At 37.2% G+C, this 72,089-nt stretch overlaps 2 protein-coding genes across 6 annotated transcripts; one reads left to right on the top strand and one right to left on the bottom strand.

Moving 5' to 3' along the window:
* Positions 1-16,343: 16,343 nt before the first annotated feature.
* FBXO8 (F-box protein 8) lies at positions 16,344-52,702 on the bottom strand. 2 transcript variants are annotated; one of them, XM_047760090.1, is made up of 6 exons: positions 52,465-52,702; positions 39,779-40,115; positions 37,423-37,549; positions 21,858-21,976; positions 19,489-19,685; positions 16,344-17,536 (listed from the first exon to the last, which is right to left on the bottom strand). In XM_047760090.1, the coding sequence occupies exons 2-6, from the start codon at positions 40,105-40,107 to the stop codon at positions 17,349-17,351; spliced, it is 960 nt and encodes a 319-aa protein (XP_047616046.1). In that variant the 5' UTR covers positions 40,108-40,115; positions 52,465-52,702; the 3' UTR covers positions 16,344-17,348. The 2 variants fall into 2 exon arrangements, with proteins under 2 accessions (XP_047616046.1, XP_047616047.1); XM_047760091.1 differs by having other exon boundaries at positions 39,779-40,107.
* Positions 52,703-53,067: 365 nt separating this feature from the next.
* On the top strand, positions 53,068-70,688 carry CEP44 (centrosomal protein 44). 4 transcript variants are annotated; one of them, XM_047760088.1, is made up of 13 exons: positions 53,140-53,203; positions 54,337-54,442; positions 55,593-55,640; positions 57,234-57,372; positions 58,124-58,271; positions 59,426-59,572; positions 59,926-60,048; positions 62,744-62,905; positions 63,886-64,092; positions 64,835-64,910; positions 68,254-68,378; positions 68,633-68,670; positions 69,689-70,688. In XM_047760088.1, exons 4-13 carry the CDS (start codon positions 57,284-57,286, stop codon positions 69,729-69,731), a joined length of 1,158 nt encoding a protein of 385 aa, XP_047616044.1. In that variant the 5' UTR covers positions 53,140-53,203; positions 54,337-54,442; positions 55,593-55,640; positions 57,234-57,283; the 3' UTR covers positions 69,732-70,688. The 4 variants fall into 4 exon arrangements, with proteins under 4 accessions (XP_047616042.1, XP_047616041.1, XP_047616044.1 ...); XM_047760087.1 differs by having other exon boundaries at positions 57,221-57,372; XM_047760086.1 differs by lacking the exon at positions 54,337-54,442 and having other exon boundaries at positions 53,068-53,203.
* The last annotated feature ends 1,401 nt before the right edge of the window (positions 70,689-72,089 follow it).

Below are 72,089 nucleotides of genomic sequence, written 5' to 3'. Positions count from 1 at the left end.
AGCGAAAACACAGGTGGAAGCTCAGTGCTTTCAATACACACTGAGCATCAGTTTATACCTAATAAACTGGGGGCCTACATAAAGATGAATTGTAACAACCTCACTTATTGATAATGACGGTAATTTCTTGCAGACATCATTTGCGTAAAATCTATTCACAGCTCTCAATGTAGCCAAGCCACAAGCGAGGTGTGGTATTACTACTGAACAATCTATTCTTAACATGATTCCGTGGTAACAGGATTTGCCTGTCTGAACAAAAGAAGGGATAATTGAAAGGTATTCATGTGTACAGGAGCTCGTGCACTGAGGCTGGTGAGTTGCTACCACTGACTGCAAAACAAGAAAAACCCGGAGTGAAACATGCAGAGACAGGGGATGTTCTATTAGGAAAAAAAACTGGACAAATTCTAAAGTAATTAAGGCTATAAATCATGGAATTGATTGTAACGGCAACTCACAGAATCTCGTTCTCTCGAGGACTTTACCAAGAATTTTATACCAATAATCTGGGTGTGAGGAGTTCCTGCTGTAGGGCAATGGGATTGGCAGCGTCTCTGCAACTTCAGGGTGCTGTTTTGATTCCTGGCCTGGCACAGTGGGTTAAAGGATCCAGCACTGTGGCAGCTGCAGCCTAGGTTGCAGATATCGCTCAGATCTATCTAATCCCTGGCCCAGGAACTCCATATGCCCCGGGGGGCTGCCAAGACTCATCATCATTATCATCATCATCTAGATTTGACTTTTTTTTGTTTCTCCCTGTACCCCCACTGTCCACATTAATTCTGCTTTGCATCTCAAGACCTGGGAATACAGCTTTTAAGTGGTTTTATAATAATCCCATTACAACATTCTTTAATGAATTTGTTACAATGAAATTTTATTCTGGATTGCAATCATTTTAGACTTTTCTCATAAGTCTTTTACTACCATTTTACTTTTTTTGTGTGTCTTTTTTTTTTTTTTTTTAGGGCTGCACCCATGGCATATGGAGGTTCCCAGGCTAGGGGTCGAATCGGAGCTGTAGCCACCAGCATACACCACAGCCACGGCAATGCCAGATCTGAGCCGAGTCTTTGACCTGCACCACAGCTCACGGCAATGCCAGATCTGAGCCGAGTCTTTGACCTGCACCACAGCTCACGGCAATGCCAGATCCTGTGCGAGGCCAGGGATTGAACCTGGAACCTCATGGTTCCTAGTCGGACTCATCCCCACTGTGCCACGCCAGGAACTCCCTACTAGCATTTTACTTTTAATTTCACAAACAATATTATAACAGGTAGAGTAAAACTTCAAATTTCAGTTTTTGAAAATCAAAAAACCTTCAATAAGTCAGTTTTTATGTAATGATATTTTCTACTCACTTTTTCAATATACAAACATATTCTCTTCATAATTGTAATTTTTTCTTTCTGGCCACACCCATAGCATGTGGAAGTTCCCAGGCCAGGGATTGAACCAGTGCAATAGCAACAACTGGAACCACTGCAGTGAAAACACCAGATCCTTAACCTGATGCATCACAGGGGAACCTAATTGCAATCACTGTATACATTCCAATTAGGTATTTTTTACTTAATATCTTATTATAAATAGCCCCCCCCCCATTCGCTAGTTTTTATATTTTCCTAGGTTAGTAGCTAAACTGCCTTGGATTTCTTTCCTAAACAAGTTCCTCATCATAGCAAATGACATCATCACCAACCAAGTATTTAAAGCCAAAAATCTAGGTGCATTCAATTTTTTATATCTCTACTGCTGTGGCTCTTTTCCAAGCCTCTGTGAACTTCTAGCTGAGCAGCTGCAAAAGCCTGATAACTGGTCTCCTTACTTTTTATTATTCTTCCACCTTATTATCCATTCTTCACACAGCAGTCGGATGATTTGTTGTTGTTGTTGTTGCTTCTTAGGGCCGCACCCATAGCATATGGAAGTTCCTAGGCTAGGGGTCTAATCAGAGCTACAGCTGCCAGCCTGCACCACAGCCACAGCAACACTGGATCCAAGCTGTGTCTGTGACCTACACCACAGCTCATGGCAGTGCCAGATCCTTAATCCACTGAGCAAGGCCAGGGATCGAACCCACAACTTCATGATTCCTAGTTGGATTCATTTCCACTGCACCATGACAGGAACTCCAGAATGATATGTTTAAAAGCACAAATCACATTACGTCACTTCTCTTTTTAAATCCCTCTCTAACATTCTGCTGCATTTGACTAGAACCCAAATTCCTTTTTACAACCTACCAAGCCCTGCAAGATATGACCTCTACCTTGTCTCTAGAACCATCTTCCTCTACGGGCTCTCCCATTTGTTCATGCATTCCTTAAATATTTGCTGACTTTTCTTATGTTTCAGGGACTTTTCTTTTTTTTTTCATTTTTGTCTTTTTGCCATTTCTTGGGCCACTCCCGAGGCAAACAGAGGTTCCCAGGCCAGGGGTCAAATCAGAGCTGTAGCCACTGGCCTACCTCAGAGCCACAGCAAGGCAGGATCCAAGCTGCGTCTGCAACCTACACCACAGCTCACAGCAACGCCAAATCCCTAACCCACTGAGCAAGGCCAGGGATCGAACATGCAACCTCATGGTTCTTAGTTGGATTCGTTAACCACTGTGCCATGACGGGAACTCCTGTTTCAGGGACTTTTTTAGGTAGGTGCTTGAAAGGGAAAAGTTAATACAATGGCCTCTTCCTTCTGGAAGCTTCCATTCTACTGTACATGGCCCAACCTTAGCATTGTCTCACAGCATTTGCACTTCTTCCTTTACTTTGAAGTACTTTTATTCAGATTTGCTCTGGGATGGATGGATATATTTAGATAGATACAGACCCACAAATACATCACTCTAGCCAGGGAATCCAGGACTCACAAGTCTGTGACCTAAAAATAAACTCACATTTCTCTTCTCAGCATGTACTTGGGAAGATTAAATACATAATGTAAACATTCTCTGCAATTTTGATTTTATTATCATTTCAAAATTAAATATTATTAATCTTTCCAGAGAGTTCTTGAGACTCTGTTCCTTATGGTTTTGACCAAACTACGGAATGAGCTCCTCTACAGGGATTCTAAGTTACAAAATACATTTCCAACAAGGTGAATGATTATCTCCTTCTGTAGCCAGAGCTCCGCTGTGCAGCCTGGTGCAAATACCCCCAGCTTAGCGGTATGGTTTTTATCATGGGGGCCGATTGGCAAATCATTTAGAGATGTTTTTCATTGGAAACAAATTTTGACGCATTGGTGCATTACATTCAAAATGTTTCCCCTGCAAAGTGTTTAAACTTTTATTATTGCGTTTATCACATTGTATCATAGTCACAGGAGGGTGGACATACTTCCTAGTTTAGGCCTGTTGTCTTGAAGTACCATCTGGTTTAGCATTTTCACACTCTCACAAGTGTCCTGGTGTAGACAATAAACTCTATAGTCCCCCAGGTTATGAGGCAGGTGTCTGGCTGGAGAGACTGAGGGCCACTGGGTGGTCCTAAGCCGAGTGTGGGCCTGCTGGAGAAACTGGAGAGGCTGGTGACCCAGAGATGTCTGGCTGATTTGCCTGCAGAGAAGGGCTTTGAGGGAAAACTGAAACGCTGGAGGCCAAAAGCAGAATCAGTGGAGGAGAATTAGGAAGGTCTCCGAGGTTATGGCTAAGCCCCACGAGGAGAAACTTTCCCTTCCCCTTTCTGCCAAGTGCACATCTAATCTAAGACATGAGCACTGCAGACAAGAGCACCATTTTGGCCCTTTTATTTTTTTTTTTCAGCTGCCCCCCAGCATATGGAGGTTCCCAGGCCAGGGATCGAACCAATGCCTCTGCAGAGACAAGCCAGATCATTAACCCACTGTGCCACGGTAGGAACTCTTGGCTCTTTCAGAGCTTCGTTATACGTATATTAGGAACAGCATCCCAGTGAAGAAGTGAGGGCAGTGAGACAGCATCCAAAGATACCTTGCAAGCCTAAGCCTTGGGGAGCTGTGAAAGCAACCAAACCTGAGTTACTAAGGCTTCTGAGAAATATTCAGGTTGGGGGTTGAGGGGTTGCGGGTCTGTGTGTGTCTGAATCGTCAGGGCAAGATTTAATGAGGTTTAGTATAATTTTAGTTCTGAGTACTCCAGTTACAGGGCCAGTTGCAGTCTACCCATTAAAAAAAGGGTATTTGATCAACAGAGCCCTTCAGAGTATCCGGGCAATGACATGGAATGACAAGAGGAAACTGGTCTGCACAGGTAGGACCTCGGTCATTAGCGTTAAAATGGTATTGTAAAAGATTCTTTAATTGAACCAAGATGCTCTCCTTCTCCATCCAAGATCTGCTACTAAAGTACTTTGAGGATTTCCTATCATGGCACAGCGGAAATGAATCTGACTAGGAACAGTGAGGTTTCGCGTTCGATCCCTGGCCTCGCTCAGTGAGTTAAGGATTTGGCATTGCTGTGAGCTGTGGTACAGGTCGCAGATGTGGCTCGGATCTGGCTTTGCTGTGGCTGTGGTCCGGCAGCTGTAGCTCTGATTAGACCCCTACCCCGGGAACATCCATATGCCTCGGGGTGCGGCCCTAAAAGGCAAAAAAAAAAAAAGTACTTTGAGATTCTTAGATGTTTGAGAACTCTTATCAATATCAACTTGCTCATTGAATAGATATTTATTTGGCCTCTATTGTTTTCCATGCCCTGTGCTAAGTGTCATGATAACCTCAATGTATGTATTTATTCCTATGGTTTCTTTTCTCTTCTTTCCTACTTTCTTTCTTTCTTTTTAATGGACACACCCAAGACATATGGAAGTTCCCCAGCCAGGAATCAACCCCGAGCCTCAGCAGCACCCTGAGCCGATGCGGAAACAATGCCAGATCCTTAACCTGCTGGGCCACCAGGGAACTCCTATTCTACCATTTTTATGCAGAGGACTCTCCCAAAATGTAATCTTAGCTTTTATCTCCAATCTCTGCACTAGATTACATTTCAAACCAACCGCTGAATTCCTTCACATAACCGTCCTCGCTGCACTTTAAATCTAACTCACCTAAAGAGAACTCATCCTCTCCCTCTCACTACCTTATTTCCAAACCAGGTAAACTTGTCCTTCGTGTGTGTTTCTCTATTTAGAACAGCCATGCCTTCAGACCATTTGGAGTTATTTTTAAGTCCTTCATCTTTATAGCCGACATTCAGTTTTTCACCAGGAAAGTTTACTTCCAAAATGTCTTTCGCATCTTCCTTCCACTCCAATAGCAGTGCTGAAGTTGAGATTTCTACCATCTTTTGCTTGCATAACTCCAGTAGCCTCTTCACTAATTTCCTTACACAACATTCTGTTGCATTTCTAGTTAAAATTTTCTTTCTTTTTTTTTTTGTCCTTTTTCAGGGCTGCACCTGTGGCCTATGGAAGTTCCCAGGCTAGGGGTTAAATCAGAGCTGCTGCTACCAGCCTACACCACAGCCACAGCGCTGTGGAATCTGAGCCATGTCTGCAACTTCCACCACACAGCTCATGAAACACAGCCTCCCTAACCCACTGAGCAAGGCCAGGGATCAAACCCACGTCCTCATGGCTACTAGATGGGTTCATTTCCACTTAGTCACAATGGGAACTCCTAGTTTACATATTTAATTGGCTTTAGAAAAACATTCCCAAATCACAGATCACAAGTGACATCTTTCTTCGTGAACACCTCCAATTGACTACAAAAAATAAAGGGCCAACTCTCCATTTTAGCATACCCTCTATCCCATCTATATCTTCCAGCCCTTTCTTCCACTGCATTGCTCAGATCTTCCCCTCCAGTTCCAGCAAGTTATTCTCTGTTCCTTGACCTCATACACGTGTATGTGTCCAGGCCTTTGATCATGCTGTTGCCTCACCCAGGAATATATCTATTGAAATTGCATCCCCCCTTTTACATTCAGCTAGCTCGTACTAAATCCTCACTCTTTCTAAAATACGAGATTGTTTTATTTTATTTTATTTTATTTTATTTATTTTTGGTCTTTTGTCTTTTTAGGGCCGAACTTGAAGCATATGGAGGGTCCCAGGCTAGGGGTTGAATCCAAGCTATAACTGCCGGCCTATACCACAGCCATAGCAACGCCAGATCCTCAACCCACTGAGCAGTGCCAGGAATCAAACCCGCCTCCTCACGGATATTAGCTGGGTTCGTTAACCACTGAGCCATGACAGGAACTCCTGTTTTATTTTAATTTTTATTTTTTAAGCTCTTTTAACACATCTTCTGCAGTTCATTGTGGTTAGGACTATACCAAATGTTCTTGGGGGTCTGGCTCCCTTGATTCCTATAAATGGTCATATGAACCTCTAAAACTCACATAACTTCTCCAGACCTGGGCAAAGCTGTGGTGCTAGATAGAACATATAATAGAACTGTATGTGATTTTTTTTTTTTTTTTTTTGTGGGCTGCACGCACGGCATATGGATGTTCCCAGGCTAGGGGTCGAATCGGAGCTCTAGCTGCCGGCCTACACCAGAGTCACAGCAACTCGGGATCCGAGCCGTGTCTGCAACCTATACCACAGCTCATGGCAATGCCAGATCCTTAACCCACTGAGCGAGGCCAGGGATCAAACCGGCAAGCTCATGGTTCCTAGTCGGATTCGTTTCCGCTGAGCCACGACGGGATCTCCGAACTGTATGTGATTATGGTTACCTTCCTCCCACGGGAGCCCTTGACAACAAGGGACAGGTTTTTTTTTTCATTTCTGTTCTCTTTTACAGCACCTGCTTAATTCCTTCCTTGCATGAAATAAGCCACCTTTAAATGCTTATTTAAATATTTAAATTAAACCTTCACTGTCATGTAAAATGTAATTCCCTAAATTTATGTCATGTCATAGGTACTTGGGGGCTGTCATGATCTTGAGTATTTGAGAAATGAGATTGCTCTTAAATAGGGAGAAAAGCACAAAATGCATCGTCATGAGTTTAGGAGAGCAGGCCATGCCCCTAATGTGATTGACTATAGTAAGTTTTAAATAAATTGATGTAACAATAGTAAAAGCATTAGAGACATTCTGGGTCCATGGAAAGGGAGACTGCTGAGAAGAGAAAACCCGTATGTCACGTCACAGTATAAAATAAACACAGCAGTAAATATTGGCAATATCTGGAAGAAAGTGGCCTCAGTTATCAAAAGTAATTAATTAATGGCACTAACCTCATCCACGAGGGCTCCAGACTCACTGCCTAATCACCTCCTAGAGACCCTGCCTCTGAATACCATCACATTGGGGATTAGGTTTCAATATGTATTTTGGGGACATGCATGCAGTCTATAGCACTAGCCAAGCAAGTTCCACCTGAACCAGTGCAATTTGTTTTTTGCAAATTGCAAAAAATTTGTGGCGCCCCTCCATTCCATTTTTCTCACTAAACCCACAGTACTAAAAATGCAATTTTGGGAGTTGTGGCTCGGCAATAACAAACCTGGCTAGTATCCATGAGGATGCAGGATCCATCCCTGGCCTCACTCAGTAGGTTAAGGACCCAGTGTTGCCGTGAGCTGCAGCCTAGGTCACGGACACAGCTCAGATCTTGTGTCGCTGTGGCTGTGGTGTAGGCCAGCAGCTGCAGCTCCCATTTGACCCTTAGCCTGGGAACTTCCATATGCCTTGGGAGAGGCCTTAAAAACAGAAAAAAACAAAAACAAAATGTATTTTGATAAGGTTTTGAATTGTGGTTCATTTTCAGGGATGCCATCTCTGGTTGCCAGCTGCCTGGGATACACTTCTTTTGGGGTATTATAATGAGTATGTATTATTTTATTCATGCATTTGTATAAAGGGAGGGAAAACTGCTGCCATTTACCTTGTGTGTCATCCCCATCATATACACATCCCCATGTTTGAGCAAATACATGCGTTTATACACACACACACACACATTGAAAAAGGCAAGACCACAAGCAGGTCCCTGGGAGTGGGACGGGATAGGAGGCATGTACTGTGTCTTAAGTCCTTTATACCTTTCTTAAGAGATTTTAATTTTACATTTTAAAATTTAAATGTAATTTATATTTTTTCCTCAAATTCTAAGTGCACAAAGTTCTCTCTATTGAGAGAGCTATGCATTTGGTTATTTCAGTCTGATGCCAAACACCAAGCATTTAATTCTGGTAAATTCCCTTGCTCTGATTCCATGGTCATCCATCAACTTTCTGTAGGCTGATAAAGAGAATGTCCTGATCACAGTAACATTTCCTCTAGTTCTGGATTTAAAAGTCCATGCTGTGAAAAACATATTTCCTTGAGGTGTGTTAGCAAAAGTATGTTTCTGAGGGGAGAACCAGACCAGGCTGAGAACCCACATAAGTTCATCCTGGTAATAATGCCACCTGGGAGAGCTGTTTTCATGGGCTTCACCTAACAGGAACTTGGCCTCATGCAAGAGTTTCTCATTTCTCTCGTTCTTTATTGGGGATGGCCATAATCTTTTTTGGATGGCATTTTTGGAAAATATTGTGTATTGTTTTCTTTGTTCCAAGATTAAGGTGATTAAGGAAGGGAAGAAGAGAAATATGTATTTTTTGATTTTATGCAGTCAGTAAGAACAAAAACCTCCAAAGTGAAATAAAATGAATAACCGTGAATTCCTCCATAAACACAGTTACCTACAGGAGGGGAATAATATGCAACATGGCACCTAAATTGCAATAACAGTAAAATTCACCCACATTGAAAATTATGTATACAGTCGCTGAGAATTTTTGGAAATACAATGAAGCGATACAGTGGCCTCAGGATTGCAAAGGATCTGGAAGAGACTCACTGAGGGGCCATGTGAAGGGTGACAGTCATGTTGGTATATACACACAAGGACGTTATTTGGCTTCTTGTATTGTCCTCCTCTTAGTAAGAGCAGCAGCCTTGAGAAACTGATCTAGGCTTCTCCGCTTTTCTGTGTTTTTCTCAGATTTCCTCTAGTGAGTGAACAAAGCAGACACTCATTGGAAGCCTGGCTCTAGCAAGGCTGTTTCTCTGTTGGTTATGTACCTGCACAGCTCGGAAGAGACGGCTTTCCTGATATTGAACATTGAAAGCACTCTGTGTACATTTTTTGCTTTGATAAAAAATCGCAAATATACACTATGTTGAATTTCTACAAAGATAGTCCTACATCAGTATGGTTTCCTTACGTGGTTAATTAAACAACAAAGCAAAAATATGTATTTCAGGAGTTCCCGTTGTGGGGCTGTGGTTCACAAATCTGACTAGGAACCACGAGGTTGCGGGTTCGATCCCTGGCCTTGCTCAGTGAGTTAAGGATCTGGCGTTGCTGTGAACTGTGGTGTAGGTTGCAGACATGGCTGGGATCCTGTGTTGCTGTGGCTCTGGCGAAGGCCGGCGGCTGCAGCTCCAATTAGACCCCTAGCCTGGGAACCTCCATATGCCGCGGGAAGCAACCCTAGAAAAGGCAAAAAGACCAAAAAAAAAGTATTTCATTTACCACCTAATAACTAGCCACATTCAATAGGTTTGTTTAAGCTCATCATATCATTGAACATTTGAAAGTAGAAGTACATAAGTTAGAAAGGGTGTACTAAGTCAGATCACAAATGTATAGTTTATTTAAAATTAAGCCATGTTAATGGTTAAAAAAAATTATTTTCAAAAGGGAGAGATAATTTTACTTTCTTTAAAAAAGCTTCACCTTAATTCTTTAAGTGAAAAATTAACAATGGAAAGTGACCTGAGATCATAGAATTCTCCGCTTAATTTTTCAAATAGTTTAGGGAGAAGGGGTATTTTAGTAAAGATTTTTGTCTTTAAATAGTTTCCTTTGGAAAACATCAACAACTTAAATATTTTAAAAGTGATTAACCACTTGCAAGAGGCTGAAAACATCCTAGGTATGTGTTTTCCCAAAACATACATTTTCTGATTGAGACTTTTAAACTGTCAATACCCGAGAGACAATGCCATCGACGTGTACCTAGCACTAGTTCTGCCGGTTAATTTTTTCCCCAGGGAGTGGTTTTGGGCGACAGAGTGGCGTCCTGGCTTCCCAGGTTGTTGCATTGACAAACTGCAGTGGGGTAACGTCAAGGGGCCTGACAAAATCTCATTAATCATTTTAAATTAAATCCAACCCTCCTGTCCAACCAGGCCAAGAAGAAAGCCATTTTTTTTTTTTTTTTTTAACAAATGAATATTTCCTCAGTAAAGACTTGGTATCTTTCTCTTGTTGGTCTTTAATTTGATTAGACAAAAATAAAATAAAACAATCCACTTTCCTAAGCTTGAAAACAAAACATTTGTCCAGATATGATTTAACAGATCAACCAAGTGTCTTTTAAAAATAAAACAAATTTTGAATAAAAATACATGGAAACATTCTGAGGGGAAATTATACTAGTTAAAATTAGGAGCACTGTTTATTTTCTGCATACGTCCATGAATTTATTTTGTTCTCTCTGAAATATATGATCCTTAGTAATATTTGAAAGAAGGAAAAATCCGCTATCCGTAAAATTTCGGTAGATTTAGTCCAGTCTGTTCTTCCCATTCATAGGTTTTTACTGTTATACATAGTAATTGTAATGTGTGTATATACAATTTAATATCCATTAAAAATTTTATCATTATTTATACCTTCCCATATTATTCATAAAAATCATGGCATCATAGTAATAGGTGATGAGGATATAGTCTGGTCTACTTAACCAGTGCTTACCGTGTTTGAGTGTCCCCAGCATGTATTCAAACATTTGTTATTTGTTAGAACAGCCCCAAGTTTTGGGCAGTCCAGTTGTTTCTATCTGCTTTAATTAAAAACAACGATGTGACTTAGAGTGCATGTATTGCTTTTCCTCTATTTTGGACTATTTCTTTGGATAGCTTCCTAATGTGGAACTGTGCAACTTACAAATGCTTGAAAAGAAACTGTAGGCAGTTTCATTATTAATAGTGATATTTAAGAAAAGTTTCACTTTATACACAGGAAAACAGACTCCAGTTAGAATAAACAGGTTATTATTTTAAATATAAAGACTTTGGAACAAGCTTATGCTCATTGAGCACCATATTAATAATAAAAAGATCAATTTAGAGAAGAAACAAGATCAATGGCTTAAACTCTTAAAATTAAAAAGACAATCTTAAAGTAGCAGTGATTTATCCACATATTTAAAAGTAGAAGTCCTAGAGAAATGAACTTACCTCTGGAATAATACATAGGTTGCACTTTAAAGTACTAATAAGTTATTTTAAAATACTATAAGTTAACTCTAGCACATCCTAATTTGTAAGTTGTGTCCTGAAAGTTCTGGATGTATTTTTTTTTGAAATGCAAATAGTAAAAACGTCTTTCTATACATATAGAAATCAAGCCAGGGCTAAACAGTTCAATTGGGTCTGTTGAGAAACTGCTCTGGGCCAAGGTCTGTGTTAGGTACCAAGGGAGACATAAGAATAAATAAACTTCCACCTGTAAGAACTGAGAAAGTTACCTTGAGGGGAAAGAGTCTGAGAGGACTTTGAAGGACAAATAATATTTTAACAGGTAAACAGGTGGGGAACAACAGGTTTACAAGCTTTCCAGAGAGAAGACACAAGAGATGAGATTGGAGAAGGTTAATTTTAACAGAATGTACTTAGACAAAATCCTAATGATGGTAAATATGGAGGGCTCTAAAAGTTTTCAAGCATTTTCTCCCCTTTTTCCTTCCCTTCCCTTCCCTTTCTGTAATCTGTATTGTATTTTAAAAACATTAAGTGACAATCGTGTATAAGGATACACGAAGAGCACCGGTTGATGTGATGTGTTTTGGGCTTGAAACAGCACAGCCCTTACTAGGAAGGAAGGTGTGGACAGGCTGAGTTGCAGTGGTCCCTAAGCACTCTGGTGGGTTTCAGCAGAGCTCAGATTACACAATGAATGAGAGGGTATTTGGTCAGAGACAATATAAAAGCCATGAGCACTGCTATGATTTTCAAGCCTCAAAGAATTCAGCCCCAAGTAGAAAAGGTAGACTCAGAAAGGCCTGAGTATAAAATGGGAAAAAAGACAAGCTACATGGGAGCAGCACATGCAAAACTAAGAAATTTTTTTTGAAACGCCCCTCCCTAGCTCCTGGGATTCCAATCTTTAGTTCTTCTGGGGTTTTAACGAACCCTTATTTTCTGACTTCTTCTCTACCAAAACCTAAAATGCTGTTTCCTTTTACTTAACATGTTCCCTAGAGGAGATATGTTTCCCATGCTTCCCCTCACGCAACATATTCCAAATTCTAATAACTCTGAAACTTACAGCTCTAGTCTAATTCTCTACTGCAGTCAATGTTCTTCTTCCTTTTTAAATTTATTTTATTATTATTTTTTTATACCGAAGACACATGGCAGTTCCTGGGCTAGGGGTTGAGTCAAAACTGCAGCTGCCAGCCTACGCCACAGCCACAGCCACACTGATCAAAGCCTCGTCTACGACTTGCACCACAGCTCACAAGGCAGAATCCTTAATCCAGTGAGCGGGTGAGCAGGGCCAGGGATTGAACCCGAATCCTCATGGATATCGGTTGGGTTTGTTACTACTGAGCCACAAGGGGAACTCCTACAGTCAATGTTCTGTTTCTTTTTGATTTTTGGCTACACCCATGGCACACAGACATTCCCAGGCCAGGGATCCAACCCCAAGCCTCAACAGCAACCACAGAGAGAAGGCTGGATCCTTAACCCACTGTACATACAGCAGACACTCCCAATGTTCTGTTCATACTTTCAAACCCAAAACATCCCAAAATCAAAATCTTTGTCTTTTCCACTTCATTCCTCTGGTTGTTTCTCCTAGTAGTTACCTTTGATAATAGATCCTCATATTAGAAATCTTTCTCCCAAATCACTAATCCCTTTCAATTTCCAGTTGTGTGTTTTTAAAAATTTATTCCTCCTCTCTATATCCTCTGCTGCTTGCCTAGTTCTGCCCTTATAATAGAATCTGGAAGGCTGGGAGCAATCTATGACTTTAATAAGATCACATTTTGATAAAGATAGACAAGTAGAAAAATTAACACCAATGATATGTATGATAGAGACAATTTTTGACAGACCAAGAAATTGTGTTTGAGGTGGACCTTAAATAATAAGGGCTTTAGATACGGAAGGGAGTTAAGGCTATCACAGAAAGAACAGCTTGTAAAAGACAAAGACAGACCAGACCACACTTGAGGAATGCTGTTGGAGATGAGGCTTTACAGATAAGTGGAGGCCAGATTGTGAAGGGTCTTATATGCCTTGCTCAGGAGAGTTTACTTAATTCTGTAGCAAAAAAAAAAAAAAAAAAAGGCACTCAAGACTTTAAATGGTCATCAGGAGCTTGCATTTTAAAGGTGACTTTGTGATATCCAAAGCAAGATCCAGGCAGCGCCTCCTTTCCTGCCTACTTGCACTTCTCACAAGCATCCTATCTTAATAAATCTATTTCTTGCCTATCAAAAGAAAAAAACAAAACAAAACAAAAAAAACAAGATCCAATACTTACTAACTTAGAGGATATTCTTCCCTACCAGGCACTTGAAAACATGTGGGGACATTATGTGTACAGCACAGTGACTGAGGGATGCTACTGGCAACTAGGAGGGAAAATCCACGCATGGCTATGGCCTCCACCATGTGCAGAAATCCCCATAATGAACAATATTCTTCCCCCAAAGCCAGTAGGACTCTCACTGGGAAACACCGAATTATTACTTTAGTAAAAGTTTATTAAATTTTTTCATAGAACAGTAAAAAATTTCTACTCAGTTTAAAAAATAATCAGGAAAAAATCCTTATCCAGAAAGCATAGGAAGTAGTATAATAATAATATTATATTGTTATATAATATTAATATAATATAATATATAATTATTATTATCATCATTATAATTCTGCCCAATTGGAGACGGTACTATGACAGCCATGTAGCTCTTTCAGATCAACCCTGCAACAGATAAAATCACCAAGTGGACAAAATATCATCAATGGCCTGAAAGTAATGAAAAGCAACTCCCCAAAGGCTGATGCTACAGAGACTACTTGAAGGAAGAGAATAGCACCGGGTGTTTTCCATTTTTGCAGCTCTTAGCCTGAGGGCAGTTTCCATTCTGTATCACAGGAGCCTATAATCTTCCTGACTTGAAGAACCATAGGACAAACTTTGGGTTAATGGCAGCTGCTGGAAAATGAAGAGAAAAACAACAGCAAGGAAAAACCAGAGAGAAAGCCCTGAAGTTGTTGTATGAACTCTGCCCCAAACTCTGACTGGTCTCTGAAGCATGCGTGCACAGGAGGGATTCCAAGTAGAACAGCCAGGCTAATGAAGTGAACTGAGATTTGAGCTACTACCAACTGCAGGGGACCAAGGGCTTGCAATAGGAGCTCAGCCAAATTAACTGCCAACATTACTAAATGTCTTGGAGAAACATCTCAGAATGCAGGGTTTGTATGTTTTCTTCACTATATCCAGGACAAAAATCTAAATTACTAACACATGAAGAAACAGGAAAATATAATCTCTTTGCAAAAGAAAAGACAAAGACTGCCTCTGAGATGAGCTAGACACCGGAATGAATAGATAAGTATTTTAAAGCAGTCATTATAAATACCTTCAAGGCTGTAAGGGAAAATGTCAATAAAACATAGGAAATCTCAGTGCAGAAAGAGGAATTATAAAAACTAAATGAACCCCAAAACATAGTGATTGAAAGAAAAAAGTTCACTGAATAGGCTTGAAAGATGAATGATTACATAAGAGCCAGTGAACTGGGATAGAGATCAAGAGAAACAATCCAGTTGAAAGGAGAAAAAAAAAAAAAAAAAGGAAAATAAGGTTTAAAAAATTAACAGAACCTCACAAATTGGAGACACTATCTAAAGTTTGAGAATATTATAAAGGAAAGAGAAAAATCAGGCTAAAAAATATTTGACAAAATAGAGAACCATGACATTATACTTGGTCCTCACTCAGTACCTGTGGATGCAGAACTGGCTCCTGCCTTGAATACCACTACCTTCTTACTGGAAACAGAGACCAGAAGACAGTGAGACAGTATCTTTAAATTGCCAAAGGCAGAAATTCCCATCATGACTCAGCAGAAAGGAATCTGACTAGCATCCATGAGGGATGCAAGTTCAATCCCTGGCCTTGCTCAGTGGGTTAAGGATCCAGTGTTGCCGTGGGCTGTGGTGTAGGTCTCAGACCTGGCTCAGATCTGGCGATGCTGTGGCTGGGGCGTAGGCTGGCGGCTACAGCTCTGATCTCTAGCCTGGGAACCTCCATATGCTGTGAGTGTGGCCCTAGAAAGCAAAATAAAATAAAATAAAAATAAATAAATAAAACATAAAAATTTTTTTAAAATAAATTGCCAAAGGCAAAAAAAAAAAAACCCAAAAAACTGTCAGCAGTTGAAAATTCAGCCAAAATATTCAAGAAAGAAAACAAAAACCTTTTCATATAAAACTATATTTAACTCGCTGCCAGAAGACCTAAACTGTAATAGATGTTAAAAGTTTTCAGGCTGAAGTAAATGACACTACAGGAAACTTGGCTCTTTAGGAAGGAATGAAAGTACTAGAAATGATAATGTGGGTAAGTGTAAGAGTATTTTTTCTTTATTTATGTATATGACTCATTGATTAGTACACATTAGGATTATTTTGTCATGGAAGCCAGTATTATGCCTATGTGAAATATATTTGGATATTTGCGTCAGAATCTTAGAAACTGTTTACTGCCGGTCTAAAAGTCCTTATGACTTTCAAAAGTTTTGATTATCTTATATTTTGTCTTTGAAAATTCTATAGTACATCATTCAATTGTAACATTAGGGCCAGATCTGGAAGTCAGGATTTTACACCTCTAGTAAGGTGTTCTCCCTCCCTTTTACTCTCTAAATTCTAAGCTCTACTCATCACATAGTGTATCATTTCAAAGCTGATGTTTTTCACTTAGAGGTATTTCCAGGGAACTTGTGACTAACATATAAATATTGTTATCATTCTAATGCTAAGTGTTTTAATTACTAAGTAATTGCTAATTAAAATATACTTCAGGGAGTTCCCATCGTGGCGCAGTGGTTCACGAATCCGACTAGGAACCATGAGGTTGCGGGTTCGGTCCCTGCCCTTGCTCAGTGGGTTAACGATCCGGCGTTGCCGTGAGCTGTGGTGTAGGTTGCAGACGCGGCTCGGATTCCCGAGTTGCTGTGGCTCTGGCGTAGGCCGGTGGCTCCAGCTCCGATTCAACCCCTAGCCCAGGAACCTCCATATGCCGCAGGAGCGGCCCAAGAAATAGCAACAACAACAACAAAAAAGACAAAAGACAAAAAAAAAAATATATATATATATACTTCATACATTTACTCTTTATTAAGACTGGGTTTTCCTCTCTTTACCCAATCACATAACATCTGTGCAAGCAGAGACCATGTCCAGGTATCACTAGTACCTGGCACAATGATTGGAAGTCCCTGGATAACTACTTACTGAACGAGTGAATAAAGCCTGTTTACTTCATTCACAAAATTCCTTTCCCAACTGATTCTGAACAGAAATCATCAAGATTAGGAGGTTAGGTTTAACTAATTCCTTCAGATATAAGTTCTAATAATATTTTGTTCTTATGTGTGTAAACCTTAGGCAGTAACATATTTTGCTATCCTGAATGGTTTTAAAGGATTTCAGACTTAATGAATGCAGAAGTTTTAAAAATGAGGTCAGGTGATGAATTTATGTTACAAAAATAAATGCCTATTTTGCATAGTGACAAATCAATACTTGTTCAAAGGAAAGAGAAGCTGGTACTGGTCTCTAATGAGACAACTTTTATGAAGACAGTAATAATTTCATATCAGTATCAAATAAATTTCAGAACTCAGTTTGAGAGAAAAAGGAAAGGCTTTAGTTAAAATCTTTACAATAAAATAATTATGATTATAAATCTTTTTAGTTAAATATGTACATATTACATGGTATTTTAAAAAAGAATGGAAATGAATAAAGTTCTTCAGGCAAATCTAATGCACAAATATACCATCTTTTTTAGAGTATAAGGTCAGTTTAACATTCTTAAACAGCTGTGTCAGACAATGGCTCTGCTTTGTGCAAAACATGATAAGCAAAATTAAGAAAAATTCTGCAAAATTCTTTAGTTCCCCAAGGAAATTACTAAAAAAAAAAAAGAAAGAAAGAAAGAAAGAAAATAGTAAGAGAGAAAAAGGTTGTACACTCAAGCTTGATTGTATACAGAGGCTAGAATGACCAACACTAATGCAACCCCTATATCTGCTAAGTAAGTCCTTGGGTAGCTTTAGTTTGAAGTTAAAAGTTGAGGTCCTAGCAATTGTGCTTTTATGCAGCCACATGGCCAATAAGGTAGATGTTGTCATAAAGGTGCCCCACAAAATCTTCACTAATGTTTTGAGCAGCACGGCGGGTATTTCGAATAAATTCTCTTTTTGACATTTTATTCTTCACATGAGGGCTAGTGAGGTCAATGGAAAGTAGAATCAAAGAGTAGCACAGGACATAGACAGCATCTGGAAGGAAAAAGAAACACCTCAAATTATTAGCTAGTTTTTAAAATGTGGTCCCAAAGGCAAGGATGTTCATAATTTCAAAAGATCAGGATTAGATTATAGTGAAACATAAAGGCCTGGGCCCTTCTCAGTTTGCATCCTAGGAAACTCCTCTCCTGGGCAAACAGGAATGTCAACCACCCTAACCCAACACCAATTCAGTGAGTGATTTTTTTCACACAGTTTTAAGAGTTTGTTGTGAAAAGTTATTCTAAATTAAAAAAAATTCAGGATTGGCTTTATTTTCCTCTTGCTCTCAAATGTGATATTCTCACTCAACTACCCCCAAAATACATTTGTTCTACCAGTATATCTTCTCATTGTAAAAAAAAAAAGTCACATGTTTATTTACATACACTTTTACAAAAACCTAATTTAAGTTGAAAGCATTTTTAATGGCCAGAAAATATATTAACTTGAGTACTAGAGAATAAAATGTAAACATCTCATCAGATTATTAAATTATTATTCTCATTTAAGATATGTATTTAAAAGGTTTACAGAATTTATATATTAATTTCAAAAGTAAATCTTTAGGGAAAAAGATTGCTAAACCTAAGCACCATGCAACAAAAAAAATTTCTTTATGTTGTTCAGGGTAATAGTTGATGTTTATTGTTAAAACAGCAACAAACCTCTTGACACCTGCTACTACTATGCTGTTTATATTTCAGAATCCTGCAGTCTTAATAGAGATTGTCTTGCACAATCATGTTCAACAAATTTCATATGGTAGGAAAAGGTTTTGTAATCTCTATAATAAGATAAGCACCATTTTTGATATGAAGAGATAAATAAATCACATGAAAAAATACATAACATGATGGAGGACAATGTGAAAAAAAGGATGTATCTAAATGTATAACTGGGTCACGTTGCTGTACAGCAGAAATTGACAGAATATTGTAAATCAACTATAAAGGTGACTCAGGCTCTATCTTTTACACACAAAACAGTGAAAACTGGTTGTATTAAAAACACATCTCAGAGTTCCCGTCGTGGCATAGTGGTTAACAAATCCGACTAGGAACCATGAGGTTGCGGGTTTGATCCCTGGCCTTGCTCAGTGGGTTAAGGATCCGGCCTTGCCGTGAACTGTAGTGTAGGTTGCAGACATGGCTGGGATCCCGCATTGCTGTGGCTCTGGCATAGGCCGGTGGCTACAGCTCCGATTCGACTCCTAGCCTGGGAACCTCCATATGCCATGAGAGCGGCCCAAGAAATGGCAAAAAGACCAAAAATAAATAAATAAATAAATAAATATAAACAAACAAAACAAAACAAAAAAAAACACATCTCGAGGGATTTCCCATCACGGTGCAGTGGAAACCATGAGGTTGCGGGTATGATCCCTGACCTTGATTAGTGGGTTAAGGATCCGGTGTTGCTACGACCTGTGGTGTAGGTCACAGACGCGGCTCGAATCCAGCATGGCTGTAGTATGGCGTAGGCCAGGGACTACAGCTCTGATTAGACCCCTAGCCTGGGAACCTCCATATGGCCATGGGTGAGGGCCTCAAAAGAAAAAAACAAAACAAAACAAAACAAAAAACCAAAAACACATCTTAGTAGAAAAATCCTAGGTTTTGGCTATGTAATATGCGTATTTTTAAAAGTTTTAAAAATAACTTCTCAAGTTTTTGATTAGAGTAGTAAAAACATCCAATGCTTAAACAAGAATTTTAAAGAATTTATATGCCTAAGTCTGACTTTCCTCCTGAAACAGTGTATTTACTATATATAAATAATTGTTATGACAAACTAAAGTAGTCACTGCTAGAAGCAATAAAACCAGTATTTGTAATTACTGGAAGTGTCTTTCCCCGTAGTGAGAAAAATGTCTCTCATCTACTACTGTTTTTACCTGGAGATGGGAATGGGAGAAGGAAGGAATTCACTATATACATTCTTACCAGGACTAAGGCCCAGTTCTCTCATTAAATCAGGGTTACAAGCACAGAATCTGTGTGAAAACTTTGTTATAAGTGTTTCAAGATACTCTCCACGCTCTTCAGGGGCATGGATGTGACGAAAAAATTCTCTCAGTGCATTGGGCAAGAACTGATTTCTAAAATTATGTAGTGTTACAAGGTCATCCAAGACATCTCTCCTAGTAGAAAAAGAAAAAGGTACAGCTTTAGTTAACTTTGCTCTATTAAAAAATGATGGTAAAATCATAAGTTTTTTTTTTTTTTGGATGAAAGTACTTTATTGTTGATTACCAGATCAGTCAATCTTACAAAGTGTGTGTGTGTGTGTGTGTGTGTGTGTGTGTGTATATATATATATACGTCTTACATTTTTAAAATACCAAAAGTATGATTATTTATGAAATTAAATAATTTAAATTCAAATGAGCAACAGAATTCTTCATTTTTTAATCATGAAAATAAGGAGAATCTTCATCTTTCATACCAATCCACATCACCAGAGGAAACAACTATTTATGTAGACTTTTTGAAAGTGTCTACATATACCATATATTGTTCTAGAGTTTGCTTTTGCTTGATTCATACAGTATATTATGAAGAACTTTTTGTGTCTTTACACCTAGATCTAACTCCTTTGTTTGTTTGTTTATTTCTTTTTTTGGTTGAGCCCATGTGTGTGGAAGTTCCTGGGCCAGGGATTGAACCTGTACCATAGCAGTGACAATGCCGGATCCTAAACCTCCTAGGCCACCAGGGAATTCCTCCAACTCCTTCATTTTAATGACTCCACAGTACTCTATCTTATGGATATAACAATTACTAACCATTGCTAACCATTTGGGTTGCTTACAATTACATAAATATTTGTGTACATGTGAAGATATAATTATTTTCATCAATAGCATTCTAATAGTCACATTTTTTAATAATATGCTTCAAACCTTACTGAACTCAACCATGATTATATGATCACCATCTAAATTTCCACCAACTGCTTATGGCAGGAATGGGCCAAATACTATGGCTCATTGCCTGTTTTACTAGAACACAGTTACACTCATTTGTTTACTTGTCTATGTCTGCTTTCAAGACACAATGGCAAAGCTGCAACACAGATCATATGTCCTTCAAAGCCTAAAATATTTACAGGAAAAAAATGTGGTTCTTCACATAAAAACTGCTGATCCCTAGCTACATAGATAGCATTTAAAGACAAAAAGAGTTAATGGCACCATCTTTATGTAAGAAATTTCTTTCAATGACCAACACGTTGAATTTCTCAAAGACAGGGATTATGTTTTAATCAACTATACACCACTACTATCTAGCAAAGTTCCTGGAATGTAATGAATACAAATTGTTGTTGAAAAATCCTGAGAAATTTTTTTAAAAATGAGAATTACAATAAAAAAGTGAATATATTTGAGCCATTCTTTAGATGACTATGAGATCTATAGTTTTTAACATGGTAGTTTGGGGAGTTCCCGTTGTAGCAAAGTGGTTAACGAATCCAACTAGGAACCATGAGGTTGTGGGTTTGATCCCTGGCTTTGCTCACTGGGTTACGGATCCAGCATTGCTGTGAGCTGTGGTGTAGGTTGCTGTGGTTCTGGTGTAGGCTGGCAGCTACAGCTCCGATTAGACCCCTAGCCTGGGAACCTCCATATGCCACGGGAAGTGGCCCTAGAAAAGGCAAAAAGACAAAAAAAATTAAAAAATAAAATGGTAGTTTGGTAATATCATATCAAAATAATTTCCCAATATTTTTATGTCCATTGATACCCGGAGTTAACGGGTACAAGGAAATGACCATCAAGTCAGAATAGCATACTAGGCAATTATCTCTGTAAAACACACTATTAAGTCACACTTTTAGAATTTTCCAACTTGTATGTGATACTTCTGTGTAGTATATATGTAAATATACACATCGTGTATCTCCAGGATTTGTGTTTATGAGTACAGTTTGTCTGTTTGATTTTTATGTGGACAGTTTCAAAATTCAGAACTTTTGTTTATTAAACACTTAAATTTTATGGCTAGTTATTAAAAAAAAAAGGCTGCAACTTCCTCAAAAATATTTGGTTTCTATCACAAGATAGGGGTTTTCTATCACAAAGATACTGGGCTTCCGTTTGTGTTTGTGACTTTCTTTTTTTCACATTTACAATGGTAACTTCCTCATCAGCAAGTTAAAGCTCCCAAAGAAATGATTTGCAAGGAATCTTCTCTCTGTCTTTACACCATTTTTCAACAAAAGGATTGCTATGTAGTACAGTTTTTAAAGTAAAACTTGACTCATTAAAAACATTACTTTCATCCCTGATGAAAAATTAAAAATGTGCTTTTACCTTTCATCAAGATAGATTCTCAGTTTTTTCCAATTTAGTGTTCTTGTACAGAAGATAAACTTTGCTATTTCCTTTGGTGAATCATCTAGGATGCCCTTGGACATAAAGTAGTTCACTCCCTAAGACAGAAAGACAAACCTACATAAATAAAATCAGTCTTTATCTATAAATTTAACAATTAGGCAACAGCAAAAACAACAGCTATAGATTCTTTCCAGCATTAATAGACTTTTTATAGCTTTTTAACATGCAAAATACAAGCTAGAACTCTTGAACTGAAACCATTATTTGTGGTTGATAGTTTACATGCAATGAAAAGTAGGAAATTCAAAGTTAAGACTCCTGAAGAAATCCCAGTTCAGTTTTCTGGCTTGTGTCCATTAAAACCAACTATCCAGAAATATGGCCTAAATTGGTGGTGGGAGGTGGGAAAGAACTATTATATAGACTTTAAAAATAAGCCGTATAACTAACACTTCAATTGCCTAATGATCTCTCTCTTGCTTCTCTCTCTCTCTCTTTTTTTTTTTGGCCACACCTGCAGCTTGTGGAAGTTCCCACTGAACTCATGCCACAGAAATGATGCAAGCCACTGCAGTGACAATGCCAGATCCTTTACCTGCTGCACCACAAGGGAACTCTGAAAACATGTTTTCTTAGACCTCACATACACATTCTAATATACTTTTTAGGAAAATAGCTTGAGAAAAAAGATTCTCCAAACCAAAAACTAATTATTTTACTCTGGAAGGAATAATAATTAATTTAACTTCAAGTAAAATGGGCAGAGTTCCAGACTGGTTGTGGGTTGTGCACTTTGGCTCTAAGCATTGCTACATTCTATAAGAATTTAGCTCCAATACACATTGAGGCTAAACATAAGACAAAACAATTTCAGTGTTTTTTATAGGGTTTATCTTTGAATTTCCTTTTCTCTGCATGCAAAGTTCTCCAGAGAAGCATTACCCATAAGGTTGTACCCTACTTTAGATTTAAACCACCAACAACAAACAGCAACAAAAAGAGTCAAACACCGAAACCAAAGTTCTCTCATGTATATGAAGGTCACATTCAAATAAATGCCTTCTGTGGATTTGAATGTGCAGTTATTGAAATAAAAGGCAGGTGTGTTTATTTCAACTCACGGTTACCCAGATACATGCATTCCCATGAATGCTCGTGTCTGGATAATAGCACAATGTGTGCAGTTAATTGGTAGAGAAAATGACGTATTATATACACACAACATACTGTTTTCACACATAAATTCCTTCAGCATTTCTTCCCTTTACAAACACTTACATAGTGCTCAGAAATACTGCATACACTAGGAATTCAAAAAGTTGGAAGAATGTTTATAAAAACTCTCAGGATAAAAAAAATTCTCCCATAAAATTTTTATATTAAATTTTTAAGCAATTTGGTACCATGAGGTTATGCTTTTGAAAGGTTATAATTATTTATAAATTATAATGCAAAGATAAAATTTTTATATAAAACTAATTTTAGAAGCCATCAGCATAATGGCCTATTAGCAATGTTATCAAATTCTCATAAGAATTTTAAGAGTATAAAAGCAATCCTAAAGCACTGATTTTAAAATACATATAAAGAGAGAACGTGAAACTTTTGTCAACTCAATGGTAAGCCATATTTCAGACTGCACCCTGGATATAAGGCTAGAGAATGCAACATGATCAAGATGGAAAGCCAAGGAATTGTTTGAATGAGGCTCTCAGCAATTGTCTGAGGGGCAGGAACTAGAGAAATAGGAATGCTTGTTCCATCCTTTCCTCCATTAGTTTGAACAATCGAGAGTTGACTGTATATTTGAGCACTTAGCAATATCAAGTCAGCTTTAATTTTTCTGAAAGTCCTCCATTTAAAAGCATAACAACATATTAGAAGTATTTCCAGTGATTAATTTTAATCCAAGTGAATCAAAGACAAAGGAATGTCAAATAGTAATTAGCAGGTTCTTTATTCATGCCTACTTGTAAATCAGTATTTAAGAGATAAAAAACTAATTCCAATTTACTTTTTAAAAATTAAATTATACAAAATAAAAAAACATTAATGTGGTCCACTAAATAGTATACAATTCTCTAAATATATGACATATGTCAATTTAACACTGATGCTCCTTAGTTATAAAGTAACATTGGTATTTACCTTATATAAGTTATCACAAATTGTTGGTTACTTCTTTTTTATGGAATACATGTTTGAGAATTTAATATACAACCTGACTTGAGTAATTAGATGGTTTTAAACACCATCCTGAAAACTGACAACACAGGCTTGAAATAAGTCAGCACTGTTGGTTTTGAGGGAAGGTGGCCATTGGTTTCAAGCCTGGGATTCCTTTGGAAAGGAAGATTACTTTAAGAAGGGCTATCAAAGTGAAGAGTTAAGAGATAAAACAGAAGAGGACATGGCATCAGATTATAACTATCTTCAATAAGCAAACTGCCAACCATCCAAATTCCCACCTCATCTTGTAAGCAGTAAAGAACAAAAGAAACCAAGTTTTTGAAGAATGGCACAGAGGGATCCCCAGACCATAAAGCATATCAGTTATTAATCAGGACTGGAACTCTCAGCAGTGTGTGTGTGTGTGTGTGTGTGTGTCACAAGCTGCAAGGAAATCATGAACATTAATATTAGCTTATATTAATAGTTTATAGGAGATTCCTTGTGGTATAGTAAGGAATCCATCGTTGTGACTGCAGCGCTTTGGGTCACTGATGTCAAGGGTTCAATCCCTGGTGGGGCCAAAAAATAAATAAAAATTTAAAAAGCCCCAACAGCTTCCAGAAAAAGGAAGGCTGCAGCTCATTATCATCTACACAGTTCACTTAAAAAGTGTCAGGATTCTGGATGTCCAATTTTATGGAGCATACTGACAAACTAGAACTATCTGAATAAAGGAGAGCTGGGCCTTGGCTTGTTAGAGGGTCTAGAATTCATATTCATGAGGGATATAGAGATGTCAGGTCTAAAGACGAAGCTATCTAGGACAGAGGAAAAGATCAAGACATTAAAAACAGCTGAAAAGATTAAGACTTGTGACATCTGTGGCACACAAAAAAAGGAATACACATTGTGTGTGGTTTAAGTGAAGACCTTAAGCTGACGAAAGCTATAGAACTGCTTCCCCAAATAATGCACACGGCCAGGTTTTCAGTGAGAAGTATGACAGTTTTGCTCTAGGAAAAACTTTAAATAGACTTTCAAGAGGTCCCCTCCACAGAGTCACAGGGACTTAAGTCCAAGTAGAAAGCTAAAGAATGAGCAAGGTAAGGAATCTGAGTACAGCCTACTTCTCAGAAAACTTCTACTTCTTATTAGAACATAGGAGGAGAAAAATGGTAAAATTAAAGGGCAAAAAGATATGAGAGGAGAAAATTGGAGCTGCAAGTAGAGAAGAGGAGAGCGGGGCTGGCGGAGAAAGGAGTGAAAACCTAGGGAGGTCTACCATGCACTCAGACTGGAGGACAGGATGGCAGGACTGGCTACAGACAGGTATTTGAAGAAAGTGGTTAAAGGCAAGAACACAGTGCATGATGGTTTTCTTTTTAGGGAGGATGAGCCGTCTGGAGCGAGCTGGAAAAGAAAGCTGACTTGGATCCTCTGCAAAATGGTAAAGATTTCCACCAACAGTGGTGCAGGGTATAAAGGGAAGCCTCTAGAAATAAACAAAAGGAGTGCTAAGAGGCAGTGGAAACCCAGGAGAAGTTAAGGTAAACTCATCCCATCACATGTTAAGGTTTTCTTTAATAGAACACATGTTTTCAGTGATTCAGACAAAAAAAAAAAAATCAAGCACTTCTGTAAAGCATTCTCCATGGAGTTTGTTATGCAAATGATAGCACCAAGACTTAACCCAATTAGAGTGGTAATTGGACACCACATTTATTTAGAAGGCAAACAATAATTCAAGAAAACATATGCAAATAGCTAAAACCAGTATTAAGGAATTCAGGGCAAGATGTGTTGGAGCTTGGTCACCTACATAGCCCATCTGTCCATTTTCTTACTATTGTGAGAACATCTCTTTAGACACAGCAAGTCCTGTTTTAAGATATAGCCACTTTGTTTCTTCTGTTATATAAACACCTATATTTTCTCTTCTCCTTTAATAAAGCCTATTTTTTTAATCAAATCATATTATCCAAGGTGTGGTTCAAAAGCAAAATCTACTATATAGACATATATTTTCAGAACCAGAAAAAATATATTTGGGGACAAAATGAATTCTAGTAAATTAGCTCTGCAAAGTACCAACTTTTGCTGTGAACCTAAAACCATTCTAAATAATAAAGTCTTGGTTTAAAAAAAAATGCTGACTACTGGTACTGAAAGTACTGGCAACTGGCCCAGATACTTGGCAGAAACATTGTGTAACAGTTGGTATCAATAAAAGAAATCACTAATAAAACAAAACTGACATACTAGGGAGCAGCCTTAATTTGCTTTCCTAAAGAACAACTGAGGAAAGAAATTTAGTAAAAAAAATTTGCTTTAGGTAGTCTTGTTCAAATGTGCCACTGTATAAAATGTAAAAACCCAGTACCATGGCTACTATTCAGGTAAAAAATCTGTCCTTTGAACATTACACAACAGAAGGCAAGCTGGACACTGCATTTAATTTTCTTTTTAAAAGAACATTTGAAGATTTTTAGTATAACGACCCTTAAATAATAACAGCAAATATTTCTAAAACAAAATAGTTCCATCTATGTTTCTAATTTTTGCTTCCAGAACTGATATACAGTACTCAAGTACACACTTTAATCACAGTGCAATAAACAATTGAAATGTAACATTTTCACACTACTACTAATACAAAAATAAGATGTAATATATATTATGAAAGCTTTTATTTAAAAAGTTATTTCTAAAAGAATTAGTACATCAGAGGGCAGCCCTCTACAGGTCACAGTATTCCCATTGTCTTGTTTGAAAATAGAGTAGCAGTGATTAAGATGACAGCTTTAATACTATTTTTCCTTTTTAGAGGGCTTTCAGAAAAAGAATGTACTGGGTCACTTTGCTGTACAGAAGAAATTGGCACAACATTGTAAATCAACTATAATTTTTAAAAAAGATAAAAACAGGAGTTCCTGTCATGACTCAGCGGTTAATGAATTTGAGAAGCATCCCTGAGGACTTAGGTTCGATCCCTGGCCTTTCTCAGTGGGTTGAGGATCTAGCGTTGCCTTGAGCTGTGGTATAGGTCGCAGACGTGGCTCAGTTCCTGCATCACTGTGGCCATGGCGTAGGCCAGCAGCTACAGTTCTGATGAGACTCCAAGCCTGGGAACCTCCATATGTCACCAGTATGCCCCTAAAAAGACAATAATAATAAAATTAAAAATTAAAAATTAAAAGCAAACAAAAAAACCCCTACACTCCCTCCAAAAAAAAAAAAAAAGAATTGCTAATGAAAATGTGAAATTTATTCATTTTTATTCAGTTCAGCAGCTCTCAGTTTTCCTATTTAATGAGAGAATATGCTCTATAGTTAAGGGAAAGAGATGCATGGAACCTGACTGGAATTCATCTAGAGATACGTATTCTACAGATTAAAAAAATAATCAACACCTCGCTTTTTAGCTGAAGTAAAATAAATGCAGAAGATTACTTACTGGGCAAGTTTAAGATAGGTATCTATGTTTTCATGCTGTCATTTCACTTCATTCTACCCAGGAAGTTTTGCTGTGTTCTCCCCTCTAAGTTTCCACGCCACTCTCCTGCATTCTCCTATGTACAACACTGATCTTCAGCACTACTTCAGAAATGTCACACAGTGCTTTTATTCATGGTAATTTTATTTATGGTAATTTACTAATACATATTGTAATTATTCCTAATCTAATTACTAGATTGACAAGACAGAAGCAAAAACCATGTCCAAATTTTTAGTTGTCTCCGTAGTAGAAAGATTATTTTAAGAGTAATAAGTAATGCTTTCCTCTTACAGAAGTACCCAGAAACTAGGTTCTTCACTGGAAGGTTCTACGTGACTTATAACTAAGAGAAAAGGGGGTAATAAACACTGGGAAAGAAATGTGAAGACAATGTTGATGCCAATTTGAAATCTAAGCTGCAGATTTCCATCTTGTCTCCTTCTTGGGAAGAACAGAGGGCATGTGCTGTCCATGCTTATGTGGAAAAGAGGGGAGAGGGCAATGCAGCCAACTCCCTCTGATTCAATTACTGAAACTGGTCAGAATGCCACACTTTATCTGGAGGATAAAGAAAAGTCACAAGTATGGAATATGGACCCAAGTCAGTTTATTCACGGCCCTGTTTGAACTGGCAAGGATTTCAGCTTCCAAGAACAAGTTATGGAGGGCTTTTCTTACATGAAAGTGTACAATGTGGAGGAACTGCTAAGAATAGGCACACATATGCTGTGTATTATTTGTAGCTAGAAGGTGTCAACAGGAAACTCAAATAAAGGAGAAGTACTTCAAGGAAAATCAAAAGAAAAATGGAGAATCACCTCTAATGGAGTCCAGGAAAAAATGTAGAGGGATGTAGGACTGATCTTTCTGCTTCTTTCTCACAGGAGAGACAAAGTAATGATGACAAAGTAACATGAACCTCACTATCTAAGGTTTCCAATAACAATAAAAAGCCCCTATTAATTATTCTAATAGCCCCAAAGAGAAAAAGAACCACATCTGTAGTCTAATAGACTCCAAGGAGTCACACCTCTAACTGGGGTAGACTGCTGCATGGTGAAGATGAAGTTACTTCCTAAGTGATAAATTCCTACTAATAATTAAATACTGTAATCATTATTGTAATTAATATTGACAAAATTGCTGATAGGTGTGGTAAGCGTCCAGAAAAAGCCCCATCTCCAAATTAGTGAAAGACAGAATTCTAATCAAAATATGGAGATAAAACTCTATTAGGTTTGGCTATGATAAATAACACTTCAAACTAATAATAAAGTGACACATTTGAGCACCAATGTTAGATTAGAATTCTTGCCTTATAAAAATCACACACAAATACTGTGTTTGTGATATGTGCATATATATACATATATATATATACACACACACATACATATATACATACATACATATACGGCAATTTAAATGACTGACTCTGGTAAATAAAAATTATAATTTTTTCATATTACCTAGATTCTAGAATGAACATTTACAAATATATTTTAACAGCTCTGAATCAATCTTTAAATAAACAAGATTTTTAAAAAATGGTTTTTTTGGCTGAGAATACTCTGAAAAGGAGGTTAAAATTTTTAAAGATTTTCATTTTTCAGTCTTTTGTCTTTTTAGGGCTGCACCAATGACACATTGGGGGTTCCCAGGTTAGGCGTTGAATCAGAGCTGTAGCTGCCGGCCTGTGCCACAGCCACAGCAACTTGGGATTCAAGCTGAGTCTGTGATGTACACCACAGCTCAAGGCAATGCCGGATCCTTAACCCACTGAGCAAGACCAGGGACCAAACCCGAGTCCTCGTGGATACCAGTTGGGTTCATTAACCACTGGGCCATGATGGGAACTTATTTTTTATGGCGGTCCCCATAGCATATGGAAGTTGCTGGGACAGAGACTGAATAGCTGCAGCAACTCCAGATCCTTTAACCCACTGTGCCAGGCAGGGGATAGAACTCACTCCTCTACAGCGACCCAAGCCGCTACAGTACGGGTTTTTCTTAATCTACTGTGCCACAGCAGTAACTCCAAAAAAAATATTTTTTTAAGCCCAAGTCTTAAATGGTGGTTTCACTGAGCACATGGGTATACTTCTTTGTATAATTAAAGTATCTGTTCATCCTACCACCATTTCAGCCAAGACATGTTTTAATTTGAACATAATTTTGGGCCCTGATTTACTGCTTCAAATGTCTCCAAAAAGATTAAACTAAGCAGTGCCACTGAACCAAACAGTCACTGTATATACTAAGACTGCTCATCACATGTCAGGAAATGAAATTAGAAGCAAAGTGTGTCACCAACTAAAGCTAGAAGATGTTGGTGTGACTGAAAACATTCTTCATGAAGGAGCATTACCTAGGTGTCAAATATTTACTTACTATGATCCAAAAGTTCCAGGAGATGAAGACCACCCAAGCCTAGGGCAGCCTAGGGCAGTGCCTGCCCCTGGTGGTATGGTGTGTGTAGTTGTGCCATTAGTACAAATACAAAGCTACATTTTGATGAGCACTTAGAAGCACTAACATTTAACACATATTATTTTATTTAATCTTCACAACAACACCATGATGTAGGCACTATTATTGTCCCCATTGTAGAAATGGGGAAACTAAAGCACAGAGAGTGTAAATAATTTGCCGCAGGTCAAAGTCATATGACTGGTAAGTGGAGATATTTAAGAAGTATCTGTTGAATGAATGTTCAAATCTATATGCTTAAAGCTTCCAGATGACTTTCAAGAGAACACGTAAACTTCAAGTAAGGGGAAAGAGAAAATAACAAAAAACCCTAAGTTGGACTAGTAAGTACACTGTAAATGATTCAAATTATTATAAATTATTCAAATTATTATAAAGGTCGAAGTCACATAAAAAGCAACATGTCATTCTAATGATATATTTAACTGCTAATAAGTGGTTCAGAAAGATCTTAAGACTTTGATTATAAAGAAGGCATCTCTAAAACCTTTATGATATGAAAGAAAAAAAGATATAATCTTACAGGTAAATGTACACTACAATTAGTTGGTTAAAAATTGCATTTAATGTAGTGTTTCCTTCATACTTCCACATTTCAAAGCTGCAATTCAATTGATGGATGCTGTACAGTTGAAGACATCCAATAATTGAGGAGAATCTGTCTTTTGGATTTATAGTAAAGCATTCATATTTATTTAAGTGACATCTACCATGACATTGGTAGCAGCAACTTCAAATCCAGGAAAGACATATAGGAGAGACATTAAAGCTGAGAAAGTGATGTCAAGTTTCACTGAAACTGTGGCCACATCAGACAAAGGACACTGTAGAGGTGTGAAGGTGGTCAAATAAAGTATAACAAGGAAATAAGCAAACAGATTTTTCTTTGAAACGTACTTGAAATATTAATACAATATTGCAAAGTCTCTAGTATATTCACATAAATTGGTAACAAATTCACACAAAGAAAAAAATCTTGTTCATTTCAGCATTTTACAAATTAGATTTGTAGTATGAGTACCGTGTGCTAAAATATTCTAATTTTATTCTTTCCTCTAGTTCAAAGTCCTAGATCAGTACATTGTGCACTAATTTCAGTATGCTTTTACCCCTGACAATTCACACTAAATGAGGTAGCAAATTAGTAACTTCCATAATACACTGAGGAAAACAAAAGCAAAATCCATCAGATGGTTTGACTGATTAATAAAATATGCCATATTCTAGGCCTGAATCTTTCAATTAGATACAGACTAGAAAGGGGCCCAGGAAACAGATTCTCTTTGAAGCTTCCGAAAGGTTTATACTGATCAACAAATGTCCTTCTGTGGACTGATTCTAAACCACATGCTGGAATGACTCTTGGAGACAAGGAAGGCTAAGGGAGGGTGGCCAGGATCTAGTATGGTCAGGGAGAGTGTAAAATAAAGTTGACCTAATGGACACAGGATAAAGTTGTCTTTTTAATCATAAAACCAACACATGATGAATCAGATTGAAACAGAAACATACATACATAAATACATACTCATACATACATCATGCTGTCCTCGAGAAAGTTTAATAGCCTCTAGTTTAGTATGACTTGACTAGCTGTACCAGGTTGAAGGTTATCAACTTATCTAGACAGAGGATAATATTTAGTGTCTTAGAGTCATAGTTTTGCACTTTGACTCTACTGATGATCAAAGTAAATGGACTTTGCCAATTAATGTGAGCATTTTAGCTCTCTGGGGTAAATAATTTTTTATAGAGAAGAAACTAGGGTGAGGGACTCCTCTCATTGTCAACCAGCTCTTTTTGCTCCAATTAAATTCTCATCAGCCACTTGGAGATTAAATTAATTTGCTAATGAGAATTAGCAATGTTTATTTTTACAAAAATAATTCTTATTCAGGATTACATATCAAACTTCCATGATATTGGGTAATAATGATATAATCGTGATGATGCTGCATTAGGATGTTTTGATTGCAAACAACAGGAATCTTAATTCAAAGAAAGTACAGGGATTTATTACCTTGTGTAAGAAGTCTCAGACTACTATGGCTCCAGGTTTTTTAGGTTACACAAAGCGTCATGGGTCCATTTCTCTCCTTTGGTGTGCTATTCCTGGTGCATTGTTAACACCTCATGGCTGCAAGGTGGCTGCAGGTGCTCCTGTCACTACACCCTCATATACCAATGTCCAGAAGTGTGCATGTGCATAGATAGTACTTTTTCTCCACAGTGTCTCTTCTGATCTCATAGGTAAGAACTGGATTACACGGATGTCATGGAAGGCAAAGGGAATGGAAGTAACTTGGTTATCTTAGGATAACCTATATTTAACTTTTGAGGAATGGAGCCAGCTTCTCCATTAAGATTATTTATCTAGTGAGGAGTCTAAGTGATGGGATTTAAACCCTGCCCATGTAGAGTTACTGTAATTACTTTTTTTGGGCTGCATCCATGGCATACAGAAGTTCCAGCATCAGGGATCGAACCCACACCATGGCAGCAACCTGAGCCATAGAAGTGACAATGCTGGATCCTTAACCCACTGGGCCATCAGAGAGTCCCTGTGGGTTCTTTTTTTAAAAATAACTTTCACAACAGAATACAGAATATAGCTGAACAGACATCTCCTGAGTTCCATCTATATCCCTTTATTTTTCCACACAGTGGAAACTATTTCCTTCTGATAATTAGGTTTACTCACTTCAACTGCAGTTGAATTATCTACCATCATATCTTTTTTAAATAAAAGGTTGGCTCGTTGGCTCAGTAGCAGGAGGACCTAAAATGGCAAGAAGGTAGTCTCCACAAGCAATCTGAGTTGTGCCTCTGGTGTCAGTATTTCTGCCTTGGATATCAAGGCCTTTAAACCAGCAGAGCCCCAAATTTAAGGGAAGCAGAATCACAAATTTTTCAAGTGGCTCACTAGAGAAAATAGTGGTTCTCTGTTCTTTCAAGCCAAAATCATCCAGAAGGAACATGCAGGGGACATGGGTACTGTAGGTAGCAGATCATAAAGGTGGTGCTTAGTGGAGCAGCAGGGTGAAAAGCAGTGAGGACCCAAGCATTCCTTGATTATGTCTGAGTTTAAACATTAGCTAAGAGCTTAGGAGTTTTCTTTCTTTATGCTACGAGGCACTGTTCAAGGTATGTCCATCTTACTGTTAACCTAGCTCAGGCTCTACTGCCTATATCTTACATTTATTTCTGGGACTCATCCACTTTCAGCAGAAAGATGAAGTCAAATTTCTAGCCCTGTAGAACTAAGGATAAAACCTCAAAGGCAGTAAATTTGCCAAACTGAAAGCCATCTTTAGTAGCCTGTCATCCTTCCCCTGGGAACACCTCTGTGTTGCAGGAGATTTAGGAGAGTTAGTATAGAGAACAAGATTCCAAGGATGCCATGATGAATGATCTGTTCCAAGTTATCTGACTTGGACACTTAATCAATGTCTACAGGTAGTTATAGGAATACAATATTGCTGGTTTGTCATCCTGCACTTATTTCCCAAACAAGCATTTTCCTTAACATGTTAGACTACAATCAAAATATAGAACATGAATAAAGCTCTTATTTGTCAAGACTCAATTTTTCAGTTTTACTTTTTTTTCTTGGTAATACTATCAGACCAAAGGAAAGAAAATTTTGAATTACAGATCCATAAATCAACAGGAAAGAAGATTATAGGTAAAATAAACATCAGACAGTTGTCAGTGAACAAGAGGATATTTCAATCACTAAATCTAGGTGCTTATACATTTCCAACTAAAACATATGCTCAGGTCAAATCTAAAATGCTTCTCATAATAGAGTCTATCACAGATAAATCTAATAAAATTGTATGCACGTTGGTCTTTCTGTCTGAACATAGGAAAAATGTGCTAACATAGTTTAAAAGAAAGACTTCTTTCACCTGACCCCAATGAAGATGTTATAAATTTTGTATTTATTTATACAAACAAAAATAAACCTACGATATATTAAAGGTAAACCATATTCGTTACCAATTTCAGGCTCTAGATTTAAAAATAACTATATCAAGAAAACATTCAATACTAAGTGAAGCACTGGCTTACTGGTTGATAAGCAAAATTATTATTATACTGCTGTGGAATAAAATCACACACGTAACTTGTACATGCAGGGGAAATACAGCCTAGTGTAAACAGATGGTTTTTTAGCACATTCCTTTACCAGAATGTGGTTACCTGCCACAAAGTACACAAGCTCATGCACAAGATCAAGACTTTACACACAGCTGAGATCACAATGTCATGCATACAACAGCAGCGTGCTAGATAATCGTACCACAAACTGTGCAGAAGTTCTCCCCCACCCCATGAGCCACTGCCAGCAGCTGCTGTGGAGTTTGGTTACCCATATCCGTGAAATGAACGATGTCCTTTGGAGAATCTTGTTCCCTGTGGCTGTAAGTATTCTTATTTTTATAATATCTTAATGATGCTTGCTATCAAAATGTTTAAGTACAGAACTAGAAATTATGGAAAAGTAGACTTGTTACAATACTGAACAATTATATACATCTTATCTCAGGTACTTACAATAAACACCACTTACATTTAAACATATCATCAAAAGTAATTTACTTCTCAGGCTTATATGAACCCAAAATAATACATCTGATGACAGTGCTCCAGTGAGGGGGGAAAAAAAAAATCAACCTTCAAAAAGTACTTCCTTATTTCTGGCACTAAAAAATCACGGCAAGAGTCATTCTAAGTCCTGGCTGAAGTATGACTCATATAGGTAAGTTTTGTTAAAAAAAAAAATCTATTGGAAACTCTTTCAATAACATTTGACTGGATAAACAACCAAACTGACATGGGTTATTAGTCAACGAAAGTAAGTGTGGAATAGTTATTAAAATACTCATTTCCCTGCACCTGCAAGAATATGTCAATGTCCTTCTACCCCTATTTATGTCCTAAGTGTATTCTGGTAAAGAGAGAATTCTATTTTGCTTTTAGGCAACACCTGCTTGCTGAGTTACCGATGTTCATAAAAACATAGAAGCAGAATTTTGGAACCAAAAGCAACTTTGAATGGTTCAGTTCCATGCTTCCTGGCAGCAGTATGTGCCCCTTTTAGAACATTAAATTCAATACTTCTGGAATGCTCCAGAGTATCTTTGAATCAGGCCAGGGAGTAAAAAAAAAGGAAATACAGCCAACTCTCAATAACAATGGGAGATAGGATGGATAAGTGGAAATCTGAAGATCTAAAAATCTTACTTTAATTAGTTAATTGAACCTCCTCTTTAAGCAAACATTTGACTTAAAAATTTTTTTAAAGTTTTTGTTAAATAAAAAGAGGACTTTAATTTTGCCTCTTATCTCTGCCCCGCCTCCAAACACTTTAGAGGAGGTATAACAAGAACTCTATAGTCTGATATATGCAGCTGCAAAGATGGAAAGATATTTTGACATCTAGCTTTTCCAATTTAGATATATAAAACTATCCACATCATATTCTAGCATATAAGGGCCTATTTATAGTTTCATCTTTGCATGAAAAGGATGCTTTATAATTTGTTTAAAAATTGGTACTCCTTTAGCAAGGAATGACTACTTACCATAATCAATATGAACAGTTACATCCAACTTTTCTGACTTTGAAAATCTACAACTCAGTACTTACCAAGTTACATTTTTCCTTAGAATGTAACATTTGCAAGTGATATGAATTGAAGATGACAGTTTTATTCAACTTGGTATAATTCATGACTGGAGCCAGTATGCCTTGATAAATTGGTCATAATAAGACAGGGCTTGTAACAGCTGCCTTTCCTGATTCTTGCATATCTAGAGTAAAACACTATACTACTCTGCCTCCGTTCTTCTCCAGTAATCATCAATTACCTCAAGATACCAATACAACATTTCTAATCATAACGCTAGTCACATGAACTGTTTTAATTAGCAACTTCAATATTATATTGGTTTCAAGTGTATAATTTGGACTTTGCTTATAAATCATTCTACTTTCATCAGTCTTCTGTTCATGGAAAGTAAAAACTGGTGAAAGAAGAGAATAAATATAACATATTTGCTTTATAACATATATACCTTGTTGTATTTGTGGGGCTATAACTTAACTGATAATGTAAATGTATTAGTAAACTTTTGTAACGGTGTTATATTTTTATTCCTGCACAAGAAAAATTTAACAAAGAAATCATATATAACAAGCAAAAGTCAATTTAATTTCAAAATGTCATTTGTATTATTGTACGCTTAAGTATTAAAGTAATTAAGAGTCCTTAATACCTCCACGACAAATGAAAAAAGTTGGTTTTTGGATATTAGGTAGTTTAAAATAATTGCTAGTTAAGTTTTTCCAAAGAAAATAACCCACCCAGAAGTAGTAGTAGTTCTGAGTGTTACAAATTTCTATTCCATTTCTAAGAGTAAGTCTAGTAGATACTTAAATATTTCTGAAAACCTGAGCCTTTTCAGAATATATTAAAATAAGAACAGGGGTCGGGGGGGGGAGTAAATGAAAGAAATGTCTTCACATTTTGATCACTCTTACATATATTAAGAAATAATAATTAATTTTAAGCAGTTCTTTCTCCATTTCCCACTCTATCTTTTCTCTACTTGTGTTTGCTGTCTTTAAGAAAGAGTTAAATAATTAAAATAAAATTATTCTTTTGTTTGTTTGTTTGCTTTTTAGGGCCATACCCATGGCATATGGAAGTTCCCAGGCTCAGGGTCAAATTGGAGCTGCGGCTGCCAGCCTGCACCACAGCAACGTAGAATCCTCAACCCACTGAGGGAGGCCAGGGGTTGAATCCACATCCTCATAGATACTAGGTGGGTTCTTAACCCACTGAGCCACAAAAGGAACTCCAAAATTGTTCAATTTTATAAAAGAATCTATAAGCTGTTTCTATGTCATCATAGAATTTAACAATCTTAAAGGCATTATTTAAAAACATTTTGATGTGTTACAAAGAAAAATGCCCTTTGTGGCTATCTCCGATAAACATAGGATTGTTACTAAATAGAAATGATAAAATGAATAAAATGTTGCAGATGAGTTTGATGAATGTCTTTTGCTCTCTTGACTTATAATGCAATGTATCTCAATCAGTTCTGGTAGAAGGCTGTGTATATGTCTTGGGAGCTGCCATGCAGTGAGCAGGTAGCAAGATTAGAACATGGCACAGCAAGATAGAAAGGACGGACTAAGTCATATAGCATAACTTCAATACTGGGCTTCGCACTGACTGAAAGGTCATGTTCAGTGACTTGTTACTATACTTGCAAGTTTATTCTATTGGAAGATAATCCATATAAAGTTCATCGCAGCAAGATAATCATAAAGTTCAACAGATACAAACATTCAAGTTCTTCACTTACCTCATCTGGGTTGGCATTAAAGGTGAGGCTGCCTTCATCCAACTGCATGTACAGTTTTCTAAAAGAAAATCCTAGAGGTGGGTTCTTATTGTATATGGAACAGTGACCCCAAGTGGATTTACACAATCTGTAAGCAAGATAAAATCAGAGGAGGAAACATGACCATGATGAATTCCTAAATTAAACATGTATACACATGATAAAATTGTGATATGAAATGATGTAAAATTGGAGTTTTACGGCTCTAAAATTTGAAAGGTTAAATTTATACTTGTTTTATTTGTTTACTAGAGTAGGATAGACAAATGCCTTCAACTTAGAAATTTTGACAGCAGTTAATAAATGTGGGTTACAAAGATTAATAATATTCATGATACTATCTGAAGGTAAACAGAACGATTATTATAGCTAACATTTATCAAGTGCTTACTAGATGCCAGGTATTATTTAAAGCATTTTCATAGTATTAACTTGCTTAATCCTAACAACAATCCCATGTTGTTGGTGCTACAGATAAAGAAACACAGACACCATAAAAGAGCTGCCCAGGGTCATACAGCTAATTTGTGTAGAGGCAGGATTTGAATCCATGGACCTTACTCCTGAGCTTGAAATCTTAACCAAGAGGCTAAAAAGGATTAAGAACTATGTGCTCTGTTTCGAAAGAAAACCGAATAGGGTGGTGGATGGGGAGACTGCTGGGCAGAGGGAAAAACTGTAATGCTATAATTTCAATACTTACATCAAAAGTTGTGATGTTAAGCTTAGCTGTTTTTTTTTGTTTTTTTTTTTTTAAAGATACTGCTTCAAAACACTGGTTCTTTACTGTCACATGATTGTTCATAAAATCTGTAATACTTAAAATGCTAATGGTTCATACCTTAAAATGCACTATTTCTACACACTGGGATACTTGTTTCCAACTCTGTGCAGAGGCACTAGCTTCTGGTTCTTATTTGAAAGTTAATGTGCTATCTTATTATAACGGCTAGAAATTCTAGATGTATATCACGGTTTCACTTTCTGATATTCAATATTGATTTTTGGCTCAAACTTCCTTTTCTCCACACACACACACGTACAATTTAAAGCAAAACAAGAAAGTTATTGTCTCAGCATGCAACATCAAAATTTGTGAGGATCATGGGTCAAATACATGGGAATATCTTTTAAATCATTAATTTATGTCCCTCCCTTATTTTTACCAACCAAATGAAATCACTGATTTTAAAATGAGTTTAGTAACTTGTTCAGAAAATTATCAGTATTTTAATAGTCTATTTCCATAGTTTCTGACTGTTATTACTAAGCTATTGAAAGCAACAGAACCTCTCAATATCTGAATTTTTACAAACTAAGCCAGCCTTTAATTTATCACTAAGAAAAAAAAATCCAAGTGTCACAGATACAGGCACAATTATATGGTAAACAATAAAGGAAGTATTTCTTTCAAGTGAACAATCCAGATTTAAATCCCAAATGAATACTACATTCTGTCTGAATTCAGAGAAGCATAGAAATAAACCTTTTTTCAAAGTTCAAATACAGGATCACAAATTAAGTTTGATAGGAGTAATAAAATGTAGAAAAAAGATTACAAAATAAAAGTGAGCCAGTTTTAAAGTACTTTTTTCCTTCTTATAATAAAAAATTAAAAATTAATAATTATATTTTAAATATTACTAATAGAATTTCCTTTCACTTCCACAGTATCTTCATTATAACAAGGGAAAAATAACAAGACGATATTGATGATTTTTTAATCTATTTAGAGGTTGAGAAATTGACTATATAATTAATACCGTAATTTTGTAGCATCAGGAAGCCTGAGTTAAAAATGTCATTACTGGTAATACATTTTTACTATAGTTTGGCTATTTAGATAACTGATTCTCTCCATAGATTTTCATTGAGGAATTGTTTAAGGTGTCAAAAAAACCTGTTTTTAGACATGTTTTATACTGTTCAGAGTCTCATTTTAAAATAATGAGACAAATAAACTTTAGTAAAGAATGCTAGAAAACTCAAGATTCAATGATTCTTTCATTTTCATGACTCTACGATGTTATTAAGGAGTATACCTAGGTTCCATAGATTCTATTGGCACCAAACGTTCTTTGAGTTATAGCTTAAATTTAAACTGGTGTAACAGCTGCTAAAATTTCTACAATCTACTCTCACTTCAGCAAGATTATCTCCTTGCCTACTGCATTGATGAAATAGTTATTAGAAAAAAAATATAAAAAGTAGATGAAATTTTCTCCAGTTGAAGTTTATGCTAACAAGTAGCACCAAAACAAACAAACAAAAATTCTCTTTAGAGATATCTGACTCAGACATGGTGGGTTGAACTTACCCTTGCCAGAGAAGTTCATCATTCGCCAGGTCCTGCCAAACACAGGAAGCTAAGCAGAGGTCGGTCGCATTCAGGTAGGACAAGATGGTAAAGCTCAGCTCAGGAGGCAACATTTCCAAATTAATGAAGCCTTCCTGTTCTTTAGATTTCCTCGTCTTCAAAAGATGATATATATCAATGCCTCCTTGGACTTGTTTACGATGACTGGTGTTAGAAATGCTGCTGGCCGCCATCCTCCTGCTCTGCTCTCTGCTGAGGTAACCTTGCTCACTGTAGCCTTCCTGCTGTAGCTGCTGGTTTCTGACCACTCTCCACAGCCCCTGACCCATCTGCAAGCCTGGGAGAAGGCCAGAATGCAGTAAGAAGGCTACGTTTAAAAAGTAATCCACCTTTCCCTGCAGTGTAACAAGTCCGACGTGAAGTATTCATTTATCAGAATTAACATCCCTCATTAAAGCATATTAAATGGAGTAGCAAATTGCAAAGACTACTTGGCAAGTCTTAAGTACAAAACTCGGATGGAGAAAAATTTGGTTTGATTATCACCTTTATCTCAGTTTGCTAAGCACTTTTAAAGTCCACAAGTGACATAATCATTTTTCACAGGGTAAGATTTAAAAGTTACTGACGTCCTAAAGATTCTTACAAATTATAATTATGTGGACTTATGGGCCAGTATTAAATACAACTCTGATCAGAGCACAGGGCTTCACTTAAAAGGCCTCTACACGCTGCTTTTTATCACAACTCAGGCTAAGCTAAGCTAGCCCCTTTTAACCAAATTCCCAGATGCATAACATCTGTGAAACAGGCTTTGCATTTAATTCTTGCCAGCCTGCGCTTAAGTTGTAGGCTGTAATAAAATGTAACATAGGCCCTGAAGTCTAATTCAGAAACCTTATAAATTAGACACCTAGAACTCCATGATAAAGAGCTCAGTAATGACTATTTGGCTCTGTTGCTGCTTTAAATAAAAATCAATTTAGACTAACTTTCCAGTTCTTCTCCACATAGTCCAAGGGACCCCTCAGAGGTACCTGGGCCAAGGCAGGGAAGGAGAGGTGTGCTCCAGCCTCTTCCACTTCCACTTGGCCTCCAAGCAGAGCAGCTCTTGCAAATATTGGACTTCCTCATATACAAATACTTAGAAAACTACAGGCCTAGACTTCCTGTTTGATCTTGACTTTGAAAAATAAGTAATTTTTTGGTGGCAAATTGAGAAAAATGAAATCAGGATCTATTAACTAATACAAACACGTATTTTCATGACCTCTTTTCCAAACAAAACATTCTTGTTTTAAAAATGCAAATCGACTACTAATACATGTATGTTTTAAAAATTTGGAGGAAAAAGCTGATTTTCATTTAAAATCTAAATTTCTTTTTTATTTTTTTAGGGCCACACCCATGGCATATGGAGGTTCCCAGGCTAAAGGTTGAATCGGAGCTGCAGCTGCGGGCCTACTCCACAGCCACAGCGACCCCAGATCCAAGCTGTGTCTGCAACCTACACCACAGCTCATGGCAACACTGGACCTTAACCCACTGAGCAAGGCCTGGGATCAAACCTGCATCCTCATGGTTACTAATTGGGTTCATTACTGCTGAGTCACAACGGGAAGGAACTCCTGGAATCTAAATTTCATAGCATGACAATCTTAAAATGATTTTGTTCTAATTGTTTACAATACGGAGTAACCATTAAAAATAATGCAACCCCTTCCCAAATCCACTGATGACCAGAAATTCTGAAAATTATTAGGAATAATTTGAAAATTGAGTGGAATTTCAAAAACTATCAAGGATAATTTCTTAAATATTTAAAAAGTCATGTATATTTATGGAATTATTATCATTTGGATAACGGTTATTTTAACAGGCTACTTGTTGATCAGACAGAAAAAAAACAGTCCAATTTTTCACTCTTCCTCCTTAATGTGAACTGCTTGGAAACCCAAAAGCTTAAACTATAAAGGGATGGAGGCTGGTATACAGAGAGAAAGACACATTAATAATTTTTAAGTGTGGGGAAATTTGTTTTTGCAAAGAAACCACAAAAAGTAGTAACTTTTCTTCTCTACGACACATATACCAATGATGGTGGCAGTTCTTGAAGCAGTGGTTAAGCTGTAGTAATTAAATTCTTATTTTCTATTAGAATGATTGAAATCCCAAACTGACAACCAAATCCTAGCAAGGATGTGGGAATTCAAAATGGTAGAGTCATGGAGTTCCCACTGTGGCTCAGCAGTTAATGAACCCGACTAGCATCCATGAGGACATGGGTTAGATCCCAGGCCCCACTCAGTGGGTTAAGGATCCAACGTTGCCATGAGCTGTGGTGTAGGTCGCAGATGTGGCTCAGATCTCACATTGCTGTGGCTGTGGCATAGGCTGGTGCCTACAGAACTTCCGTATGTTGAGGGTATGGCCCTAAAAAGACAAAAAAAAAAAGAAAAGAAAAAAGGCAGTCACTTTGGAAGACAGTTTGACAGTTTCTTACAAAAAAATGAACATGCTTTTACCATATGGTCCAGCATTCACGCTCCCTGATATCTATCCAAGTAAGTTGAAAACTTATGTCCACACAATATGTGTACATGAACCTGCAGCTTTAGTCACAATTAGCAAAACCCCTAATTAACCAAGTTGTCCTTTAGTAGATGAATGGATAAATTTATTGTGGTTCATCCAGACAGTGGAGTATTTAGTGCTAAAAAGAAACGAGCTACAAATTCCCTGGTGACTCAGCAGGTTAAGAATCCAACATTGTCACTGCTGTAGCTCTGGTTGCAGCCATGGCCAGGGTTCGATCCCTGGCCCTGGAACTTATGCATGTCACAGATGTGGCGAAAGAGATAGAGAGGGAAGGAAGGAAAGAAGGAAGGAAGGAGGGAAGGATAGAATAGAAAGAAGAAACAAGCCATGAAAATATATGGAAGAAACTTAAATGCCCATTACCAGGTGAAAGAAGCTGATCTGGGAGTTCCCGTCGTGGCGCAGTGGTTAACGAATCCGACTAGGAACCATGAGGTTGCGGGTTCGGTCCCTGCCCTTGCTCAGTGGGTTAACGATCTGGCGTTGCCGTGAGCTGTGGTGTAGGTTGCAGACGCGGCTCGGATCCCGCGTTGCTGTGGCTCTGGCGTAGGCCGGTGGCTACAGCTCCGGTTCAACCCCTAGCCTGGGAACCTCCATATGCCGCGGGAGTGGCCCAAGAAATAGCAATAGCAACAACAACAACAACAACAACAACAAAAAGAAGCTGATCTGAATGTGACACAAATTATGACATTCTAGAAAAGGCAAAACTACAGAATTAAAATGATTAACAGAAAAAACCAGAATATCAACAAAAAATTATAAGGAGTTTAAAATTAAGTTTCCTTAATGTTTAAATATGCCATGTCATATTACAACATTATAACACACATATAACATTTTAAGACCAAGTTTTCAAAATGTTTATCATGGCTATTCCTGTTTGTCTTAGCAAGAAAATATCTAGAAATTTAATTAATTGCTAAGTTCATCCAGATTTTCTTTTTGTGTTTGTACCACTAAAGGTAAGTAATCAAATGTCAACTATGAAACCTGAAGTCTCAAGATACGACATTTAATATTAATTTGTATGTACTTTCCCTACAACATCTTTCTAGCAGCATATGGTTTGGCAGCTGTTGTTACCCTCAGGGATGTTGCTAGGGAACACAGAATCAGGGTGATTTCCCTAGGCTCTGGACTTTAATGAGGATCACTTAAATAGAGCACTGGATAAAGTAATTCAGAAAGCATCTAGCAGGTAGAAAGAGGTAAAAACAGCAGCTGGTTCTTGGCATTGGAAAAAAAAAATTGATGGGGAGGGTGGAGGTTTGAGGTTCACATACACATGATACAAAGAAAACTGCATTTTCTATTCTTCTACTGCTAAATAATATTGCAAATTGCCCTTGTGGGATTTCTTTTTTCCCTTTAAAGCAGTTCTTGATATGGGGGGGGGGGGGCAGAACACACAAATCACTTGAGAAGGATTGATATCATAAATTTATCCTCTGGAGAAAGGAAAGAGTTTCAGTGTTCCACCCCACTCCCAAATTTTCCTTAAGATGAAGGAAGTGGAATGTGTGTGGAACTGTCAGAAAACTGGTAAAACTCTCAAAAGGACAGGAGATCCATTGCAGAAGTTGTGAAGCAAGTCAAGGAGAGAGCATAGTGTTGCGGACTCTGAAGCTGAACAGACTTCAAATCCTGACACCACTGGTCAGCACTTACAGGACCTTAGGGGATTTTCTTGAATACTCTTAAGCTTTGGTTTCTTCATATTTAAGGTGATAATTTGCATATAATATAATGATAACATATAGCTCAAAATACATATATATGATTTATGAGATAACTTTGCATAAGTTTACTCCACAGCTAATAATAAAATGTTACCTAGTTTGTTTTGATAAAAACTTATTTTCATACATTGAAAATGATGAGCACTTATGAACTGTAATTCAATAAAATAAGTTAAAAAAAAGAATTTGTGAGTGAGTCTACACTGATGATCAATAAATACATAAATAGGAGTTCCTGTCGTGGTGCAGTGGAAACGAATCCGACTAGGAACCATGAGGTTGCGGGTTCAATCCCTGGCCTCGCATCCGTGTTGCTGTGGCTGTGGCGTAGGCAGGAGGCTACAGCTCCAATTAGACCCCTAGCCTGGGAACCTCCATATGCTGTGGATGCGGCCCTAAAAATAGAAAAAGACAAAATAAATAAATAAATACACACATACATAAATAAAGAAGAAAGGAAAGCTCTTCCTTACGGTAAACTTTCAAATAATGAGTGAGAAAAATTGTCATTTTACAGTTCTCATAGAAAAAATAATTCAGGCAAGAATTATCCCTGGGTGCCGAATCTGGAGTTTGATAAAGAATGGAAGATTTACAGTGTATCAAATTATCTCCCCACATATATTAGTCATTAATTACAAAAAGAAATTAAGAGATTAGACAGTATTTAACCAAATGTCCAAACTTAACATCATGTGCCTCCAGACATGATACTCTGAGAAGGACATAACAGTTTTACAGTGTTCCAGCCAAAAGTATATAACCTGAATCTAACCATGTGGAATATCAGAGAAACTCAAAAAAGAGTATATAAATGATAATTTCTTTCTTCAAAACTGCCAGTGCCATGAAGGGGATCATTTCAGATTAAAGGAGATGGAAAAACATGACATCTAAATGCTATGTGTAGACTGGATCTTATACTGAAAAAATAAGCTATGCAGGACATTATTGGGATAACTGAAAAACTAGACACATGGGCTGAAGATCAGTTTAAAATACTGTATCAATGTTAACTTCTCTGAATTTAGTAACTATACAGTGGCTTTGTCAGAGTATATTCTTGTTCTTAGGAAAAACACTGAATTAAGGCATAACGTAAACAACTAGTCTCAAATTGTTCAGAAAAACTATCTCCAGACAGAATGATGAAGCAGTGTTGGAAAATGTTTAAAATTGGTGGATCTGGGTAAATGGAATGGATCAGTTATTTTTATTAACTTTTGTAACCTTTCTGTAAACATAAATCTCCCATTAGAGGAATTTAAACATATGAATTTGGAACTGTTTGAGTTTGATGTGCACTAAATTTAAGAATTACTGCTAATTACACTCATTACGAATTAATATCATACAGACTGAAAACCATCACTAAGAAGATAAATGCTCGTATTACTGTTTAAGAGTAGTAGGAGACCCCTGTGAAGGCAAACATCAAAATAGTAATGGTTATTTTTGTCATTTTTGATAGAAATTTTTATTTTAAAGGGTAGGATTTTATTTTTAAAGTAGGAGGAAAATACCCCCTCAACTTTCTGTGTGCAGATTTAAGGCCTGGGATTCCTGGATGTGTTCCCTCCTTTTGTACGTAGCCTTATGCACACAATACTTTTTACATAATATTTAATAACATATTAAACAAAAATATTGTTTTTGTGCTACAAACCATAGTTTATTTAATACTCTATGCCAAACACTGCTAAAAATTTAATATCTCATTTTAATCCTCAACAACCTTAATAGGTACATATTACAGCTGAAGAAATATCGAATTCGTAATGAGTGTAATTAGCAGTAATTCTTAAATTTAGTGCACATCAAACTCAAACAGTTAGGCAACTTTGCCCAAGACCTCAGAGCTGGCAAAAGGAAAATTTAGGTCCTTTTGAGTTGAAAGATTTTATTCTTAACCACCAAACCTTATGCCCAGAACTGTCAGAATCCACGATGGCAAAGGCAATGATGTTTCTTCATCACTAGCTCTCACCTCTTTTACCTCGGTCACTGCTTATTATTTCCACTGTTGCGCCCAGCTGCATCTTTTCCTTCAGACTACTGTCCTGCGGAAAGCACATCGGCTTTGATGGGAAGAAGATCTGGTTCAAACTCCAACATGGAATTTGATTAGCAGTATGTGGTCCTCATTTTTCTCATCAGAAGCACAGTGAATGATTCTTATCCCTTGGGACTTAGGGGGGTTAGGCGAAGCTAACCAAAGGTAATTTACCATAACAGGTATTTTATAGTCACCATAAATCATTTAGCCTCTTTTAAATGATTTCTCTTATTTTGGTTCTCCCATTTCAGAGGACACCTGATTATTCCGATTTAATTATCTGAGTAGTTACAATCCTGGGTCTAAATTTCACTAATTTAGGATCTGTGAATTTGGAGACACCATTTACCTTTGCTAGGAGAAAAAAAAAAATTAACTAGTAAATATATCAGTGATAACAGAGATATCTTCTTGGCAGTTCAGTAAGACCATCCTCTTTAATCAATATCGATTTGTTTCTAGAAATGAAAACTGTAAGACTCCATGGGAAGACTCAATATCATAAAATAAATCATGTAATAAGTAAGAACTTTCCGCTGAAGACCTATAACATCTTCACGTCCCCAGGAACTTGAATTATAAAGAGCTTCATGGAGACCATGTTTTTCTTAGATCTTTGAAATCAATAATTGTCGAGGTCTGTATTTTTAAGCATATTTCTTGATTTTAGATTTAAAGAAATCCAACTAATTATTAAAATTTTCTGATCTCTGAATCACCTCTGACTTTGTGGAATGAATGTACTATACAGACCAAAAGAAGACAAGATCAAGGAACACAGATCCTTAAAGATGCAAATCCTATAAAAACGTTTTGACTATTTACTAGGATATATCAATAACTGAGTAAAAGTGTAAATGCAAAAGGATTGATGGACTTGGCCTAATAAAAAAAACCCAGCATAAATGCAAAACACATTAAAGAAAACCGGTTTAATTACTCATTAAAAATTAAAGTACATAAACTAATGTGCTTTAATTTATTTTATAATATTTCTAATTTGTGGAAGTAATGGTCTAATTTGTTAAAAATATTTTAAAAATCAGTCAAGTTGTTTAAATATCCTCACTACTTGTGTATTCCTGTTTCTATTAAAATAACAGACATTAATAATAGTACTTTTATTACATATTGACCAAACAACTTAGAAGAGCCTGTTTTTGGGAAAAAAAAAAACAAAACCTAAGAATTTAGGCCTTTTGGTTTGTAAAAGTAATACTTAGATTTATCATGTTGCGATTAGAGACTGCAGGCTACATCATGTTTGCTTGAGAGATATGTGTAAGTATCCTTGACACTGCTACTCTGCAGGGTGAATTTAAAGTTGGCGTTCCTAAAATAAAATTATATTCCACTGTTCAAGGACAATTATAAGTGAATTATTCATGTAATGTTTAAAAAAATAAAGTTTGAATTCCAACTATGCCATATATGCTGTGTGGCCTTAGATATTTCAGATGAGGTTTCTCATCTTTGGTTTCCTATAAAAACAGGGAAATAACTCCTACCTATCTTATAGGACTGCTATGAGCCTTAACTGAGATAACATATGCAAAAGCATCTTTTAATTAGTAAAGCAGTCTGTAAATCCTGACTTTCTTTTTTCTAATGAAATGGCTGTACTTTTCTGACATGATTTTATATGCAGTTTTCTCAATTTTTAAAAAAGAGACACAGTTGGAGCCCAAATGAACCTGTTGCAACAGGCACTTCACTGAGAAGGCAATATAGATTAGATTAATTACCAAGCACTCTGTCAAGTTTATTATTAACGTTTATGAGAATATTTTTCTATTTACTTCCAGTAGATGGCTACATTTCTTAAAGAGATGGTATTTGACTGTATTGGTAATGTCTTGTTCTCTTTTCAAAAGATATTTCCATAAAAGAATGAGGCCACTTTATTAACAGCTGTTGGTATATCTATTACAAAATTATCTGTAAAATAAGCAGTTTTAATCAAAAGATGCCTACGTAACAAGTTAAACCCCAAATAAAGTACTATTCTAAAAGAATATACTGCACCACGACTTTTGAGTAATTCTATGGCACTAAGCATTCAAATAGCACATGCTGTGGAAACAAGATGTGTAATAAAGAATGGTTTATACATCAGTTAGGTGGATGGATAACTCGCAGTGGAAGCTGGGAAGAATACAAAGGAGTCTGGAGGTCTCAAAAAAGCATTCTGCTTTAAATATTCCATAAAGTCTTTTCCTGAGCAAGCAGTGTTAAATCACTGGTTTGTGACAAGTGACACGAATGGGCTATTTTAAATATTTATTATAAATTGTTAGTTTTCTTCAATATTTAAGAGTCTAAATTGTGGAAATTTCCTATCTCAGATAAAGATCTAAAATGTGTACCACGAGTTATCAATGAAATGCAAATTCTATTAAGACTTAGAGATGGGGAAATTCACTCATTTATTATATCTTCTTAGAAATTTTCAATTTTTTTCCAACTAGAAAGTAACAACTAGATTTTTAGTTACTTTATGTTTTAAAAATCTTTTAAGTGTTATCATGTGACATTACTCAGTGGTGTAAGAACACGGGAGATTCTGTGAGAAAATACTTTCCATATTTATAATCAAATTGGCAGCCCAGCATTTATTTCTCTACTTCCAAACGAACAGACCACCAAGGTAGTTTATAACAGATTGTGGGGTGGGGGGGAAGAAAAGAAAAAAAAACTTGATAACCAATCACACTTCTAACATTGAAAGGCAACAATTGTAGAGAAATGAAGGAAGGGTAAGTCCACAAGGAGGTCTTTCTAAGGAGAAAAGGGAAATAGCTAAGTACTAAGAGGTCACAGGGTACATTAAACACATAAAAAAAAAACCACACTCATTAAATTTAAAGATCTGGTCCTGCAAGAGCAGTTTTTGTTACTAAAAGGCATACCATTTCTAGGGTTTTTTTTTTTTTAATTCAAAAAGATTTACAATATTTCTTTGTTTTCTGAAAGTATTTTTCCTGATCTTTAATTTGATTCTATAATGAGTGTTACCAAATGGCATTGAAACAAATATAAAAATTGAGATTGTCATTTAAAGTGTAACCAAACAGTGGAGAACTGGGGGTTTATTTAATTTCTTCAGCTTCTTTTGCAAGAAATGTTCCACTGTCGGTTTTAACTTTCAAATAAAATAAAGTTATCAAACTTTGTTCATGTTCTATAAATCATAACTCAGGACAAGCACATAGCGTTCTCTAAGCTGGCTCCATTACTAAAATCTTGTTACTTCTTTCAAATAGGTTATGGAATTCTCTGCAATCTGTTCTTGCAGAATACAAACTGCTGATCACAGAGCCAGACAGCCTAAACCTCTGCCTAAACTTGAAACCAAATATCTTTTCTCACCTCTCTATCACAAAAACACTTGCTCTAAATAGAAGATAAACACATTCAAGTTTTACTTTAGAGTCTATGTCAGTAAGTGTCAGAAAAATAAAACTATGAGGAAAAAATAAACAGGGGACAGAAATTTCTAGAGGGGGATGTATTTCATTAAAGTTGTTTTAAAATGATAAGAAAGGAGTTCCCACCCTGGCGCAGTGGAAACAAATTTGACTAGGAACCATGAGGTTGCAGGTTTGATCCCTGGCCTTGATCCGTGGGTTGATCCCATCGTTGCCATGAGCTGTAGTGTAGGTCACAGACACAGCTCAATCTGGCGTGGCTCTGGCTGTGGCGTAGGCTGGCAGCTGTAGCTCTGATTAGACCCCTAGCCTGGGAACCTCCATATGCTGCGGGTATGACCCTAAAAAGGAAAAAAAAAATTAAAATGCTAAGTAAAATAATTCAATGAATTAGATGTAGAATTCACAGACTTGGCATTAATGAATTTGAAACATTATCACAGATCAGCCAATAGATTAGCCTATTTCCAAATGTGAATCAAAATGTAGGGAAAAAATAGTTGTACATAGCAGTTGGTTTAGTGATGAACTATAAAATCAAACATTTGAATAACTAATTTCAATGCATTCTAATCAAAGAAAATTTCTTTGTAATTCAATCTTTTTATACTGTGAAACAAGGAAAAGGACTAACTTTTCATATATGCAAAAGCACAATAAACACACAAAATATCCCTTATTAAACTGTTGATAAGTATAATAAATTATGATGTATGGCTAGTTATTACCATAAGATATTTTGTGACTGGAAGTATTTCAACTGCGTTATTCTCAAAAGCATCTCTTTTAAGTTTGGCAGACATCTAAGAGCCCAAAACTAATTAATTGGCTGTAACCTACTATAAATGCAGTATGTTAACCTGAAAGGAAGCACCCATTTAAAAGCCAAATTTACAATTTGAGAATGGACACAGTCAGGCTGGTGTTAAGCACTTGATGTATAAAAGATAAACTTGAATAACATTTTACTAAGGATTTACAACATCTTTCAAACTTGGAAGAAGCATGGGCAATTTTACAGTGAGTCACTGCCAAAATAGTGTCACAATAAACGAAGGCTGTGCCTTTTATTTCCAATAAGTTTATTTGGTTCACTGACAAAAGCTGTGCTGGTGATGTGCATCCAGGTAATGCTGAAAGAAGGTGGTACCTGTCACCTAATAATGCTTTAAAACACACAAACATTTCTGTTCTGACACACCTCTCTCATTCCTATTTGCTCTCATATCAGCACAAAGATTACCATATTCTTTTTTTCTACACTAGAAAGGCTTACTTCTCCCTAGCCTTTGCTAACTTCTTTCCACCTTAAAAGCTATTTTTGCTCATGTTTATTCTGAAACCATTTCAACCATATAAAATGGCAATGGGTAAAGAATACACGATCTTCAGTTGAGCTATGCTCTGCTCACGAACACCTTAAAAATCACAAACCTTCCTCTCACACACATCATCCCTCAAGCAAAGTTCTACCCTCCCCGAAATAATAAGTCAATTCAGAAAATGAGTATGGGGAAAATCGCCAAAAATTAAAAAAAAAAAAACTTTCCAAGAAAGATAATTCTTGTATATAAGTCTGTCTATTTCATTACAATCAGGCATTTCTCTTGGATGTGTTTTTGCTCAGTGATTCCTGCCTATGAATTCCTAAAAATTATCATCCTGGACATCTATGTTAGGCAGCTCCTAAAATGACTCCCACAGATCCTGTGTCCTGGGATTCCTACCCTTGTGTAATCCTCTCCCAGTGACTTTGTGTTGTATTTACTGACTCACTTCTAACAATACAATACAGCAGCAGTGATATCATGTCTGAGATTAGGTTATAAAACAGAGTCCTGGGTGCTCTCTCTTGGACTCCTCGCGGGAGGGAAAGCCAGCTGCCATGTCGTGTACAGTCTCTCAAGACAAACTGTCCACTTAACTCAATAAAAATGGCAAGTTTCTGACTCAAACTGAAAATAGTATAAAATTTTTGCATTCTGATATCTGCTCAATTTTTTCAATCTCTTTTTTTTTTTGGTGGGAAAAAAATCCCTCCCCCTCTCAGAAATACGGTTACCAAACTCCAAACATTTAAAAACAAACAAACAAGAAAAATTGAAATGGAAAATATAAATTAGCTTTGCTTTGATAATTTACTAATAAAGGTCATGACCTACTAATTTTAAGAGACAACTGTGATCTTTGAAAATTAAAATTCCCACTTGTTAAAAAAATTCAATGATTAAACTACTAAGTACATATAGACCTAATAAAAATAAAAGCAAACAAAACCCTTAAATGACTGAGGTTCGGGATCCATTTCTGATTTCACCCAGTTAGTAATATTTAACTTAGCACCCACCAAATAAGAAACTGGAACCCACTCAGATACAAGAGACGACAAATTAAGAATTTGGCAACTTTATAACCAAAGTTTAATGGCTGAAGCTACTGACAATCCATCGTAACCTTAACTGTATGCGTTTGCATTCATATTACCGGAAAGTTAAAGAATTGTGCATACGCACCAAAAAACCCCCACTCTACTTGAAAAGCAACACCTAGGCTAGAAGACAGTCATCCTCAATTTCCCGGCTTTCTTTCAAAATGAAGCCGGGTCATACCTGGGGTTCCAAGCTGACCTACACCCCAGTGGCCTAGGAACACACTTACTCCCGCCTCCTGACACGGCTCCCTAAATGTAATAAGCCAGTACTGCTGTCACTCACGGTGTTTTGCACCGTCATTGGTCCCAAAGTCTCGCTGGTTGGCAAGTTTCTACCAACTGCCCAGCACCGGCTGTCATTATTTCCGAGAAGTAGGGGTGTACAGGGAAGAGAAGCAAGAGCTCTGAAATGTCTAGGCCGACGCCCGTACCTGAGAACCTCCGATCTCCACCGCCGCCGCGACGAATCGGCCTCTGGGCGGGGGCTTTTAGCCAAAAAAAAAATGTTCAGCCGGGAACTGGTGCCCAGGCCATGGAGAAGCCGGTTCGGACTTTGCTTGTTCACGCCTGGTGGAGGTGACGGCGAGCAGAACCCCAGAAACAGCACCGGATCCCTCCGAACTGAGCGCGCCTCAGGCTGCAGCTGCCGGAGCGGCTGACTCTCCGAGTTTTGACGTTTCCTATTGTTGCCGGAAGTGACGTCGAGTTCGGAGGCTTCAGGAAGAAGCATTTTTGTTCCGGTGGTCTACGATTCGCCACAAGTTCTCGGTTTCTCTCTTTGCAGTGCGAGCCCGTCTGAGCCTAAAAACTGGGCAGACTTTGAATCTACAGCTTAGGATCGGACTGGCCCCTGAGAAGGCTCTGGGTAGGGTCAGTCTCCCCCAGGCTCTTGGCGAACGTGCTGTGGAATCTGCAACGTGGAATCCAGGATCTCGGGGGAGCCGGCAGCTTTGAAGAACCTGCCGCGGTGTGTGGCGGGCTCCCACCCGCTGCTCTGAATACAAACGGTCGGCGCGAGAGGCGCGTCCGGGAACCGGCGTCGGGAAGCAGAGATTTGTTGCTGGAGTCTGGGCTCCCGAGGCTCTTGAGTTGCACATGCTACCACCTCCTCCGTCTGCTGTACGGGGCCGGAGGCCTTCGGAACCTGCTTCTTTGATCGACCGCTGCTGGGTGAGCGCCGGGGAACTGGCGAAGCTGCGCCCCAATTTGGGCAGGGCTCGCCTCTCTCTAACCGAGTCCCCGGGCGGGGCCGAGTAACTAGTTTCGCTTTTTCATCCTTTTAAAACAAGTGGGGGGTTGGGGGTGGTGTGGGGAGGAGAGCCCTAGACGTGCCCTGCTCGTGTACCCAACTGGGATATCCTTTTGATAAGGATGAAATGGGAAGAATCGTGGCACGTCATCCTGTTACTTTAGGTTGTGACTTAGGGTTGGGAGCGATCCGACTCCTCCGGGAAACTGACTAGAAAGAACAGCTGAGAAAAGTTGATGTTTTCCTTGCTTTCTATTTCCCTGGGGGTTTGGTGTTTCTCCACTTCCCTACAGGACCACAGATTTTGATTTTACCCGCTCTGAAAAACATCAGAGTAAATTCTGAAAAATCTGAAATTATGGCTATAATGAAGTACTATTCTAAAATTATCCAAAAAGTTTTTAATGGTTTTATATGTTAACACAGCAACACCACAGAGCTATGCACTTGACCCTGTTTTCCCCCGTTTTATTTCAGAGCGTTGTGAGCTGTCACAAACTCTTAGCCATCGACCATAATCACACTAGTCTAATTGCTTCATTCTGAACAGAAATCACAGAATTCAGTGGCATTCTATTTTGAGGCATCATTTAATGACCTCTAACAGCAATGAGGCTAAACTAGATTAAAAGTCTTAAACTGCTCTTTTATACCATCATCTTACCATAAGTTCATTTACCATTTAGACCATTATACCAAGTTCAATTAGGCAGATCTAACTAGTAACAGAGAACTCTGGAGGATGCTGGGAAGCAATAGAGACCACATTAATGGTTGAATCTGTGCTACGGGTATATGCTTTTTGCTTTCAATTTCCTTTTTTAATAAAGCAAAAATGTTAAGTGATTTCATAAAAAGCAAGTTATTTTTCATCTCTGAAAGTACTATGTTAAAATGTGCACAAGTCCTAGATTGGCTTCTTTTTAGTGTATTAATTTTTAATGTTTTTCAATTTTATAAGAGACAGTAAAGCCTTTCATGAAAATATAGATCACCTATAATACATAGTTTTTAAAACCTCTTTTTCTATCCTGCTTTATCACTTTACCTACAGATCCCAGCTGTACTTGTATCTTACTCTTCTTCAAAATATTTATTCTGCTGGTACTGAAGAGGATGTGTTCCAGGAACATACTTTGTCAGAAATTCCATTTTCAGAGGTAGAAATAATAAGACATTGATTTGTGTTATAGGACTTCAGAGAAAGGAATAATGGAAAGATAATGTAGTGTTAAATAAGACAGAAATTCCGTGTACTACCAAGATGGAATATACATCCTTATGGAAAGATAGAAGGATTAAAGGAAGTCTGTGGGAAGAGATAAAATTTATTTTAAAGTTATAGAATGTCTTAGGAGAAAAGGTGACCCTAGAAGGCTTGTGTTAAGATTCTTGGGTTTGGGAGTTTCCGTCGTGGTACAGTGGTTAACGAATCCAACTAGGAACCATGAGGTTGCAGGTTCGATCCCTGGCCTTGCTCAGTGGGTTAAGGATCTGGCAATTACCTTGAGCTGTGGTGTAGGTCGCAGCCGTGGCTTGGATCCTGCGTTGCTGTGGTATAGGCCAGCAGCAGTGGCTCAGATTAGGCCCCTAGCCCAGGAATTTCCATGTGTCACAGGTGCAGCCCTAAAAAGCAAAAACAAAACAAAACAAAAAAACCCACTGTATTGTCCACTGGCAACATCCAAGAACACATATTTTTTTTGTAGTCAACAGCCAGGGTAGTTCCTACTTTCTCTTCCCCAGGAAAATAAAGGCTGATCTTGGGAAGTCCTCTTGAACTGCTTTCATATATACATGTATCCTCCAGTCATCGTAAAAGATGTTAAATAAGATTTACGTTCTTGGCCAGTGTTTTGTAGAATGTGATTTTAGGCTCATTTCTTCTTTTTCTAGTTTCCTCCTGGAATTTGATACTACCTGGGATTCCTTCTACTTAAAAATGTAAATGTTGAGTTGAAGTAATAGATTAGCTGAAAAAAACTGACTAAAACCCAAGAGTGAGCATTAAAAGTACATTCAGTAACATGTTCTTTACCATGTTGATAAAAGAGGAAACTTGGAACCCTTTAAGAGGAATAAAGGATAAAGAAGTGGTTGGCCAGGGATTTAAAATAGAAAGCTTACTAAATTTAGGATTTTGCATATTGTGAGCCTTATTACCTCTGGTTATGTATAGGTGTAGGAAGGGTGTGTAAGACTGATTTGTGTCCTAATTGACACAAAGGATATTGACTGGGGGCAAAGACCATACAAACTCTTATACTTCACTTGATTTGTTGAACTGTTATGCTTTGTTTTTAATTTCAGAGACTTCATCTTAGAGGAGCTTCATTCTCAGAGGATTCAGTACTCAAGGTATGGTTGTATATTATTCCTTTTTTATGAAATGTCCATGGACAGGTACAAATACTAGGTGTTTTCGAAGTGTGTTGTTGAGCTTTACCTCACTGGTTGATTTGATTTACAGTTTAGAAGCCTTTTGTCTCTTTTAAGCAAAAGTTCTTAACTGTTTACCTTTTTGTTTTATGATCCTTCTTTGAAAATCTAATGAAAGCCCAATCCCATGCAATAAAGTGAGTCAGTTAAAAATATTCCATGGTACTGTTTTCTTTGAAGTCTAAAAAAATTAACCATTTTATTTAAAAATCTCAAATATTCTTCATGTCTTCTCTTTTTTTTCTTTTCCTTTTTAGAGCTGAGTGGCACATGGAAGTTCTGGCTAGGGGTTAAATCAGAGCAACACCAGATCCAAGCTGCATCTGCTAGCTACACCACAGCACCACAGCTCATGGCAATGCCATATCCTTAACCCACTGAGTGAGGCCAGGGATTGAATCCACATCCTCTCGGGTACTAGTCGGGTTCATAACCTCCTGAGCCAGTGTAGTTCATAACCTGCTGAGCCACAGTGGGGTCTTGCCTTTTAGTGCACATAAATGCACACACAAATTCTTTTGGATTTTTTCAAATTTTTTCAATTTTTCAGTTATATCATCTGTGACTAATATTTTTATTTCTTCCTTTTTTAGTCTTTACTCATTTCTTTTTCTTGAATTTTTGTACTAAGACCTCTTGTACAATGTTGAATAGAAGCAGTGAGGGTAGATAAACTTGCCTTTTCCCAGTCTCAGGAAGAGAGTTGTCAATATGTCATTATCAAATATCATGTTTGTAGTACATTTTTTCGATATCCTTTATCAAATGCAGATACTTTTGTGTATAGTTTCTTCCTACCTAACATCTCAGGCTCATCTTGTGTATTTCCTGCCCCAGTCGTAGAATTGGCTGTTTCTCCTGGGAGCAGAGGTTCCTTTTATTGGAGAATAGCAACAAGAACTGCATGCTTAGGTGTGCTCTTTGCTACTGGGGTGTCATTGCTTTTGGTCACTTTCAGCTGACCAAGGAAATGTGTGTCTATTAAGGTGTCTATATAACGTATTTTTACATATTTCAATCTGAAATTGTATCTATATAAAGCTGAATCTTAAGTTCATATTGGGAAGGGGAAAAAAAGTATCTGAATTGCAGCTATAAGTTCAGAGCCCTGGGACTAATGACTAAATCTGTGCTAAATTTCTTTGTCTCTATTTCTTACTGATTTTATTTTGCAGCCTTACTAAGCATCCAGAATAGCCATTGGCGGAGATTACTTTTCGGTGATAACTTCCCAAACTTTGTTGTTCAGAATTAAGTATTTGGGAGAGTGTCATGGAATAAGACACATTATAAGAAGATGAAACATAAGGCAAACTTATTTTTTTGTAATGAAAAAATGTTGAGGGGGAAAGCACACCCAGCATTCAGGAATATATAGTAGGTACTAGGCCAGTAGGAAAGATAAATTAGGGGAGAAATAGGTAAGTGGGTCTGAGATGTGAACGAAAAAGATTATAGAGAAGCTTCAAAAATACAAAGAGTTAACAATGTTTCATCAGTTCTTTTCTTTAGGTGAAAAATTATCTAATTTACGAAGCTGGAGCTGAATTGAATGTTAAGTAATGGCAACAGGTGACTTAAAAAGAAGCTTACGGAACCTAGAGCAAGTTCTTCGCTCTCTAAATTATCCTAGAGAGGTGGATTGTGTAGGGTAAGCTATATCAAACTCCTTTATATTATTTCCAGTACTGATCTCAGGTAATATTTGACATGAGGGGAGTATCTAAATAAAAATACAGATTTTATATGGCTGCCTCTTCCGCCCCGTTTTTTTTTTTTTTTTTTTAATCTGTAACTTAGAATTTGTAATGTTTTACCTTTGCATGTTTGTGGTAAAGAGCAAGTGAGGCAATGCGAGAAATGTTTGCAAAACCACTAAGTAAGGCAGTATATTTGCTTTACCAGTGGGAGAAAATGGACTAGATCGAGTAAGGCTAAGCTTTGGAAAATCAATAAATATCATCATGGTAAAAAGGCTGTTGGTACTAAATAAGTTGGTAAGTTTTTGTTTCCTAGTAATTTGGTTGCACTGGTTTAGGGTGGGTGATAGACTCTGAAGGGTCTTGGTGCATCACCTAGTTTTTATGGTTGTAGTGTTAAATTATGAACTATTGACAGCATTTCTCTCTACTTCCCTGTTTATCCAAATTTGTGGAACTATGCCCCTTAAATATCTTTCTTTTTGGAGTTCCTGCTGTGGCACAGCGGAATTAGCAGCATCCCTGCAGCACCAGGATGACGCAGGTCCAATCCCTGGCCTGGCACGGTGGGTTAAAGGATCCGGTGTTGCTGCACCTATGTCTTACTTAGGTCGCAGCTGCAGCTCGGATCTGATTACTGGCCTGGGAACTCCATAAGCTGCAGGGCAGCCAAAATAAAATCTTTTTCTTTTTCCCCTACAGGTTGGTAAAGGGCGATATAGCAGCATCTTTGCCTATCATCAGCTATTCCCTTACCTCATATTCACCTTATGTAGCAGAACTTCTGGTGGAGTCCAATGTGGAGCTCATAGCAAAGAACGACTTGCGCTTTATAGATACTGTCTACAAGGTATTTTGAATTTATAAAACAATAATTCTTTTAGAAGTCATTGAATGGTTTTTTAAGATTAATGATTTTATAACTCCTTAAGTATGTACAGCTCTGTATGGTTGACAGAGTATTTCCATATGCATTTAATCTCATTTAATTTCAGGCCCTGGTGTAAACAAGGTGCAATTCAAGTTTGCTTTATGTTTCATACTCTAAATAGATATGACAACCAGTAAACATTTGTCATTGCTATCATTTTCCCTTTTTATATAAAGTTTTAGTAAAATTTGGTATGCTGGCAGAGGTTAGAAACTTGATTGTATTAAAAGTTTTTTCATAGAATTATGAGTTAATTTAATCATTTATAGGAAGGAACTACAACAACTTATGTTCTTTGAGGTCTGAAACTGCATCTCATTACCTACCCTGGTATCTATAGTTGTATTCTATGTATCCTGAACTTCATCTTATATTTGATTTTTGAAAACCTTAATTTGTATCATTAATTTTTTCTTAACCTTTTTAAAAATAGCAAAGCCCATTTATCAAATCAAATCTTTTTTTAAGTAGAGAGTTGCCTTTGATGAAATGGTAGCTTTTATGTATAGTCTCTGTTTAATCTTCCCTTTCTTTGCCTCTCACCCCAGAAAGCTTCCATGGAAGCTTAAGAATCTAAGAAATACTGAGGTTCCATAGAGTAGGTTTTGAAAATAACTAGTGTGATCTGTTTCTTTCATTTTACACATAAGAGACTAAAACTCAGTAGCCTACTGACTTGTCTAAAAATCAAGTTGTGAGTTCGTTAATAGAACTGTGGTTTTCTGGTAATCTGGCGTGGTAATCTTTTATAGCAAGCTAAGGAGTTTTTCTAGTGAGAGTATTTGAACTCTTTGGTGATGAGCTAGCTTTTTCCATCTTTCCAGATAGCTATCTCTACTCTGGTATGTCTCTGACTACCTGTTTTTCTACCTTTTCTCCTTCGTGGTTATGACTCATAGCACCCCTACGAATCTCTATAGAATTTTTTATGTAATGGCTTAATCCTCCACCCCCTACCCCGTCCCCATCCCTGTTGCCTCTCAGTACCTCCCTGCCCAAGTGGCCATTTATTGTTCGGGATTTTCAAAAGAAATTACTCCCAACTTTTATGCTGACCTCTTCCCTTTTTACAGCTTCTTCGTGATCATTTTAATTATAAACCAATCTTGACAAAAAAGCAGTTTCTCCAGTGTGGATTTGCGGAATGGAAAATCCAAATTATTTGTGATATTTTAAATTGTGTGATGAAAAAGCACAAGGAGTTGAGTGGTCTTGAGAAGGTAATTATATTAATAGATTTTATCTTATGCCAAGTGGCAATATTTTAATCTATAAAACAATACCCTAGTCAGCAGGTTAATGCATAGTCAGTTACTACATACATTATTCACAGATTACAATGCCTGATGTTTGCTTTAAATACTAGTTACTTGTTTTTAGACATTTGTGACTAAGAGGTACCAGTCCTAAACATTTCAAACCTAATGCATTTCCATCACTTCTTAGATCTCAAAAGACATGTGGTCTTTTATTTGGCAGTCATATTTCTTATGAATATTTCTTATGATGGAGGAATTTAATATATACATCATGCCTACACACAATGTATTATGTACATCTGCCTTTTTCTTAGACTCCATCACAACAAAGGAAAAAAATCAGTTCTGTTAAGTCCGAATCTTGTTCAGGTGCTGAGAAGACATCTGCAGAACCTGTCGGCATTGATGTTACCGGCAGGTTTGTGACTTCAGGAAAGGTAAGAAAATGCAAAGAGAATGTCATTGTGCTCAGACATTAGAGTATAAGGATTTTTAATAATTCATCTCATATATTATCTGGGGACATTCGAACATGTAAGAAGGTAGAAGCTACAACTTGAACAGGCTTTCTCTTTATAGTTCTTTTTTTTTTTCTCTTGTCTTTTTCTAGGGCCGCACCTGCAGCATATGGAGGTTCCCAGGCTAGAGGTCTAATCGGAGCTGTAGCCATTGGCCTACACCACAGCCACAGCAACGCCAGATCGTAGCCGCGTCTGCGACCTACACCACAGCTCACAGCAATGCTGGATCCTTAACCCACTGAGCAAGGCCAGGGATCGAACCCACAACCTCATGGTTCCTAGTCAGGCTCATTAACCACTGAGCCATGACAGGAACTCCTCTCTTTATATTTCTAACCCTTAATTCTACCTCATGCGGATGATGATGATGATGGTCATAAATGTTTACTCTTAATTGTGTATCTAATCTTCTTAAAGACCCTACAATTAGTTACACTGATAGGTCATGATTTACATACATTTGTTTATTTTATTTTATTATTTATCTATTTATTTATTTAATTCATTTATTTTGTCTTTTTGCCATTTCTTGGGCTGCTCCTGAAGCACATGGAGGTTCCCAGGCTAGGGGTCGAATCGGAGCTGTGGCTGCCGGCCTACAGCAGAGCCACAGCAACTCCGGATCCAAGCTGTGTGTGCAACCTACACCACAGCTCGCATCAACGCCGGATCCTTAACTCACTGAGCAAGGCCAGGGATCGAACCCACAGCCTCATGGTTCCTAGTTGGATTCGTTAACCACTACACCATGATGGGAACTCCTACATACATGTATATTTCTATACCAAGAAAGTGAAATATCCAGTGATTGATAGTCCTTAAATGTATAATCTGATTTTGGGGTATGTCTGGTTTTGTTTAAGCCACGCCCATGGTGTGCAGAAGTTCCCAGGCCAGGGATCAAACCCATGTCATAGCAGTCACAACACCAGTCCTTAAACCACTGAGCCACCAGGAAACTCCTTTGGGGTAGTGTTTTGAATATTTTCTCTTTGTTAGATCTTACCTGCCCTTATCTACTTCAAGCTCCTGTGGCTGAATGAATCCAATGCTTTTAATTTTTTTCTATCTCTAAGGAAAAATTAAGCCAAAATATTATTTTATAATGGTAAATATACTTTCAGGTGTCTTCCATCTGGGGCAGACCCTTTTGAGATTGAAGGATAGGTTTCCAGATGAATAATCAATGTGTAATTTGATAAAGGATGAGTATTTTTTTGGCTGAAGTAAAATCTAGGGTATTATTTTTTCCCAATTCAGAATATGTTATATAAACAGAGTCTATGAAGATATTTATACTCTATGCCTTTATTAAAAATATTGACATTTAACTGTAGGGAAAAGGTTCTTATGTCAGTAACTTAAAAAAAAAAAAATGCCTGTTTTGCTCCAGGTAATGAGGACAAAATAAAAGGAATATTAAGTATCTTGTATCCTTTCCCAACTAGAATTTTTCTAGTTGGGATTTTTTTTTTTTTTCTTCATTTTTGGCCGCCCAGCAGCATATGGAGCTCTGGGGCCAGGGATCAGATCCAAGCCTCGGTGGAAGCAATGCTGGATCCTTAACCCACTGCACTGGGCCTGGGATTGAACCTGTATCCCAGCACTCCCAAGATGCCACTGATCCTGTTGCACCAAAATGGGAGCTGGTAAATAGGGATTTTCTTAGACTAATTTTTTTTTTTTTTGTCTTTTTGCTATTTCTTGGGCCGCTCCTGCGGCATATGGAGGTTCCCAGGCTAGGGGTCGAATCGGAGCTGTAGCCACCGGCCTACGCCAGAGCCACAGCAACGCGGGATCCGAGCCGCGTCTGCAACCTACACCACAGGTAATGGCAATGCCGGATGGTTAACCCACTGAGCAAGGGCAGGGACCGAACCCGCAACCTCATGGTTCCTAGTCGGATTCGTTAACCACTGCGCCACGACGGGAACTCCTAATTTTTTTTTTTTAATCTTCACTGTGGATTAGGCATAAGTACTTACTAAATATGGCTTATGTAACCGATTGCATTTTTTCAATCTTCTATGGTGGAGGTAGGTTGCAGCTGTGACTTGGATTTAATCCCTAGCCTAAGAAGTTCCATATGCCAAGTTCCATATGCTGTTAAAAAAAAAAAATTGTAATGAATCCTATGCATAGAGCTCTTGATTATCTGTATATGAGTAATTTGGTAACCTTTTAAAAGTAGCTTATTATGGAACATTTAAAACATTTACCAAAGTAGGCATTCCACAGTTCAGCTGTTTGTCAACTCTTTGCTCATCTTGTTCATCCTTCCTGTAACCGCTTTTCCCAACATCTTTTCCTCCAAATCCAAAACCTTTTGAAACAAGTCCTAGACATCATTGAATAGATACTTCAACATTTTTGTAAAATACAAGAATCTTTTTAAGAACATGACCACAATTTTATCCTCACATATGAAATAAAATTCTTAAAGTTTGTGATATTTGGTATATGCTGATGAGGTAGTTTCAACTTTCAGAAATCTTAAGTGGAAAAATAGGACTTTTTTGTTCTTTGTTTTTTGTTTTTTCAAAATGCTACGTGTGTGCTTAAAATAATTATGGAGGAGAACATGAAAGCCTCTCTGTTTTCCTCCGTACAGAAGAAAGCTGTGGTGATCCGCCACCTGTACAATGAAGATGGTGTTAACATTCCTGAAGATCCATCAGCAGATGTTCATGAAGCATTTGATGTTTGTGACTTGAAGACTGCTGAACTCAAGATTCCTGAATTACAGGTTCCTGAGATTAACTGTGAGCAACAAGTAAGGATTTTGGACTTATTTAACAGATGTTGATATTTCTTCTGATATACATGATTATTTCAGCATCTAATCTTTGGAACATTTCTAGACTTTTTAATTATTGATCATGACATGCTACCTTTGTTACCATTACTTAAGAATCAATGAGCCTCACTGGATATAATCCAAAAGATTATTTATTCCTTATATTTGGGGTACTAGGTGAGTTTTTGTAGATAATGCAAAGAAGAATGACATAAGACTTCCTTGGTTTCAAATAATTCACAGTCTGGTGAGAGAGAGAGAAAGAGAGGGAGATGTACCACTTTGTTCAGTGAAGGTTCTTTACTACCTGTTCCCCATATTGATGAACGGGAAAAGTGGTGTACTACTTATTGCCTTTTCATTTCCCTTTTAGGGCCCTTGCTGTCCTCTGCTCTCTCTCAGAACACCGTTTCTATGACTTTATTGCCATAGACCTCATCATAGTTTCTAGTCTTTACTGCTGCTGCTAAAACTTCTTTTTCTGTCTTATGACTTTTGTACATCAGTATACAGTTGGCATTTATAAAAACTACAAGATGACCATTCAGCTTATTTCCTTTTTATAGCAAAGTGAACAGTCTCAATGCACTGTCATTCTTGGTCACTTCCTCTTAGCTTTCTGCTAGATGTAATTAGAAGAAGGTAGTTACAAGTTTTTTTCTTTTCTACCATCTGGTACTGTTCTATGAACTTGTACGTTAACTCATTTAATCTTTACAAGACCCAAATGAAACTGGCACTCTTGTCCCTTTTTTTTTAGATAAGGAAATTGAGGCATCGGGCATCTCATGTGAGCTAGGTTATGTATCTAAGAGGTCTGCCTCCAGAAATAGCACTCTCAGCTCTCTCGCTGTCCTGCCTGTTGTGGCTATTGAAACCACACGGTGCAAATGGGAATACTTGAACTATGACAATTTCAGTTGGAATAATATTTTTAATCTTTCTCATCATTTTAGGATGTAAAAGTCAATCCTGAGATTACTGCACTACAGGTGATGCTTGCTGAATGCCAAGAAAAGCTTAGGAAACTGACTTGCCTAGAGAATAGATTAGACTCTTTGGAAACAAAAATGAAAGGGAAAGTGATGGTGAATGAAAAAACCTGGACCAATCTTCTAAGTCGTGTCACTCTTCTTGAAACAGAAATGCTTTTATCTAAAAAGGTATTTTCTTTCCATAACATTTTTGGAATATCTCAGATACAATTAAGTATTTCTTTCATTAATTTTTGTGTATCTTTTAGAATGATAAATGAGAGGGTATTTAGGTAGCAGGAAATATTTAGTTGTAATAAAGACCTCTTTAGGTACAGCCTATTTGGTGGTGGTGGTTGTGGCTGTTGCTTTTCTCTTCATCAAATAAGATAAGCTGACAGACTTGTTAAATTGAGCTTTTAGAACTGCTAATACTTGAAATACTTAAAAATGAGGTAAGATAATGTTTGTATGTATTTATAAAAAAGTCGAAATTACTTTATTCCTTTAATAGTACAAATGGCCTACTGTTACAAGGTGAAGAAAAAGTTGCCACGGTAGGAAAAATTAAAATGATAACTTCCTTTCTCACTCATTTACTTCAAGTTATAAATATTGTAGAAATAGTTACCATATTTGCCATTGCCTTATCAAATCTGAGAAACTTGTATCTTGATTTCCTCAGAATGTCAATTTCTGCTCCTAGTCTGTCTATTCTTCCTAGAAAGTTAGTGAATTCAAAGTTTCTATCTCCTTCCACATTGAAAAGATCATTTTTATACATAGGAATTTTTTTTTTTGCTTTTAAATAAAAGTAATCAAAAATATTTAAACATTATGTCATCTTTATATTTAATCCTTAGCTGTAAGAGTATAAAATGAGAACCATTTCTTTTTATTTTATTCTAATTAGTGAACTGTATTATTCCAGAATGACAACTATATAGAGTTTAATGAAATGAGTGAAGAGTATGCTTCTAGTAGCGACATGGATAGTCTCAATCCGGGTGAGTTCTTAGTGTATTGGTGTCAGTGATACTGGAAGGGAGTTTTCACAGAAATGATTTTCTAGTGTTTGATCATTTTAGTATCCTTAAGCCTTATTTTTTTTTTTAAGGAATTGCAAAGCTTCCAGGAACAAAGAAAATACTGAACTTACTATAAGTCAAGGGTTGCTAGAAAAGCCAACTAACATGCCTTACATGACATAGTAGTTAAATAAATTCCAGTGTACAAAATTGCAGACCTTTAGGAGTTCCCGTCGTGGCTCAGTGGTTAACAAATCTGACTAGGAACCACGAGGTTGCAGGTTCGATCCCTGGCCTTGCTCAGTGGGTTAAGGATCCGGCGTTGCTGTGAGCTGTGGTGTAGGTTGCAGACGCAGCTCGGATCCCAGCTCGGATCCCTCGTTGCTGTGGCTCTGGTGTAGGCCGGTGGCTACAGCTCTGATTCGACCCCTAGGCTGGGAACCTCCATATGCCACAGGAGCGGCCCAAGAAATGGCAAAAAGACAAAAAATAAATAAATTAATTAAAAACTAAAAAAACAAAATTGCAAACCTCGAGAGATGTTTTACTCTTTTAATTGTAAGATGCTTTAAAATAATAAAAATGGGTAGACTTAAGCATAGTTTTCATATATGTAAATAATAAATATAAGAAGGAAAGAACTTAGGCCCATCTGTCAGTAACCTGTAAAATTATAAACCCTTGCATCACAGGTCACTGATGATCATCAAATAAGAAGGATCTAAAATTAGGACACATTTTCTCTGTGTCACTTAACTTCACTAGGCTATTGACATTTTCATTGTGACTGAGCAGCCAGGATGAGATTTTTCTGGGCTGTTTTTTAGTGACAGTTTTTGTTTTTTTTTTTGATTCTTACCCTTTTTTTTTTTTTGCCTTTTTAGGACTGCACCTTTGGCATATGGAGGTTCCCAGGCTGGGGTTGAGAGCTGTAGCCGCCGGCCTATGCCACAGCAATGCAGGATTCAAGCCGTGTCTGTGACCTATACCACAGGTCACAGCAACACCAGATCCTTAACCCACTGAGCAAGGCCAGGTATCAAACCAATGTCATTATAGATGCTAGTCAGATTCTTTTACTGCTGAGCCATGGTGGGAACTCCAATTCTTACATTTTTTTAAAAGACAAAGGTCTAAATTTTGTCTTGTGTTTGTAATTAAGTCATATTTGCAGAAAAGATATTTTGTCCAATTGATAATTCATAATGAAGCTAAATTTTTTAATCTGTAGGTATTTAACATCATTAAATCTTTCAGCTACTGCTTATATAACAATTTATCAACAACACATTATAGTACTAACTATGGGCCACCTACTGTGGTAAAATTTGATTCTCAAAGCAAGATAAGTGCCATTATCCATATTTTACAGATGAGGAACAGAAACTAAATAACTGCCAAAGGCCACATAGCTATTGAGTGATGGAACAGATTCAGATATTTACTACATATTTAGTGCACATGTCGGTTCCATTGCACAGAGAACAATTTCAATAATTAGGTTATTAAATGTGATTATTTGAGATGCCCTTTCTCCCATTGAACTTATCATATACTACAGATATCAGATTTGATAAAAGTTGGCTTTATCTCCATTTATCATTCATTACTCAACAAATTTCAGAGCTCAACTCTAAGATCCTTGCGAGCAAGAGCTTTTTTTTTAATCTTATGGTCTAGCATAATATTTGTGTTTCTGTCCCTAGTATCTGCATGTGGTAGAAATCAAACTCATATACACTGAAGGCTGAATACCTGCTATTGGCAAAACATTGCCTTTTCCAAGTTTTTGTACTTTTAAAATAGCATTACTGCAGAACATACTTTTAACCCATAGTAACCATATAGCCAAATTTAAGAGCTATGCTAGGACTCTGCGTGATGAGCAGTTAGACTGCTATCTGAAAGGGATTATAGATTATGAATAAGGGGAACACCTAGACTCAAGAAATGTATCATCAGACCCTGTCCATTGAAGCCTTACCCATTACACATGCTACTTGGAAGCAGAGAGTTTGACTTCCCTTTGAGGTTTAGAGCAGTAAGTATTCCCCAGTCTGATCTTAGGACCACTTTGGGAATGGTTTTTGTGAAGTTCATGCTGATGAGTAAGAAAAGGAATGGAGCAGATGGGCAAGAGAAGTCCTCATGTCTTAATACCTTGTTCCCTGATGGCAGTTGTCTTTGTAGGCTTACAGTAAAACTGTGTAAACCGATTTAAATGGGTTTGTTTGGGGTTTGGGGCCTTGTCTTTGCAGCCAAATGCACCATGACTATAAACACAGGGTTTATGGGACCGATTAAACAGGAGCTTGTCCTTTCTGTGACATTGTATAATTGATTCAGTTGTAGGAAAGGCTTGCTGTCATTTTGGTGAATGAATAATATTAGAAAACTGGAAATGGAAAGTTGTTCAGTTCTTTAGAGAAATAAATCTATGAACCCTGAATTTTCAGCAACTTTTTCCATACATATCAACTCAGGGTAGAATGTTTCTTGGCTTTTAAGTATATAAGTCGGGAGTTCCCATCATGGCTCAGTGGTTAAAGAATCTGACTAGGAACCATGAGGTTGCAGGTTCGATCCCTGGTCTTGCTCAGTGAGATAAGGATCCGGCATTGCCGTGAGCTGAGCTGGGGTGTAGGTCGCAGACGCATCTTGGATCTAGCATTACTATGGCTCTGGTGTAGGCTGGCGGCCACAGCTCTGCTTAGACCCCTAGCCTGGGAATCTCCATATGCCACGGGTGTGGCCCTAGAAAAAGACCAAAAAAAGTATATAAGTCAGTTTTAGTGATTGTTGCTACCATTTTAAGAAAAGAATATGCATGGATCAGTAGATTATATTTTAAAGTACCTTAACCTGCCTATTCAATTGATTGCTATTGTGGTAAAGATAATATTACCTTTTGAGATTTTTTTCGTTTTTCTTTTTCGGATGTCCTACAGCATGTGGAGTTCCCAGTCCAGGGATCAGATCCGAGCTGCAGTTGCAACGTATGCTGCAGTTGCAACAACACCGGATCCTTTAACCCACTGTGCTGGGCCAGGGATTGAACCTGCATCCTGGTGCTACAGAAATACTGCCAGTCCTGTTGTGCCACAGTGGGAACTCCACCTTTTGTGACTTTTATTGGCCAGTTTTTAACATCTAGGTCACCATATACAAAGTCATCATCCTCAAAGAATATTAAAAACTCATCTAGACCTCCACCAGTAGCCATTTTCTATTGAGATGTTTTTCTTCCCTCTTCATATAAATGTTTAGATATTTGACTCCACTATGAAAGGAAAAGATAACCTAAAAATCAATTTCTCCACAGATAGAAAAAGTCAAGAAGAAAGGCAAGCAAATATTCCTCTGTCTTCTGGTTATAGTACAGTATCATCAGATTCAACTCCCAGAACCTCAACTGTTAATTACTATGGTTTGAAAGAGATTTCAGAGGTAAGAAGAACTGACAACTGCTTAGATGATTTCCTTTGTAAGGTCAGGAGATCAAGCAAGCTTTAGATTTAGTTGTAGGTGCCATTGGCAGGAAAAGTAGTGAAACCGTAAATCTTAATCTCGTAAAAGTTCTTTGTGATAAATAAACAGTACTTAATGCAGTGTTTTAGACTGTGCTTTATATGTTCATGGTCCATCTTTGACTGTGGTTTACTTTGAGAAATCACTTAAACTTGTTGCTTTTTAAATTAAAGGAAACAACAATCCAGAAAATGGAAAGGATGAAAAAAATGTAAGTAACAGAGGCAACAGAAATTCATTTCTCTGTAGGGAATTCTGTTGGATTACAGTATATATAGAATGTGCATGTGTGTTTCAAACCTTGAAGGTCTCCCCATCAGGTGTGGAATTTCCTTCAGGACTCGAGTGGATAATAAATCCACCTACAGTTATGTGTTTGTGAGATGAGTCACTGTTTTTGTTCCCAACAAGTGATGTAAAACATTGCTAATGGAATTAATTGCAGATTAAAGAGTACAGTGATATTTTTGGTTGATAGTTAATTAAGAAACTATTTTTAATAACTATCACAGTATTAAATGATATATGTAGATGGATGGTTCAAGGGCATTTAAGTACTGTTAAAATATTGCTAGCCTTTTTCAGAATGTTACTGGAATGGTAGTACTAAATATGATACTTTCATCTAGTACAAATATGAAATTATATGATTGTTTTAAGGAGCAGCTGAAAGAAAATGGATGAAATTATATAAGATTATCAGGCAGCCTACTACTTTAAAAAAACTTTTTTTTTTTTTGAAATTTGAAATGTGCTGAAATAACTTATGCTCCAAAATTGAAGACTCATAATTGACTCTAGTTGTTTTCCTCCCCTCAGACCTTAGTATACATAGTATACAGTAATTGTACCTATAAATAAGCACCGAGGGAGTTCCCATTGTGGCGCAGCAGAAATGAATCTGACTAGTATCCATGAGGATGTGGGTTTGATCTCTGCCCTCGCTTAGTGGGTCGGGGATCTGGCATTGCAGTGAGCTATGGTGTAGGTCACCATTGCGGCTTGGATCCTAAGTGACTGTGGCTGTGGTATAGGCCAGAAGCTGTAGCTCTGGTTTGACCCCTAGCCTGGAAACGTCTGTATGTCACTGTTACAGCCCTAGAAAACAAGGGAAAAAAAAGCCCTGAGATTTACTTAAGGCTCAAAAGTGTAATTTCAACAGCCTAAATTCTGTGCCTTACAATGAATTAGTTATTTACTTAATGTATTATTTATTTATTGTATTTCAGGTTTGAAGAAACTGCAGAGTTACTGAAATGTCCAAATCACTAATTATAGAATTTTCTACATGAACTTCTCTAGGACTTTGGCTACTGTACATATTGTACATTTTAAGAGTTCTCTATGCAATTTTAATATACGGGTGATATTTTCATTAAAATTTGAGTTCCATTTGGTATATTAGCTTTTTCATTGGGCATTGAATAAATACTTAAATATTTTTATGCTATGATTAGACTGCTTCACTGTTTCACTGTTCTTAGGAAAACCTATGTGCCGGGACGTTCCTTTTACAGAGTGAAGTCATTCCAGCACTGTATTTTTGTGTTAACATTTGTTGGCAGTGTGCTAAGTAATATGTTTTTTAAAGCACAGGCTTGAGGACCATGGTTTACATCCTGTCGGAAACACTCCACCTGGGACTTGCATATTGTCCCCAGGAGGCTCTCCTACATACCATCCTGCCATCTGCACTGACCAATCCGATGTGATGAAAAGTTAAAAACGCTCATTGAAAAGTTGAATGAAACCAAAATACAACTCGTTCATGCTCAGTCAAAAGGCAGCCACACATTTTCAGTTAATGTTGAGGAAGTGAGGGTCTGATTCTCCTTTTGTATTTGGAAGCAGGTTGGACAGTTGTGAAAACATGTTGAGTATTTTAGTACACTATTCCACAGCACATTTAAGACCAGCGGCTCAGACACAGATGGTGGCCGACCTGTGTTACCGGATACATAGTGGATTTTTTTTTTTTTTTAAGTGACAGGAGGTTATGTTATTTTTCTAGAGAAACTAAAGTCTTAGATGAAGTTAAATCAAAAGAAAAATGAAATTCATTTTAAATCACTAGATAAAATTTCTTATTTATTCGTGTTTATATAAATATAATTTGATTTCTGTCCCATGTGAAGCAATACTGGCAGGTTAAAATTCTTTGAAGAAAATATCTTTGAAGAGAGCATTTTTAGTATTTTAATACAGGTACATGTGTAGTCATCATACTTTAAAATTAGGATCTTTTTAAAGTTATAACTTTGAATTTAGTAATTTCAGGAAATATTTCTGGAATTAATCCAGTTACCTTTATTTTTTTTTTCAATTACAAAAAAATATATAAATCAGGGGATTAGAGTTGTGAAAAAAACTACTTAATCAGAAACTACTTAATTAAGCTTCTAAAAAATTCAGTATCAGTATGGAATTGTAGCACCACCTTGTGGTTTATATGCCAGTATTTTACCTTTCATTAAAATAATGTGACTTTCCCATAAAACATAGGATCCTGTTTTCCCTTTGAAAAACTGAATTCCAGTTTTAAGAAGTAGCATCTTAAGTTTTCTTGTGCAAGACAGAAGAAAAAGTTGCCTTCTTCTCTTTCTCATTGTCTCTTTTCCCTTCCTCTCCTTTTTCGGTTATGTAGTGTCCATACACACCAGTTAGATGATTGTAAACATCTTAAATTTCCTGGTTTATATGAAGTGTGCAAAATATTAAGTACCTATTGAAAATATAGTCAAAGATGTCTTATATTATCTAGTGGAAATTTGGAGTCCAAATTTTTTCATGCTTTTGTCTTAACAATGTAAACAGGAACTAATAAAAGCAATTCATTACAACACTATACATTTATACATTTATCTCACGGTACTACTTTAGGATAATGTAATCTTTTGGGACAAAGAAAGCAAATTTGACTTCATTGAAGTTACTGGAGAGCAAGTATTATTTTTTCCCAGCTCTCCCAGGAATAGTAGAAAAAAGTTTTCTCTCTGAGGCAGTTTGGTAAGTAGTTACTAAAACCAGCCCCCTTTGATTAACTTGAAGTTTTTGAGAAAGTAAAGGAGGGGAGTCCTGAAGCGGTTGTTTGGTGCTACACAATTAAACCCATAGTTAACTGGAATTTTCACTAACTCCATCCCCTTAATTCTTCCATAAGCTGGATGAGAGGTATTTATTACGCTCCCCACAAAGGCCTGAGCAGCTGGTGCAGCCCTGTCTGCACTGTGCCCTGTGCATAGGCCTGGATAGAGACCATGTAGAAGCATGGTGCAGAAGGTGAAGGAAGACATGATGTCAGCTGTGTGTGAATTCTAGGCAGAGCTAAGGACTATTAAGTTGGAAAAAATAATTCCATATTTGTCGGTTTGTTTTAATCTAACACCTGTAACATGATGTTTTAACATGTACTATTTTCCCTAAAAAATAAAACTTCAAGCCTTACACAGTGCCTTTCATGCTCCTCATTCCTCACAGCTTTACATCATTGACAAGCACTCGGGGAAGCATTAAAGAGTAAAAGAACCTTGTCTGTTTTACAAACTACAACACTTTTTGAGCTCAAATAACATTATAGATTTAATTTTTACTTTTTAATAAGCCCCAGGTTTGTCTAATGAAAATGCCAGG

Source organism: Phacochoerus africanus, chromosome 15 (genome assembly GCF_016906955.1).
Source record: "Phacochoerus africanus isolate WHEZ1 chromosome 15, ROS_Pafr_v1, whole genome shotgun sequence".
In the NCBI taxonomy this organism is placed as follows: domain Eukaryota; kingdom Metazoa; phylum Chordata; class Mammalia; order Artiodactyla; family Suidae; genus Phacochoerus; species Phacochoerus africanus.
The sequence above is the reverse complement of the archived record's forward strand: the minus strand, read 5'-3'. Positions and strand labels throughout refer to the sequence as shown.

Coding starts and splice junctions, on each gene's coding strand:
- CEP44 (XM_047760086.1), top strand. CDS start 57,284: ATGGCAACAGGTGACTTAAAAAGAAGCTTACGGAACCTAGAGCAAGTT. Junction 59,573..59,925: donor AGTTGAGTGGTCTTGAGAAG/GTAATTATATTA, acceptor CCTTTTTCTTAG/ACTCCATCACAACAAAGGAA. Junction 62,906..63,885: donor AGATTAACTGTGAGCAACAA/GTAAGGATTTTG, acceptor TCATCATTTTAG/GATGTAAAAGTCAATCCTGA.
- FBXO8 (XM_047760090.1), bottom strand. CDS start 40,107: ATGGGTCAGGGGCTGTGGAGAGTGGTCAGAAACCAGCAGCTACAGCAG. Junction 37,550..39,778: donor GATGAACTTCTCTGGCAAGG/GTAAGTTCAACC, acceptor TCTTGCTTACAG/ATTGTGTAAATCCACTTGGG. Junction 21,977..37,422: donor TTAATGCCAACCCAGATGAG/GTAAGTGAAGAA, acceptor TTTCTGTCTTAG/GGAGTGAACTACTTTATGTC.